General features: G+C 46.2%; 4 protein-coding genes across 5 annotated transcripts in view; 2 read left to right on the top strand and 2 right to left on the bottom strand.

The window, feature by feature from the left end:
* Positions 1-7,315: 7,315 nt before the first annotated feature.
* LOC135826472 (uncharacterized) lies at positions 7,316-32,440 on the top strand. The gene is made up of 9 exons (XM_065339111.1): positions 7,316-7,547; positions 10,840-11,044; positions 12,943-13,090; positions 15,371-22,815; positions 23,919-24,017; positions 25,624-25,693; positions 26,679-26,805; positions 27,207-32,312; positions 32,396-32,440. Exons 2-9 carry the CDS (start codon positions 10,993-10,995, stop codon positions 32,438-32,440), a joined length of 13,092 nt encoding a protein of 4,363 aa, XP_065195183.1. The 5' UTR covers positions 7,316-7,547; positions 10,840-10,992.
* LOC135821649 (mucin-2-like) lies at positions 32,338-45,246 on the top strand. Its single transcript, XM_065334651.1, has 5 exons — positions 32,338-34,488; positions 35,646-37,910; positions 39,659-39,874; positions 42,605-42,728; positions 44,087-45,246. Exons 1-5 carry the CDS (start codon positions 32,475-32,477, stop codon positions 44,334-44,336), a joined length of 4,869 nt encoding a protein of 1,622 aa, XP_065190723.1. The 5' UTR covers positions 32,338-32,474; the 3' UTR covers positions 44,337-45,246.
* A 7,287-nt stretch (positions 45,247-52,533) lies between these two features.
* Positions 52,534-53,487, bottom strand: LOC135826367 (serine/arginine repetitive matrix protein 1-like). Its single transcript, XM_065339016.1, has one exon. It carries the CDS (start codon positions 53,485-53,487, stop codon positions 52,534-52,536), a length of 954 nt encoding a protein of 317 aa, XP_065195088.1.
* A 1,980-nt stretch (positions 53,488-55,467) lies between these two features.
* The window catches only part of LOC135821636 (E3 ubiquitin-protein ligase RBBP6-like), a 15,523-nt gene continuing 3,229 nt past the window's right edge, over positions 55,468-67,761 (bottom strand). Inside the window, exons 4-15 of one of the 2 annotated variants that reach the window (XM_065334637.1) lie at positions 66,039-66,077; positions 65,375-65,463; positions 64,565-64,718; positions 63,771-63,913; positions 63,319-63,509; positions 62,087-62,184; positions 60,536-60,770; positions 59,819-59,895; positions 59,106-59,175; positions 58,476-58,557; positions 57,715-57,864; positions 55,468-57,290 (exon numbers count right to left, since the gene is read on the bottom strand). In XM_065334637.1, the coding sequence (XP_065190709.1) occupies positions 55,928-57,290; positions 57,715-57,864; positions 58,476-58,557; positions 59,106-59,175; positions 59,819-59,895; positions 60,536-60,770; positions 62,087-62,184; positions 63,319-63,509; positions 63,771-63,913; positions 64,565-64,718; positions 65,375-65,463; positions 66,039-66,077 (2,691 nt within the window). In that variant the 3' untranslated portion in view covers positions 55,468-55,927. The remainder of the gene's footprint in view (positions 57,291-57,714; positions 57,865-58,475; positions 58,558-59,105; positions 59,176-59,818; positions 59,896-60,535; positions 60,771-62,086; positions 62,185-63,318; positions 63,510-63,770; positions 63,914-64,564; positions 64,719-65,374; positions 65,464-66,038; positions 66,078-67,761) is intronic. The other variant, XM_065334643.1, reaches the window with a different exon arrangement.

Here is a 67,761-nt window from a genome sequence, read left to right as displayed (position 1 = left end):
ATGGGACAGCTCACGGAGAATACTGGAACAGCTCAAGTATTGTAGCGTTGGTGACGCGTTGGTCACGCTACAAGTCCAGCATTTGCGTATACGCTCAGCGTACTGTTGAATACGACGTTCGCTACAAGCTCAGCATTTGCGTATACGCTCAGCGTACTGTTCAATACGACGTTCGTTCTACCATACAACGGTCGCATGACAGTACGTTGCTGTTTGTGATTATTTTCCATAAATTGCGTTTATTTTATCTTTCACAATGAGTTCAGAGTTTTACTGCTAGAGACAGTTTTGCCGTTCTAGAGAGAGAGAGAGAGAGAGAATTGTTAATAAAGTTAGTTTCGAGTTGTTAGGTTGTTTTGCCTCCAGGCCTGCTACAGTATCTCTAGGTGATTGCAAATCCTGTTCTGGCTGATAGCTTCGGCCTGCTGCGCCCGTCCATGTACAATGATGGGAACATGCATTTCTGTTTTCTACATATTTGCTATCTACTGTACTGTGGTATTACAGTTGCAGGTCCCTTATATAGAAATATGTTCAACCCCCCCCCCCCCCACATACCCACATAAATATGAACTAACAATTTCACTGTTGGACTCGCCGGCGGCTAGAGAGCAAAGGATTAATTTATAGCAAAGAAAAGGACCAGGGAACTAGAAGTTACGCTATAATGTCTACGAACAATTTCACTGTATTTGAAATAATTTTGTTTGATACCCTGAGAACTCTGAAACTTTGCAGCACTGTGGATTATATGTGGATACAACATTTATGGAAGGAACACATAGTTCAAATAATTATAGCACTGCATTGTTGAGATTGTGAGCACATTCCAATCAGTACTCTACATATTTATAAGCGGTGGCAATCGTTAGGAATAGGTCGTGAGTTGTCAGAGTGCTCTAGTATATGAGAGAATGTTTTGTTTGTCTAATCGACGGCTCGTTTGAAGCCAGAGTTGTTTGAACTTGTTTCAGTCAACTTGATTCTAGACAGTAGTCGAAGGAGTACTATGAAGTATACACCAGGCGTAGTCTGTAACGTATCTCGTAAGAATTCTGTCGGTACACATCAGGTATCAGCTTGCAAAGATGTCTCCTCTCTGTTTCTTGAAAGCCTGTATAGTTGGACTGTGGCTCCAGCGATTCCCTTCTCAGAGCAGGTACCATACTCAAGACGGTCAATGCATATTGGACAGACCTGTGTGCACAACAGAAATGGTGGAGAGAAATCTCTCAGCTTATGAACACATCAGTGAAGTTTGAACTGCCGTTGTTTGTGGCCATCAGTATAAACCTATCGACTATAAGAATAATGCGCAAAAACCCTCTATAACTACAGCTGGGGCCATGGAATTATAAAGCATCTAACTTAGGGAACTACCAATTCTGGTCGGAGCCTTTGTTGCGTTCGAGGCCTGCAATTCATGATGGCTATCGTATGTTGCATTGACCAGAGATCATATAAAACTTCCATGCCACATTGAAACACGCGCTACTTTCGAGTACTTTGGTATCCCCACCAAATGGGCATTCGTTCCCGGGGTGGCAGGCGTCACCATTCGTTATGCCTGGATCAGATTTCATTGACACCAACTGTCATGAAGAATCATTTTTACTTTGACTGGATTTCAGTACAAGTTGTAGAACTGCAGAATAAATTTTGTTGTATTTGGGCAACCATTTCTCTACAAACGCTCTATTTAGAAAATAATTTTTTTATAAAATACATGTCCAAATTCCACATCTACCCAAATCGGAATACTTGATCACGTATTCAGTCCTACACGGAATGTTTAGAAAACGCCAGGGAATAGGAATTTGCTAACGAGAACTCCAGGCCAGGGTACTAGCATACGAACAAAACAAGATAAAAACTCACCAGTATACTTGCAGTAATTCATGTCGGTGTAATATTCACGATAAGCAACGAGGCACCCTCCGATTTGGTCAAGCTGCTTTGAAGTCTGGTTGTTCAGGTGATACAAACGGGCTCCCCGTTGTTACTTCCAGCAGCTTCACTCTCCCTGCGACAGCGGCTATCAGCCTCTCTCTCCATCGTCGACAATTATCACAGATTCAACATTCTACATTTATCAGCACTGCACTGGGTGAATATGTCTCGAGACGAATTTAGCGGATCAACAACGCTTTGATGGAGATAAATTCTCCTCTGGAGGACCTTCAGGGTACCTGGAAGGGTATAGAAGACGGGATCGCTCACGGCGTTGGGAGAACATAGCAAACAACCTCTTCTTCGATTGAAAATTGGCCAAAAAGTATGTGAAATGTATGTGCGCAGATGCATTTCCACTGGCAAGCTAATCCCTCATTACGTCATCAGCGCTCGCTCGGCCGAAATTCAAAAGTCGTCTTCCTGCTCGACTCGATCGCTTCTGGAGACTCGTTCTTGTTCGAGGGGTCTTCTCTTTCACCTACCTTCGTCTTGGCATCGAAAACTCGGCGTCGAAAATGAAGCCGGAGTGCCCCTTTAATTATTAGAGCAATATACATAGCATGCACAGTCATAGCTGCTAAGATCCAGACGTCATGACTTCGTAACAAGCATAGTGTACATGTACGCGGAGTTTGCGGACTACCCGTCACTCGGTACCTTTCGCATTTGCTACGAAACGAATGCGAAACGAAAGTTTGATTCGGCTCGTAATCGTTTCGTTGAAAACAGATTTCAGGTTTCGCGAGTCGTCATGCAAATGTGCATGGCAACTACGAATACGGCCGCGGGCGCCGGTAGTTTGGCGTACGGGTTTTTACACGCACACGTGCATGGATCATGGAATCAAGGGAAAAATGTGTACCTTGCAAAACATGTGTACCTATCCAAATAAATGTGTATACGTGTACCTGACGGATTCGGAGCGTGCCACGAATGAAGAGGCTTCCATTCGTGAAAACGAGTTCTCCGCAGTAGGCCTAGCCCAAATTTGCCGGCAATTCTTCCAGCAAAATATCGAAATTTCCCACGAAAAGAAATTGCTGGCAAATTCCGAGCAAAATATCGAATTTACAGAGGATCCGGGTGTGTTTTGGCAATTTTAATTTTTTAACAATAAAAACAAGTACCAGTAGTTACATACATGGACCATACGAGAAAAAGCAATTTTATTCAAATTTCTTTGGTTTCATTGGGCCAACGTATAGTGCTGAAGTAGCTCGTGCAGGTTGTCAAGGGTACATAAATTTGAAAATAATCATGCTACAAAATCCGGAATACTGACACCATTATAAGTTTTGCTTTCCTCATTAGAGTCACCATCCACTTTTACCAAAGTAGACGGTTCATTCGAAGCCATTTTTGCCACAAAGCAGGAGCAAAATGGAGCAAAATATCGGAAACGAAAGGCAATGCCAAGCAAAATATGGAAAGTGCTAGGGCAACATTTGCCGGCAAAATATCGAAGCGCCCCGAGCAAATTTGGGCTAGGCCTACTCCGCAGGGACTCTGACGAATCCTCGAACCCAGGTGACGAATCAGCATTCGTTTCGTATCCGTACGCGGGGTGCGAAAGGTCCCTACTATCTCGTCAGCCCCGGGGATACCAGTGATAAAGGCTGATTTACTGGCATCTTTTGCTACATGTACTGTATCAGGGTGAGAAAGAACTTTGAAGAAGACGAGTTCGAGCACAAAAAAATGTATTGCCATGATTTCTGTAGCGTAGGCACGCTGGTGATCACACAGCTGCAGCGTGAATCCCTTTCAATGTATTGGTCACACGTGTTACACCGCACCCGTACCCCGCACTTGCAACTCTGTACCGTGCTTGCAGATCCATGACATGGATAGTAACTAGTCTCACTGCGTTCAATGTTTCATATTGACCTCAGAAATATTAGTCTAGACCTTTTGCTGCACTTTCAACCACCTCTTTACACCCATTGCCCACACTGCTATTCAGCTCCTTCTTCTGCATAGAATCAAATGGCATTCCTTGTGTAATGACTGTAGCCCACACATGTACTTTGACCTTTCTTCTTCTCTCTGCTGAGCTTTGCCGTGACCATTGCTATTGCAGCACGTATGCTGTCTGCCTATAAAAGCTGCTGTTCACAATTCTCTATACGCCAGTTAGAAACTACAGTTAGAAAGGCCAGTTAGAAAGGCCAGTTAGAGATACCAGTTAGAACCTTCTTTATGTCAGTTTTAGAGTTAGAGTCAGAGTTAATGTTTACAATGTAGTCTTCCGTTTAATAGTTCAGTAATAATTTTAAAGCAGTGTGTTCACTGAGACCCGTCTGCATTTGCCTCAGAGAGAGAGAGACTGCGGCCCGCTACAATTTCTACCCTGCTTTTCATTGAAAGCACTATCTGCATGACCTCCGAACCCTTTACCATGCGGACCACCAGCACTGATCAGGTGCATTGTACATAAGTGTGTCGCCTACATACTAGAACTGTGATACAATCGTGCAGTTATGCTCCTACCTCCGAAAGGATGCCAAATTATGCTCCAAATTTTCAACCACCAAATTATGCCAATAATTATGCCGGCATAATCCGCCGTGCCTACGTGTCATCTGCAAATTGGCTGCACTTTGTGTCGAGATGGTGCAGGCAGAGGGCAGGTGTATATCAAGAACAGCAGGGGGCCTAGAACGCATTCTTGGGGCACCCCTGCTGGTATGGCTTGCCACTCACTGAAGGCGTCGCCGACACGAACACGCGTAACGGCGATGGGTGAGGTAGTTGACCAGCCATTGCAGGGCTGTATCCTTCAGGCCGGCCGAGGTGTTGCAGCTTCTTGAGGAGACCGGCGTGCCAGACTCTGTCGAAAGCTTTCGAAACGAGAGATCAAAAAAGCAAGCTGTGACGGAAAGACCTTTATCTCGGCTCTCGGAAACCTCGTGCACGAATCTGGCGAGCTGGAGTTCGGTGCTATCATTGGCACGAAAAGGGATTGGTCCACTGGGGGGAAGGGTGTGACGTGCTTGTAGAGTCTCTGGTGGCCGATCTGCTCCTGCACTTTACTGATATGATAACCCTGAGATTTGATATGGGCCTGTAGTTTGTTATCAATCATCGTTCGGCTTTCTTGTATAATGGGCTCACGGTGGCATCACGCCAGTCCTGTGGTTGTTCACCTCTCCGAAATGACTCATTGAAAAGTCGGGAGAGTGACGGCGACAGCTCACGCGCCGTGGTCTTGTGTTGAACCCTCTCCGCTGGCTAAAGCCAGAAGGAACATTCCCTCCATTATTGTACATTGACGTATGCAGTTTGCAATGATGTCTGAGTGATGATACAGTCACAGAGTCACAGTACTCCAGTCATGTACCAACTGCCTATAGTAGTGCAATGTAAGTCTTACATGTACACTAGCACTGTACATTGGACACATGTAATTATTGTTGTTATGATTGACAGTCACCCTCACACGATCCTCTTGGCATGTCAGTCGCGCGTACATCATGCTACATCAGTACATGTATGGGTATCCGCCTTTTCTTTTTTGTTTGTTTGTATGGGTATCCTGCCCTTTGAGGCTTTGTGCTGTCACTGGACTGGAGTCTGGTAGTGGTAAACCTCCTGTCATCATTCCCCAACACAATACAATCATGTAGGAATCATGTACAGGTACAATGTAGCCATTGTAGGTATGCTACAATACGCACAGTGCACATCCAGAATGGTGGAGGGCATGTGCAACTCATTCCATGTGCATACAAATTACAATGTACATGTACATGTAATCACGTGTCATGTATACAAGAGAGATTGGAAGCTTTGTCACAACTCTGAGTTTCACGTACTAGTATTACTACGATCATCAGGCAACGTACATGTAGGTAGAGAAACATTGGTGATTGGAGGCGTATATCCCACACCGACGCAATCCACACAGTCAAGCAAAGCCAATGTATTTCACACGTACATGTATCGTCATGTAGTACTTGTATGAGGTTTTGATCTACATGTACATGCACATTGTATACTTTTGCTTTAGCTCTATAAGTATAAGTTGCTGTATTTGATATTTGTCCATTGTTCCCTGTACTTACCCATGATGAGAAGGGAACGAAAACGTTCGATTACAAAATTAGCTTTACTTGACTGTACGGATTGCGTCGGTGCTGACACTTCTTTCGAAATACATGTACATGTAGGTAGAAATAGTTTGGCAAATTGCCTGAAGAGTGCCCGATGTGCAAGGCGCAGAGCATTTCCACATGGAAGAGAGAGGATCCAAGTGGAAACATTTTGCGCCTTTGAAACGTTTCATGAAGCTTTTTGAAAAGTTCGGATGGTGAGCCAATACTATAGTATTCAGGTACACAATGGAAGCGGTCCTCGGTCCTCACCAAGAAACACACAATGGAAGCGGTCCTCGGTCCTCACCAAGAAACACACAATGGAAGCGGTCCTCACCAAGAAACACACAATGGAAGCGGTCCTCCTCACCAAGAAAACACACAATGGAAGCGGTCCTCACCAAGAAAACACAATCCGTTGCTACTCCGAGTTTCTTGAGTTTTTCGATCGTCAGGCAACTTTTCTAACTAAAGCAGGGCTGTCAGGTCCACTAAAGATATACACGGAGTAGCAACGGATTGTGTTTTCTTGGTGAGGACGCTTCCATTGTGTACTAGCTCCAGTGCACCCCAGCGCTGTTGAGCCCTCTTTGCGGTGGACGGGACCTCTTCCCCCTGTATTCAGGTACAGTCATGTATAAGAGAAAGGACCAAAAATATGCTACGAGCTATGACTAACAGACAACGACTTGACACCTACATGTACTTGTAGCTCCAACACATCGCAAACCAACATTGGCAACAACCCTTCCAACTTGGAAGGCTCAGGTGCGGAAAGTTCCAATGAGGTGAAGGGAAGCGCAACGAAGATGTCCACCAGCTACACGTACATGTACATGTATGTCCCTCGGCAGCTCTCGACAACACGAAGCAAGAGACCACCCAACTAATAACTATTGGGAGGCTCGAAGCTGCAGACTTCAGAAAGTAGATCAGTAGATACCATATCCATTGACACCGAAGCGCTTCAGTTCAGGACTCAACTAATACTTGGCAAGTCATCGTGGTGTGAGGTGATGACGTCAAACTGTCAACTATGAACGAAGGTCGCGTCGCTGTGCAGTCCGCCTTCAAAGTGGCACCGAGTTTGGAGAAACAAATTGTCAGGCGGGGCGACAGATAGGCCTACGCTTCAGTCAAAGTTAGCCAACCCACCTCGAAGCATAGCCAGGCGCACCCATTTTAGCACTACACTTTTCTCACGTGCTTGTCAACCTTGGTCAACGGTGGAACATCAGGATTTCGGCGATGTCGCTCTTGCCGCCTCCGAGAAAAATCTTACATCACTCCGTGGCCAGGCCAGGACGAAAGAGGGAAGTCTCATTCGCACGTTGCGCTATTGCATCGCCCATGTGTAGTGGGTTGATAGTTGATACTATTCCGGGATATCCTAGAGAGTAGAGTAGGTGCTGACAATGTTGCTGCACTAGTAGTAGCTGTGCGCCGGTGGATATCGCCTCGAATGAAGGATTTGAGACATACGCAGCGATACAATTCAAGGTGAGAAGCGGGCAGATACAGAACTAGGCAACAAGGTTCGTGATCATTTCAAGGATATTCTTTGATCAGGGGTTTCCTCACACTAGGCGAAGGTGTAAAGCTGCACAGGCACAGAGGGGTAGGGGAGGGGAGGAGGGTGTACATGTAAGCCAGTACTAAAACAAAAGAGAAAGAAGTAGGAGTTATTCATTAGTTGAAGGTGTCGAAAAGAGAAAGGTCTGAAGAAAAATCAACTGTCACCACCAGGACCTGAGCCAGGGCCTTTGCTTTAGTCCAGCAATCAGCGGCTCTAACGACTGAGCTGTGGTGTAGCTGTCATCCCAGCAGAGACCGTTCAACATCCTTTTCAGATTTCGAAATTCGGCGAGGAAAGAGAACGAGTGAGGTAAATGAATGCAGGACGTAATTGATCCTACTGGACTGGGTGCAGAATAGAGAGATTAGGATGTACATGAGACGTGTGATGGTTGCATTGAGCACTATTTGTAAGGTACTTCAACCCAAGCTCCACACTTGCTAGGCACTGCCGCATGCTAGTGTTCAGTGAAATGTACAGACGGTGGCACATCGTATACACTCATAGTTTTGTGTGCACCACATGTTGCCGCTAGGGTTTACCGGGTTTTAGTGGCCGTCGTGAGTTCCCTTCGGGAACGGACACGATAATTTACTCTTTTTTTTACATGTTCCCATTGGAACATACTAGGCTGTTGTCCTCTCGGATCAGCTGAAAGAGAGAGAGAGAGAGAGAGAGAGAGAGAGAGAGAGAGAGAGAGAGAGAGAGAGAGAGAGAGAGAGAGAGAGAGAGAGAGAGAGATTATGTGCATTGATTTACAAACAATGCCTTTTGTAGAGTTCATATGAATCGTCAAACCTCATGCTCGTCTCGTACTTGTATGAAAGTGTGAAAGGTCTCTATAGTCCCCCTGTGCTACTCTCACACCTAGTGCACAACGTCACACAACGAACCATTGCCTGTGGAATGGGACCTACATGTATATGCAGTGCAAGTCAACATTCTTGCTCAGTGAGCAGTTTGAATTTAGGCAATCTATATTTTAGTAGCGGGTGCTGAGTGGTGCCAATGTAGGAGATCTTTCCACTACCTTCATGAATAAGTTCTGAGATCTGGGCCATTCCCTGGAGTCTAGTTGTGCTGTGAAGTATATCAATGCGGTCCTCTCTGCTAGTTGTGCTGTGAAGTATATCAATGCGGTCCTCTCTGCTAGTTGTGCTGTGAAGTATATCAATGCGGTCCTCTCTGCTAGTTGTGCTGTGAAGTATATCAATGCGGTCCTCTCTGCTAGTTGTGCTGTGAAGTATATCAATGCGGTCCTCTCTGCTAGTTGTGCTGTGAAGTATATCAATGCGGTCCTCTCTGCTAGTTGTGCTGTGAAGTATATCAATGCAGTCCTCTCTGCTAGTTGTGCTGTGAAGTATATCAATGCGGTCCTCTCTGCTAGTTGTGCTGTGAAGTATATCAATGCGGTCCTCTCTGCTAGTTGTGCTGTGAAGTATATCAATGCGGTCCTCTCTGCTAGTTGTGCTGTGAAGTATATCAATGCGGTCCTCTCTGCTAGTTGTGCTGTGAAGTATATCAATGCAGTCCTCTCTGCTAGTTGTGCTGTGAAGTATATCAATGCAGTCCTCTCTGCTAGTTGTGCTGTGAAGTATATCAATGCGGTCCTCTCTGCTAGTTGTGCTGTGAAGTATATCAATGCGGTCCTCTCTGCTAGTTGTGCTGTGAAGTATATCAATGCAGTCCTCTCTGCTAGTTGTGCTGTGAAGTATATCAATGCAGTCCTCTCTGCTAGTTGTGCTGTGAAGTATATCAATGCGGTCCTCTCTGCTAGTTGTGCTGTGAAGTATATCAATGCGGTCCTCTCTGCTAGTTGTGCTGTGAAGTATATCAATGCGGTCCTCTCTGCTAGCTGTGCTGTGAAGTATATCAATGCGGTCCTCTCTGCTAGTTGTGCTGTGAAGTAACTGTTATATCAATGCGGTCCTCTCTGCTAGTTGTGCTGTGAAGTATATCAATGCGGTCCTCTCTGCTAGTTGTGCTGTGAAGTATATCAATGCAGTCCTCTCTGCTGCTGAAAAGCAGTGTGTAACCAGGGTTGTGTGCACATTGTGTTCATCATCCTCAGCCAGCATCACTATCCATACATCCTCAAAACGTTCTCAGTAACACTCTTTATAACGTTCTCAGTAACACTCTTTATAACGTTCTCAGTAACACTCTTTATAACGCACGGTCTCTGGGACCAATTGGTTTTAAAGAAACGGTGTGGAGATTATTTAAAATTACACCAGTCAGTAAGATGAGTTATGCTGTCATTCTAACGCACACACACACACACACACACACACACACACACACACACACACACACACACACACACACACACACACACACACACACACACACACACATGCACACACACATATACACACACACAGACACACATTCCAATGAAATCCAGTATAAAGCTGACCGGAACATTTTCACTATATCCAGTGGTTGTTGTCACTCAAGGGATTGAACAAAGAATGAAGAGCAATATGTGAATATTGATGCAGTACTGTGAGCAACTAAGAACAATAACTATAGTGTGATAGAATAACTATGTTTAAAAGTGGGCGTGGAGACAAGAAACCCAATATTGATGAAAGTAAAGTGAGCACACTCATACCACGAGAAACAATGGAAAAACGGAACAATGGAACAATGGAACAATGGAACAATGGAACAACGGGGAACAATGGAACAATGGAACAATGGAACAACGGGGAACAATGGAACAATGGAACAATGGAACAACGGGGAACAATGGAACAATGGAACAATGGAACAATAACTATGCAGGTGATAAAAATAAGAGTTACGGCAACCACTGAAGATAGTGACAAAACATGTTCTGGCTAACTCAAACTGGACTTCGTTGGAGTGTGTGTGTGTGTGTGTGTGTGCGTGTGTGCGTGTGTGTGTGTGTGTGTGTGTGTGTGTGTGTTGGGGCGTCGGACACGGTACGGTCACTACGGGATTGACCGTACCACTTTTTGCCCCCAGGTACCCTGTGAATCAATAAAATACACTGATCTGGGATCTAATTTTCCAAACTTTTTCTGCTGAACCACCCCTCCTCCACGAGCAAATTGTACTTCAGATGGCTGACCGTACCACACTAAAATACCTTCCGACGCCCCTGTAATAGCACAACACATCTTATTGACATGTAGAAATCAAATATCCATTATGATTGCTGTGCATGTATTGCTTGTTTGCTTTCAGTGCCTGTCCATTGGAGAATCATATCAAGCACAGGGGACTGCACAGGGGACTGCACAGGTGACTGCACAGGTGACTGCACAGGTGACTGCACAGGTGACTGCATAGGTGCACAGGTGACTGCACAGGTGACTCCATAGGTCACTGACGTGGTGCATGTGTTGTGCTATGGTCAACACAGCGCGTCAGGGTAGAATGCCCTGCACAAGTAAGCCTGCAGGTTAGCATGCACTGCCTGAAATCCCATAACTGTTGCTTGCCATGAACAATGTCATCTTTACATGTATAGGTAATGGAACGACAACAACTTGATTTTAATATTCATTTTAAGCAGCTACACCGGGCAATGTAAAATGGAATATATTATGTCCGTTGATTGTGCTGTGTGTACTGAGTCTGCCTTTTAAACTAAGAATGTCTATGTGTGTGTGTGTGTGTGTGTGTGTGTGTGTGTGTGTGTGTGTGTGTGTGTGTGTGTGTGTGTGTGTGTGTGTGTGTGTGCGTGCGTGTGTTCCCGACGATTATGGTCGCACACGTCTTTCTTCTCTTTCTCATTCTCCTAGCTCTTCTTTCATTCTCCTGGGTGGTTACCAACAGCCAGTGTATGCCGGAGTATGTTGTGTGGTGTGTGTGTGTCAAAAAATGAATGAAAAAAATGAAAATTGAAAAAAAAAGGATTTACTGGCCAGAAAAAGCCACTTCCACCAGCTGTGTGGTGGATACCAGGCTAAAATTAGTGGCGGTCAATTCATCAGCCTTGCAAGCTGTTGAGTGGTGTAATCCCAGCACAAGTTGCTATATCGAACATAGCGGTCCGCTATCATCGCTTCAGCGATGGGCATGTCTGAGTCTGAGTCTGAGTGTGTGTGTGCGCGCGTGTGTGTGTGTGTGTGTGTGTGTGTGTGTGTGTGTGTGTGTGTGTGTATTTTGTTTTTTTGTTTTTTTTACTTGAAACCACGCACCCAATTCGTAAAAGAAGAAAGAAGCAGGAAATGACAAAATAACAGACTAACAAGACATTGACTGAATGGGGCTGCAAATGCAACGCAGCGGTGGTGATGGGGTGCTGCAGGCTCCGCCGACCAATGGTCTCGGCATCCGCGCCTACTTCACGCATCAGAAAATCGGGAGAAGAAGAGAAACAGAAAAAGATTGAAAAAATTATAGCGAAAAGTATGGTGTGGAGAGAGAGAGAGAGAGAGAGAGAGAGAGAGAGAGAGAGAGAGAGAGAGAGAGAGACAGAGAGAGACAGAGAGAGACAGAGAGAGACAGAGAGAGACAGAGAGAGACAGAGAGAGACAGAGAGAGACAGAGAGAGACAGAGAGAGACAGAGAGAGACAGAGACAGAGACAGAGACAGAGACAGAGACAGAGAGACAGAAAGTAAAGAAAACAAGAAAAAGAGAGCAATACCTACATGTAGATACTAGATAGGTGCGATTAGACTGAGTCAGTAGCCCACATCCAGTTCTCGGCACGCAGGTAGCGGTATACCTGCGTCTTGAATGCCTGCATTCGGCTGCGATGGGGAGGATGCAGGAGCAGATCACAGGGCAATGCATTCCACTGGTGGAGCACACAGTGGGGAAATGATCGCTTCAGGACTAACGGGGTAGAGGCTGGCAGGCTGGCGTCCAGTTGAAACCGGTGGCCAGCAGCGCTGGCATGGTCGCTCCGGGTTCGCGGGTTGGCCGACTGCTGACGGTGAGCTGGCAGAACCGCGAGAAGTTGAGGTGGGCCCGTAATTACTTGTAGCTTGTATAAACAAGCTAGGGAAGCTACTGTCCGTCTGATTGCCAGACTAGGCAGGATTGCTCCCGGACCGATGATTCCGAGGGCCCTGTGCTGGACTCGGTCCAGTCGGCTGAGGTGGCTGGATGACGCTCCAATCCGTGTGCGTGCGTGCGTGTGTGTGAGAGCATGATGTATATTGAATGTCTATATGAACATGTACTGCAAAACAAGCTGCATGCTATCCATTTTAAAACAAGCTGCATGCTATCCATTTTAAAAGTTATCCTGGCCCAGCAGTGCAGGTTCGCTGTGTAGACATCATGGTTGTACGAATGTAAGTGGTGCGATTTTGTGCTATGTTGCAAAACCCAGGGAGCGAGCGGAAAATGTGGAAGCATGACCTGACTATTCTACTAGTTCTCCTCCTGGTGTTCGTCAGCCAATGCCATGGCGTGGATTATTACTGGAAATCAGCAACGACAGGAAACTGGGAGGATGCCAGTAACTGGAACCCATCAGGGTAAGTCAGCATGCTTGCATTTTGGGGCTAGAAGTTACAGATTTACCTGGTCAAGGGCAGCCTCATAAAATTTAAGCTAGTGAGCCGGACACTTTATAGCGCTAGGCATTGTGAACTCTGGGTTGTGCACTAGCCGACCCTTCATTTCGACTTCTTTTTGTCTTCTTGGATGGTAGCTACAATGCACAGTATACCAGACTCAGACTCAGACTACAATTTACAGCCTCAGTGGTTGGGCCCGTTCCTGTCACTCGAGTTGAACCTTTGAACCAGTGAGTCGTAAAAGCATCTTACGACTCCCTAGTTTGAACCTTTGAGTTGAACCTTGGTGTGAAAATTGTAGCCTGCATGGTGACCAGGCGACTGGTGTACGCATGATCACGTGACCGCTTACTCAACCATGTTCGATTGGGAATAAGGGCCGAACGCTGCATCGCAGCCTTTTGGGACCAAAACCAGTGGACTCAGTGGCCAAAAGACTACAATATATGGACCAATTGCGGTCATCCGTGCTTTTATAAGAACGAAACGGCGTTTTTAGTGACTTTTTCCATACAAATCCCTATAGTAGGGCGCAGTCACCCAGTTTCGGTGGAAGTGCACGAGTTCGATTGGGAATAAAGGAGGAAGGGAGCGTCTCAGCTTCCTCGGACCAAGACCATTCGACTCAGCACCCCGAAGACTACAACTGGTGAAAATTTGATTTTAGGGTATACTTCCCCTTAAAGGGGAAGTTAAAGCAAAAATCAAAATTTCACCAGTTGTAGTCTTCGGGGTGCTGAGTCGAATCCCAACTTGAATCCCAATCGAACTCGCGCACTTCCACCGAAACTGGGTGACTGTGCCCTACTAGATGGGGATTTGTATGCATAATGTCACTAAAAGCGCCATTTCGTTCTTATAAAAGCATGGATGACCGCAATTGGCCCATATGTTGTAGTCTTTTGGACGCTGAGTCGACTGGTTTTGGTCCAAAAAGCCTGCGATGCAGCGTTCGGCCCTTATTCCCAATCGAACGTGGTTGAACAAGCGGGCACGTGCTCCTGGGTGCCCAAATCACCTGGTCACCACGCCAGCAAGCGACAACTTTCACACCAAGGTTCAACTCGAGTTCAACTCGAGTAACAGCCTGAGAGGACTGCACCCAAAAAAGGTCAAACAGGCTAGTAAGTTGTACCCTGCAGGCACGGTGACCAGGTGACTGGTGTACGCAGGAGCACGTGACCGCTTGTTCAACCATGTTCGATTGGGAATAAAGGAGGAACGCTGCATTGCAGCCTTTTCGGACCAAAACCAGTCGACTCAGCGTCCAAAAGACTACAACATATGGGCCAATCGTGGTCATCCGTGCTTTTATAAGAATGAAATGGCGCTTTTACGTTTTAGTGACATTTTGCATACAAATCCCCATCTAGTAGGGCGCAGTCACCCAGTTTCGGTGGAAGTGCGCGAGTTCGATTATTGGGATTCAAGTAGGAAGGGAGCGTCTCAGCTTTCTCGGACCAAGACCATTCGACTCAGCACCCCGAAGACTACAACTGGTGAAATTTTGATGTTTGCCTTAACTTCCCCCTTAACATACCGGAAAATACGGTACACGCATCCACACACATACCCCCCCCCCCCCCCTCCATCCAACACACACACACACACACACACACACGCACATCTCCTAATCCTATGGCTGTGTAGCGTAGGGCTACAGCCCGTGGTAACTCTACCAGTAGACTAGATATCAAGCCGACACCGGTTAGACTAAATGATGTGGCAGTACTCAGTGAAACTTGACAACACAATGTTGCGAGAATGCCCTCTTTGCTTAGACCTGTGTCGACGCCAGACCAGTGACGGAGCAGACTACCAGTGTAATATGAACACATCAATAGAAAACTTTTAAAAAGGTTTGACACCCGTGACAGGGTGTTGTTGTTTTTTTAGCACTTGGCGCTACATGGCTATGCTGGTATGCCGCTGTCTATAGTTCAACCCGTGAACATTCTAACTAGGATCATCTTTCCCAATCCGTGGAAACCATAATATTATTGTACGATAGCGGCGAAGCCATGAATATTTTGCTCACTCGGTGTGGATGGCATGCCAAGTTGCAAGAGTGCTCGTCTAAGTATTTTGAACATGTCCTCGTTCTCTTTTGATCATGCTTCTGTATATTCATGTGTGCGTGTGTGTGTGTGTGTGTGTGTGTGTGTGTGTGTGTGTGTGTGTGTGTGTGTGTGTGTGTGTGTGGTTATTTCGTATTTTATGCATCTCCTTCAATTGCAGCGTGCCCGATGCAAGTGACTCTGCGCTGATAACTCCATCTGGTACCTACACTGTTACACTGAACTCTGACAGGACGGTGCGATCATTGGATGTCGGTGCTGGTACGGCTCAAGTATCACTTCTTGTCGAACAAGGCACGGTACTCAACGTCACCGAGCAACTAAATGTGGTGTCACCTGACCTGAGAGTCTATGGACAGATCAACGTGAAGACATTCCTCTGGAGTGGCAAAGACATTGCTGGAATACTCTCCTATTCTGGAAAGGTAATTGTGAGTGACTACATGCGCATTGCAGCAGGATCGTATAGCTCAAAGTACTTGAAATACATAACCGTCACGATCCTGAAAAACCTGACGTTCGATCCAGCCTCCATGGACAGCACAAGCGCATACTTCTACTGTCAACAGTGCACTGTTGTTAATGAGCGGAACTCAACTCTCCGAACCGGGAGTGCAAGGTGGAGCATTCTGGGCACCAGGGCAACTGCTGATCCAGTGGATGGCTATCGCCAAGGCCTCATCAACTATGGTACATTTGTTGTGGAGATGACGGCATCTACATCGGTGTATAACTACTGGGATGTAAGGAATCACGGACGTCTAGTTCTACTGACTGCGTACTGGAACACTCGCAACAACTTCTATCTGGACTACGTCAGGTGGGTAAATCTTGGCTCCATTGAGTCCTACTGGACCAGCATCAGAGTAAGATATACAAGTGTGATCAATGGAAATGGAACAATAGCAATGTACAGTCAGCCATTCAGGTCGACAGCACCACTCAGTAATCGCAAAGCTTTACAGTGGAGAAGCTATATCAGTGAAGTACTGGGCAACACATCATACCATGCTTTCGGACAGCTTGTCTATTTGCCTGGTACTGAGCCAATCCTAGGAATGGATTATTGCAGTAACCAGTTGTCAATCGAAGCAAGTAAGTTAACAGTGTATGGCGGGATCTACACGAACATCCAATCAAGCCGGAACAGCTGGTGGAAATTCGACTCTGTGGAGATGACTGCGAGCACTCGATTGTATCAATCGTCTTCAAGCAGCAACAACACCATTGTGCTTGGTGATCACACACAGTCTACGCTGGGAATCTTCTATGGTAGGTATCAGCTGCGAGTTTGTGCCGGAGATGAAGCAAATGTTACATTCCTGCGATCGGTGCTCTTGACGGATACAAGTGAGATAAAGATAGGCGCCAACAGCCAGCTAGTGTTTCGTGAGTCAGCACAGATACATACATCAGCATCAGTTGTGTGTGGTTCTAACAGTACAATAACGTTCAACCGAGACCTGGATCTCAGCGGTGCATTGAATGTAACCCAATCCACTGTGACTGTACTTGGTCAGTTGCAATGGACACAGGGCTCAATCAATGGCAATGGTAGCAGCCTGGTGCTGTCCACTCACAGCCAGCTATCCGGTGACAGGCAGAAAATCCTAAAGGGCACCAAGATCATTCTTCAACAGCAACCAATATCTCCGACTGGCACCTACCTTGCAGAGTACTTTCAATATCGAGTCCAGACACCTACTACACCACAACTTTCAAACATCTACTATTTCCCAACTGAGAGCAGCAGCAGCTCTTCCAAGTTGCCAGTGAGCTACGACAATGCATCCAGTATCCCTACTCTTACTCAGATTGAAGACAACATCCAACATCTGCCTCAATACTACGGTTCATCTCCGCTGCGCTTTCTGTCATCATCCTCTGGCAGTCCATCCTGGGACAGTGCATCGGCGCTGAGCTTCACATACAACTATGCTGCCAGATATTGGTTTTATCTACAGATTGACGCCCCTGGAAGCTACTACTTTTATTTCGCTCAGGGATACAGTGTCAAGCTAAGAATGTATGTGGATGGAACTCAAATTTACTCGCAAGGATTCTATTCATCGTTCCCACCAACTGAGCGCAAAAGTAGCGCTGTAAATCTCATATCAGGCCAACACATCGTGCATATTGATTACATTGTGCAAAGTACTTACTGGTCAGATAGAGGGATGATGTTCACTCTCTCCTACGAAGGACCAACCACCAGCAAGCAGCCAATACCCCCAAGCAAGATGTCAGCATACAGAACTTCCATGACCGGAGCAAGAGTCTATGCAAACGCAGTGTCATCGTACAAACCAAATAACAGTGTCACATTAGACATGTCAGGTAATGGACTTTTACTTGCAACTGATGGTTCATCGCTTGCCCTGAACACCAATGGAGTGTTGCGTCTTCTCTCCGATATCATCATCTTGTCCTATGGTGCAACTGGAAGCATATTTCAACTGACTAACGGTGGTGAAATCATAAAGGACGGAACACCTGGTGTTGCTGCTCTGTATGTCGACTACCAGCAACTTGCTGGTGGAAAACTGACTACAACCAATGGCCAGGTTGAGTTCCGAGATTTGAATCGTGACGGAGGCCTGGCAACATGGAACAATCCTGCCGGGGGGAAATGGACTGATGGCAATAACTGGATTCCGGCCAGAGCTCCGAGAAAGACCGACGTGGTGTTTATTACTTTGTCTGGATCGTACAGTGTCACTATACCTGGTAGTGAAAACGTCACCGTTCTCAGTCTGGTACTGGGAGCCCAGGGCAGCAATCCTTCACTACAAGTCTCTTTCTTCTCCAACCTAAATATCCTGGATAAATTTGATGTGCAAACACAGGACTTGACCATCAGTGGCAATATTTTAACAAAGAACATGGCATGGTCTGGCCAGAAGATTACGGGCGATGGCTTTTCACCAAGCCTGAGAATCACCTACAGCTTTTCACTAATCTGGTCATCGTACACTACCAAACATCTGACTAATATTATCGTCGAGAACCAAGGCAATGCCACTGTTGATGGTACGTCATCTTCACCTATCCTTTACTGCACTAACTGCCGTCTAGTGAACGCACAGGGTGCTACGCTTGTCACGCCACGAATGTCCCTGTCAAAGACTAGTGGCGCATGTTCATCCCCCGGAAGTCAACTATGTTCATCACCAGGTCTCATCAACTACGGTACAGTTATTGTGCAGGTCCAGTCGAGCTCGACTACATGGACCATTGACGTCTACAACACTGGCAACATCAAGGCAATAGGGAAATACCCAACCTCGACTTCCAGTTGGCAGCTGAGTAGTAACACGTTCAACGGACAGGGTGGAACACTTGACATCTACATGGTCCAACTAACTCTCTCCTACACTGCACGTGATTCTCATCTGGGAAGTGTACGTTCATACTCCTGGCCTGTCAGGGCTACATCTCTCTCGTCAGCAAGGGGAGCAAGGACGTATGATATGTGGGAGGAGTATCTTGCAGATCTCTTCACAGGAAGCCTTGGTAATGATGTCAACACCCTGGGTGGTTCAGTGTATATCAAGAGCCTCTATGGAACTAGTAGGGCAACACGCACTGTGACAATGACAAGCTATGAAGCATTTGGACGATGTAAGCTCAGAACAGACACCTGTCAATACTCACTCGTATCAATCACAGATTTCATCAGAATGGATGTTAACAGTGAGATTCAGCTTGTCACGAACAGTGCACGGCCAGGAGAGCTGCGCATTGGCTCGAAGCAAGCATCTACAATTGGCAGCCTTAGCATCGAAAAGGGCTGGAGTGTGCAGTTCACCAATACTGCAGCGGTCAGTATTCTTAGAGACACGGTTGTTTCTGGCAATGCTAGTCTGGTAATGGGTGAAAGCATCAATACTACATTCTTTGGCTCCTACCAGGGTCAGTACAACTCCCTGCTGCAGGCCAAGAGTGGGAATGTTCGATTCTCAGATAGACTGCGCGGTGATGGTAACCTTCAACTTGGCAAGGCACAGGTAACCATGTTGAAAAGGTGGTCATACAATAAGGGCGATGTGACAGGAAACATTGCTAATATAACAGCCAGTGGTGGGCTGAGCATGACTGGTTCCCAGGACAAGGTTATGAAGAATGTAAGGCTGAATATACAAGTACCGACAAGCATTACATCCACAACAGCAACTTCCAAGGGTGTGCTAGTGGAGTACTTCCAATTCCGTGTCAAGAACAGTCTCTACCCACAGTACTCGAGCCTCTACTCTTTTCCTTCTACGACTAACCCGTCCTGCACTAGCTGTTTACCGTCGAGCTTTGACCAGGCTAGTGCTGCGTACAATGATGTGGAGATCAGACACTCTGTCAACCACCCACCACAATACAAGAGCTTTGCACCTCTGGATTATCTCTCAAATCAGAACAGTTACAACAGCAGTTCGCCAATGACCTTCACCTACAACTTTGCCACGCGATGGTGGTTCTTCCTGGATGTTCCCACTTCAACTACGTACACTTTCTCACTGCAAACTGCTTACAGTGTCAATGCTCGCTTATGGGTGGATGGCGTTGTGAAAGGTAACACTGGCTTCTATAAAAATTACTACACCTCTACGCAGACTATGGTATCTGTGTCACTCCTAAAAGGTATGCGGGAGATACGACTGGATCTGATGGTGCAATCGACATACTGGGACACAAGAGGCAATGGCTTCACACTACACTGGGAAACGTCGGATACAGTCAAAGAAGCCATTCCTGACTCTAGGGTGTTCTTTAAGTACAATGGCAAATGGGCACAGCCATATTACAACAGTCAGCCATCGGTGATACTGACCCCGTTTGACGCAAAGTTTTCTGGCTATGGCTTGGTGTTGGCACAGGACACAGTTGCTGTCACCATCGCTAGCAATAGTGTATTTGATGTACAATCAGATGCTATCTGGCAGTGCTTAGATTCCAGCCTGTGCACATTCACAAACAATGGTGTTGTGCGACGATCCGGCACAACGGGGCCAGCCTATATTTACACCACCTTCACTGGTACTGGCACATCAACCATTGATAGGAATGTCTCCAGTCTGACAATTGAAAGTGTTGGTAGTGCATCTGGCCTTGTGTCATGGACATCCACCACTGGAGGTCTATGGTCAACTCCTAGTAACTGGAACAGTGGTCGTGTACCAACTGCTACAGACTCGGTCTACATCAATTTACCTGGCAACTACACCATAGTACTCCTGGGTGGAATTCACAACATTAGCTCTCTCGTCTTGGGATCAGCATCTAGCTTTCCTACACTGCAGATCAATCATTTCTGCACTCTGAACATAGCGGGACGCATGGACATTCGCACTGATCGACTTATCATTCAAGGAATATTGAAAGCAAAGGACCTAACATGGAGCGGAGAGAGTATTGAGGGCTCCACATTGTCGTTTGCAAATAGTAAACTTGTGGTGACTGGTTCCCTGCTAATGCAGCAAGGAGTATACACCAGAAAATACTTCAAGAACATATCTATTGAGAACTATGGAAAAATCTCAGAGGACGCAAGCATCACCAGTACCAGCTACATCTACATGAACGATGCCATTCTGACAAACTTCTTCAATGCCACGCTAGAACTCCAAACGCGGTATCTCCAAACCACTGGATCAAAAGTCACGTATCATTTGATCAACTTTGGAACTGTCATCCTATATGCTCCGTCATCTTCTTCTAAATACCTGTATTGGAAAGTGCGTAATGTTGGTGATTTCTATGTCTTCCCTCCACGTGCAAGCTCTTCTTACACTACCTACCTGTACAGTGCATTTGAGAATGTTGGCAGACTGTCTTCATATAATGTGCAGCTAAGAGTGCGTAGCAATGGCAGGATCCAGGGAGAAAACGGCACCTGGTCTATTTACGGTGGAGCCTATCAGGCGACTACCACTGACTTTGAAATTTCAAAGTGGAGAGAGTATATTCGAAATCCATACAATGAAACGACTATCTACAGTAGCATTGGAATGTTGGAATTCTACAGCGTTGGAAATGACGCTATGAAGATGCACACCCTACGCATGCGTGGAGCATATCTACGTCTGTCCAATTGCTACAATGTTAGTATCAGTATAGGTGGCGTATTAGACATGGACGAATCATCCAGAATTGATACCATGCGCTGTGTCAGAGTGCCTTGTGCTCTCTCAGTCAACGGTAATGCATCTGCAAACCACACCATTGGCCTGACTTATCTTGACTTTGGCTGGAATGTCTCAATCAAGGGTGAGAGCGCACTATTTAGGTCTGGATTGACAATGAAAGGAGGATCGAGACTCGACACCCAGACATCCACGGCGCTCTTTGATGGTCCTGTGCGTTTGGATAGTACATCCAGTTTAGAACTTGGCAGTTCCTCTACAACGTTCGGCCAGAAAGTTCAAGTAGAGGGCGGAACGATGAAAATGATCGATTCACCATCTGTGACATTCCAAGACTTGCTGTCATTCGGCAGTGGCAGTATAATAGGACCAGGCTTCATTCAAGCCCAAAAGGAGATTTCTCTATCTAGTTCTATTAGCAAAACTTTGGACTCTGTTGACATAACACTGGCACCGAGACAATTCACGAGAACCTCGTTTGGAACCACCGTACCCCTAGTGCCAGGAGTCATAGCCGAGTATTTCCAATACCGTGTGCCGACACCGCTTACTCCACAGCTGTCCAATATCTACTACTACTACAATGAAACCTCATCGTCTAGTAGTCGACTGCCAGCATCATTTGATGATCCAAACTCGCAGCCTAATATCAGGCGCTTTGAGCAGTCGCTCCAACGGCCAGCACGTTACCTAGGACGTGCACCACTGGTGCTAAGCACGTCTAGTACACAGTTTGATCTGAATGCTGCAGGTTCTTTCACATACAACTATGCAATGAGACTGTGGACATATGTATCGGTTATGCAGCCAGGGCAGTACACTTTCCTCTTTAAACGAGGCTACAGCACTAAAGTACGACTCTGGATCAACAACAAACTTACAACATCCGGCTCGGCATTCGGTTTCTATCGCAGTATCTACCAACCTTTGCAAACTGCAGGAACCGTCACATTGTCAAAGGGTCTCAACCTGTTGCGTCTGGACTGCATCATACAGTCAACATATTGGCAATATCGTGGCAATGGTCTGGAACTCTACTGGAACTCAACGTTCACAGGTCTACAAAGAATTCCAGATTCACTCCTTGTTCCCATAGGTAACTCACAACCAGCTGCACCGGGTCTCAAGTTGACAACAGCAAGTGCCTGTTCTGCAGGTGTGGACAGTCAGAAGTTCCCATTCAGCTTCTCACGTCTCCGGGTCACTGGCACTGGACCAGTGCAGTTTAGAGGAACATCTAGTCTGGATATAACCTCTCAAGGTATACTTGAGCTGCAAACAAGTCGCTCGTGGCAGTACAGCAGCAGCAGTGGCACTGGCAGCAGCATATCACAACGCCTCAACTTGACAGTCAATGGCTTGGTCAGTCGGCCAACAGGGACAGGAGAATTGAACTTGAATGCTCAGTTTTCAGCCAAGGCAGGTTCCTGTATCAATGTGACTAGTGGAACATTGCTGCTTGGTGTAAATGGTAAGCTAACTAGTGAATAATGATAAGTGCTCCGCAATATTCCTGGCTATATCGTGTACATTGGCTCTACATGAAAATTTTGGATGGATATCTTTGGTTTCAAGGATTTCAGCCATTTTGTCGCATCCCTGCGCTCAGTGACCGGACCCTCAAGTCACTACGAGCGGCGGCGACTGAATAGATATGTGGCCTCACAACGAACCCAGCACTACCCAGGGGCCAACCAGTATAGCTTCATTCTTTGCAGTTAGCTCTTGCTAGTCTTGGCTCTTTCACGAAGCGCCGGGGCATCGTGGAAACCTGTAGAACGCCGTAGTGACGTGGTTCGCACAAAAGGATACTTAGTATCAGGAGCACATAAGCAAGAGTGTGCAAAATTGCAAATCTCCAGCTGGTCCGGTCCATGGCGGAATATTTTATTGACGCCACTTTTTTTCAGAATCCATGACGCATGCCGTACATGTTATACAAAGTACGCGCTGGCCAGAGCATGCGCTGGACGCCGATATTCATCACGAGTTTGCATTTTTGACGATTTAAAAACTAAAATTTGAACTTTTTCTCCCGCTTTTGTAGCTTGTTTTAGTACCCGCAGCGCAAATTTAGTAAGCCCTGCAGAGTTCATGCGGCCAGAGACTCGTAGTACATACCCCGTACGGCATGACCCATGATCTCCAGAAAAGGTGAGGCGAGCAAAAAATTCCGCCGTGGGCCAAACCAACCGGGAGTTGCGCACTCGTGTTTATGTACTCTTGATAGTATCTACAGAGTTGGCACTTTCAGCTTTCTAACCTTGGGATAAAACAGCCACAAATATGCTACAATTAATTAAAATGATCAGTGATAGCCGATGAAATCCGACCACATGCAAGAGAACGAAGCTGAGTTGCAAACTTATTGGGTGACAGTTCCTTTTGCATGAGAGGTCAAGGTATGGTTCAGCTTTGAGCTGATGGGAGAGTACTCATTTTTCTTTCCTTTTCAGTTCTTTCGCATGCCTCTGAAATGACACAGGTAGCAGTGTACTAGTCTGGATTGATTTTCGAAGTAAAGTGATACTTTTCTACTTGTTCTGCTAATTTTTGACATGGTCCTGATGACAGGCTCATCAACGGCTGCACCGATTGGTGGCACTGGCAGTGCAATCACCATGGCAACCACACCGCTGGCATCCACTGCACCACCTACAACACCACCTGCAGGTAAGCTCAAGCTATAGACAGAAGGGTTTACTCTGAGCATCCATTAACCCCCGGCCACTCACGATGAAGTCAGCAACGTTGTGGGGCATCTTTGATAACAATCATGATGAAATCCAGTCGCATCACGCAAGTCCGCGCCAGGTGTTGCGCAGCCCTAGACCTGTGAACACTGGGCTGCAAAATAATGCAAGGCGCAAACTTGAGTGACACCACGACTGCATTTCACTTTACTATACTGTGTGTGTACTTGTCCTTGGCTTGGGGTCCTTGGCTTGGGGTCCTTGGCTTAAGGTCCTTGGCTTGGGGTCCTTGGCTTAAGGGTCACCGCAAACTGAGGGTTTTTTGTCGTCCCCGAAATGGACATCATTCGTTTCTTACTAGTTGATCCTTGCAATAGTTAAATAGGCAACTCACACGACGCTCAAACTCACGTGTATTGCACTGTATCTATAGAGATATACATGTACTCATGTGATCAAAGCGCGAGCAAAATCTGTTTCAACTTGCCCGTGAGCCACTCGCCCACGTTTGTGCTTTGCACGTGAGTAAAACCAGCGAAAGTACTAGTCCGGTACGTAGCAGCCGGTCTGGTCGGTCCGGCTTTGGCCGGACCATTTTTTTAACGCAATGCCAAAAAGTGCCCAGAATGCATGATTTTGCACCCTAATTTCAAATTTTTCGCGGAGGACACCCCCGGACACCCCTCCAGCCAGACCACATACCTCCAACGGCTAGTGTATGGTACTTGAGTTACTTGAGTACCGTAGTGACGCACATAAAGGCACATGCGCTGATGAGTGAGTTTTTGCATTTCTTGTTATTTTTTTGCGGGTCATTTTTGTCTCCCACATAGGCGCATGCACTTGAGCTGCTAGTGTACCGATACCTTGTATAATTATGCAAATACTACAGTCGTGGACATGGAAATCCGGTCGATTGACCGGGGCCGGTGCCCTCAGCGCGTACAGAACGCTGTGTGCAGGGCACATGTTGATCGGATGCGACTAGCGCGCTGCAGCGCATAAAATGCATGTGTGTACCGCTTATCCACGGCTGCATGGCCAGCACCCTGGGGCCGCTAGACGTGTGACCGGATTTCCATGTCCACAACAGTACATGTGCAATACCGCAGTGCACACCAAACAAATACCGCAGTGCACACCAAACTATGTGAACATGGTGTCTGTGTGTCGTGGGATGGAATTGAATTTAGGTTCACTTTATAAGCCGATGCGCTTATTTGTGAGGGTGCGCTTATGCCCGGATATAGGCACATGCGCTTAAATGCGCGTCACTGTGGTATGCTCGATCGAGGCTAAGAGTAGACATATGCATGCAACACTTGCACGGGTCTGGTGTACATTGTGTGTGTGAATCTCATGGGCTGCTTGTCCACTTCTACACAAACCTGTTATCGTGCATTTACACGTTGTGTGAATCGCCTATTACCATTAGTAGCAGTACCATACTCCACAAGCAGTAACTATGGTAACATTATCATAATCCACAAGCAGTAACCATGGTAACATTGGCATACTCCACAAGCAGTATAACAATGCGCTCTATGCATGTGTCTAACTCTTTGCTACTCCATACCTTTATGCAGCAACCACGGTGTTCTGGAGCGGTAGTGGTGGTACAATAGACTGGGATGATCCGAGCAACTGGACACCCAGGTAATGAATAGAACAGTGAAAAGATATTCTCAACTTGTGTAAAAAAAACAGCTCTTTTGGCCTGCAACGATAAGCACCCAAAATTGCACATGCCTAGAATGATTAGTTATTTTAAATCATCCATACAGAATGAATTTGTATTTCAGCCAGATTTGGTGTCACTAGAAGCTTTCTTAGTATTTCTGAAGTGTCAGAAACCAACTGATGTCAACACGCGCAGATCACAGCTGTTGGAATGGAAAATAAACCATGTGTACAACACGTGATCTGCTCCTATCCTATTTTGTCCTAACACCTGCCAATATAGTAGCCACAGTGCGCGGCAGTACTTGGCACATGGTCACATGCGCTGCTGGCCGATCTCGAAAAACAAAAACAAAAAAAACAGTTTAGACTGTATTGTGCTACTGGATTGCACATTTACTGGTATGTGAATCGTATGGTGCCACACGTGCATGCCAGTAATGGAAGCCAATGGTGGCTCATGCAATTATCCAATGGGTAGTACGGTTTCAATTCATATTCTAGACCAAGCTTCCAAACTGTTGAATGACTTGAATGAGAAGATATCGACCATTTACAATTTGTCTTGAGATCTTGTTGTGGTTCACTCAAGATATGTAAGGTGATCACGTATCCATGGTATCCGGGCCGACTCCTTGTGCACCTCAGTTGTAACCAGGGAGCAGGCCTGCATGGACTCTGAAAGAGCATAGGTCAAATGCGAAAGGCAGATTCTGCTTTCAATGGAGAGTTGGGCGTAGTGGATTACATGGATTCTGATGATGGAACTGTAGATGTAAATGGCTTGCATGGTAGCAGATTCTAGAATTGATGGGATTGTGTGTGTAATCAGAGACATCCAGTATCATTCTGTCCTCCTTCCCCAGTGTTCACCATGTACCAAGTGATTGAAACTTTTTTTAAATTGCTATTGAAGATTTTTTTTTATTGGATTGCTTTGTTGCCCTTCTCCTTGATACAGGAAACCATCTAACTATGACACTGTGGTCATATCGCAACCAGGGGCACTCACCATTAACTTACAGGATAGCGTCACTGTCACCAATCTCACTCTCGGCACAAGTACTTACAAGTCAAATACCCTACAGGTATGTGAAGGCTTAATAAGACTGCCTTTCTGAAGCAGAACTGTATAGCATGCCAAGAACAATACCAATGCTGGCTGCATGCAGAGTATTCTGCTCCTAAAACAGCAAGGTAGACTATATCCATTAGTTTGCAATTTGCAGTACCTTTAACTTAGAGCTATTCACAATTCTAGCCATAACAATACTACTATCTGAAATACTACCTGAAGTACTACCTGAAATCGTGCCTGTCTACGCCAACTTTATATCAACGCAGAGAAAGAATTCTATCCTCTTGCTGTTCTTCTATACTCGTACAAGGCATAAACTAAGGCGTGCCTGGTACCAGTACGTCATGTGATATTGGTGTGGGTATGTGTGTGTGTGTTTTTTTACTATTTGTGCTTCTCCCTTTTGACCAGATTTTGTCCGGCGGCAGCTTGAGAGTACTGGACACGTTCACCATTTACAGCCGCACACTCTATGTCTATGGATTGTTGGACGCCAACAAACTCCTGTTTTCTGGCACATCTATCTATGGAGCACTAACTAGTGCAACATCTACCTCTCCAAAGGGCCAGATAACTGTCCGTGATTCCATGTATGTCAGCTACTCCAATTCCAAAACCCTCAGTAGGGTGATTCTAACAAACCATGGTAATCTCACATTTGCTCCAGAGCTGAATGGCCTGAGAACTACGTGCATAGAGTGTCAGATTATCAATGAGAGGAATGCCACATTTCTAACCAACACAATGTCATGGTTCACATCGGGAGATGTTGATGCAAGCCGACCACATCTGATCAACCGGGGTATGTTCATAATGGCCTCCACCAGTCCCAGCAGCATAACCTACCAGTTGATCATACAGAACTTCAATCAAATGGTGTTTGTCTACCAGACCACATCTCAATCAGCTATCTCAATAGGCTTCAGCAATCCCCTATTGAGAGTCGGTAGGATACGCTCCTACTTCTGTCACCTAACCTTCACTATGTCCAGCTCCATAACCTATACTAGCGACTACACAAACAGCAGTCTAGAGGTGTACTCATTCCCTCGCTTCACCACAAGCACACTGCCACGAAGACTAGGCTCCCAGGCATCATGGCAAGCCTACATCACTGATATCTTTTCCACTGCTCTACCAAATCAGTGGAGTCGAAGTCGTCAGATTCTGGTACAGATCTCCAGCCTATCATCATACACGGGTAATTTACCATCTTGCAAGCTCAATGGTTATGTTCAGTTACGACTGGTTAGCTCCAACCAAGTCAGTGTCCGACTGTCTATAGTGGGAGTTGCCTATTCGTCCCTTTACCTTGCTACCAATGTTAATGTCTATGCAGCACTGGTCACTTCCACACTGTCGGAAGTGATCGTGGCTGATGGATCGCGTGTGAACATGTCCACAGACTCTACAATCAACAATTCACTGCGCTTGCGTAGCCAGGGCTCTATGTACCTATATGATACTGCCGCCCCACCTAAACCTGTCAGCATTTCTAGTGTCACTATTGGGACAAGCGCATCTCTCAATATGTCACTGAGCTCACTGTCCATCTACCACCTGGATCTCTACGGCACCATGAACTCTACATGGTCATCAACAACTATCACTGTACGCGGTGTGTTGCGATGGCAAGGCGGTACAATACTGGGTCAGAACAGCAATGTCATGGCACTGGGGCCATGCAATATCACAGGAAAGTCTGTCAAGACTCTGCAGAATGTCACACTGACCATTGCAAATAGGCCAGCAACGCTCAGCCAGACGATGCCGGTCCTCACTCAGATCTTCCAATACCGGGTACCCACACCGAAATCAACCTTTGTCAGTACAACCAGCCTATTCTACTTCTTTGGTTATTCTTATCCTAGCTCTACTCTGCCTCAGGACTTTGATAACCTCACTGCAATTCCAACGATAAACTTTGCAAGTAAGTCTCTTGGTCAATCTCCAAATGACATCGGATTGACACCAATCATGTACAGCTCTAATGGAAATTCAATTGACACCGTCTCGCCATGGTCATTCACGGAAAGGTTTGCAGTACGCAAGCTGTCCTATTTGAGTATAAGTACAGCTGGCAACTACCAGTTCTTCATCGAATATCGCTACGGTAGCATGCGCCTTTCCCTAGACAACAACGTCATCATCAACCCACAAAGTCGATCCTCCAGCATACTGCGCTACTCGTCAGCCCAGATGACTCTCACAGCGGGCCTGCATCTAATTCGTGTCGACTTCATTGTGAGTGTGGATGCAGCAAGCAATGACAATGCTTACACAATCTACTACTCAGGACCTGGATTTGCTAACCAATCCATCCCAGACAGTGCCCTGACTGTCAACCCAACAGGTGCTTTGCTGAATACCCTTCTCTCCTTGCCCCCCAATGTAACACAGATGTCTGACGAAGGTCTCATGTTCTCACGAAGTGGAGCAACAGTCACCGTAGAGAGTAATCGCCACTTGGAGTTTGTGTCCGATTTCCTGTGGCTAAGTCTTGTGTCGGGTACACAACTCCCCAAGTTGGTCAACTATGGCAACTTGCTGAAAACCGGCGGTGGCATTGCTTCACTGACACTGCAACTGAACAACAAGGCGTCTGGTTCCATCACAAACATTCTAGGTCAGTTTGCATTCAGCACACCGACTACAGACAGCAGTGCCTACTTTTGGCAAAACCCAATTGGTGGCACATGGACGGATCCAAACAACTGGCTACCTAGTGGAATACCTGGTCCAAAGAGCTCTGTCTTCATAACGTTGGAGGGTAATTATCAAATCCTACTTCCCTTTGGCAGCATGACATATCAGGTAGAAAACTTACAGATTGGAAGTGGTGTGTCTCAACCAGAACTCAATGTTGGACTGTTTGCTAAACTCATTGTGACAGACCACCTTGAAGTCCATTCAAATCGACTTACAATTGACGGTGAAATACAGACTAGCCGTTTCACCTGGTCTGGAACATACCTCATTGGTAAAACAGTCACAAATCAGGGTGGTGTGTTGACTGTCCAGAAGACATTCCTCTTTGCACAGTCACCAACGGGAACAGCACCGTCCTCTCGGTATGTACAGGGTTTAACCATTAGCAACATGGGTCTGATGCAGGCATCTTATCAACTCGTAAAGTATTTATACTGCAGTGCATGCATACTGAACAACCATGGTACACTGATCCTGCAATCACAATATCTATACTTGCAAAGTGGTGTAGGAACAATGAACAACTATGGCAATTTTACAATGGAGATCGGTGTGGGCACGAGCAGTACCTACAACTATTGGACTGTCACCAACCAAGGTAAAATTGTTCTAGCTTCTAACAGTTTTTCTGTAGGATCCAGGACATACTATGCTCATGGAGAATGGACCAACAATGGAACTGTTGATGTCTATATGGTAACATACTACATGTATGGCACCAGCACAAGATCAGGAGCACCATACTCTGCTGGCTCAGGAAAGTATCGTATTTGGAGCAAGCCATTACAGAATAACTCCATGGCGGCTCCACCTAACTACTACAATGTAGGTGGGTCGACAGCGTTCTTGGCAGCTGCTTACAGTGGCCACCCAATCGTGTGGGATCCGACCGGTACAACCTTTTGGTACATTCAAAACTTCTTTGGGAGTGGCACAACGTTTGGGGAAATCGAGACATACGGCAGAGTGACAGTCCTAGTGAGAAACTCTCCAGGGGTTGCGTTCTATGTGAGTGGAAGTGTGTCTATGCCTGCCCTGAGTCTACTGGATCTGAGCACAGCATCGCTTGGAGCCAGTTTTACAGTGCTGAGATCAGCTACGCGGGTGTCGTTTGGCAGTCTACAAATGCAAGCTGGTTGGGCACTGAACTGCCAGCAAGTAGCAAATGTTTCTTTCGCTGGACGAACAGTGCTTGGTGCAAACTCGTCGTTGGACATCACAGGAACCGGAGGAGTTGTTCAGTTTCTGGATGACCTTTACATCAACTCCAACACATCCCTGATAGTTCAGAATGCAACCGTCGACACACAGCAGTTAAGAGTGGATGGGGTGGTGCGGCTCCATGATGCACTATTGAATGTGCACAGATCGCTGGTATGGACTGGTGGTTCTCTTGTGGGCAACATGGGAAATGACTCAGTCCGAGTGACTCAGGACTGCAGACTTTCTAGCCAGAACTTGAAGGCACTGGATGGGCTAACATTAGTGCTGTCCTATGCTCCTGTGTTTGGTGACTCATCAAATGGAGTAATCGCCGAGTACTACCAGTATCGCGTAGCAAACCAGGTAACTAGTTCGCCTCCTTCTTCCCCTCGGTTGTGTGCACCATGTGTAGCAGCATCGTCGTGCTCATCCTACTGCATTAATCCCACCTTTGATGACACAACCATCAAAGCTAACATAGTGCGCTTGGAGAAGGACATCACAAGACCATCAACATTTACCTCACTCAGTCCACAAGATTATCAAGCTGGAGGCATCCTGGTCAACTCATCATCACCCACCTCGTTCACATCCAACTATGCTGTACGCTGGAGCTCATACTTGAAAATTGACACGGCGGGTACATACACGTTTTTCTCCATCATCTACAGTGCCTACACTCGACTATGGGTCAACAGTAACTTCATTCAGGCTACTAGTTCCACATCTAGTGTCAACCAGGAGAGAAGTATAGGATCGGTCACCTTGTCTGTTGGCTATGTTCACCTTCGCTTTGAGGCACTCTTCACTTCCACCAGTTCCTACTCCAACCCAATTCTTCTTCGCTACGAAGGACCAAGTGTACCAAAACAAAATATCCCTGCATCAAAGCTGTTTTACCGCACGTCAGTACCAACTTGGCGCACATATGCATCAACAGCCTACACACCATTGCAGGTGGCAACCTGTGTCATGGCAGAGAATAGCTTGAATCTAATCAACAACAAATCATTGATAGACATTGCAGCCACGGGTGTATTGGACATACAACAGGACATCTTCTGGTACTCCCAGACTTTTGCCACAGCCCCATCATCTATTATCAACCGTGGAGTGATCAAGAAGACTGCGGGCATGGGAGCTGCTGTATTCACAGCAACACTGTTCAACCGAGGGGGGAGTCTTAGTGGCAACGTACAGTTTGGCGGTACCAGCACCACATCAGTAGCCTACTGGAACAATCCCAATGGTGGCTCATGGCATCATGCTAGTAACTGGTTGCCAGCGCGAGTACCACTTTCAACAGACAATGTATTCATCACGCTGTCAGGATCTTACAAAGTGGTAATCAGTGCGTCGACTCCAGTCACAGTCAACTCTCTTGAAGTTGGTGGACCCAATAGTAAGCCAACCTTGGTTATTGACCATTACACATCAGTCAACATCTCAAACTTATGGGTACTAAGAAGTCCAGACATACTAATCTATGGCACCGTGCAAGCAGGTGATATCAAGTGGGTGAGCGCAAACAGTCGCATGACTGGACCAATGGCATCGAGTCAGCGTGGCTTTGTAACGTTCAACACCATGACTGTCCTGGGAGAGGCAAGTTCAACATCATCCAGAGAGGCAAGTTCAACATCATCCAGCCAGTACCGGTACCTCAGCAATGTAACACTTACCTGCAGAAATGCCCTCACTTGGAACCAGTCAGTCACATTTGGTTATTGTGAGCGATGTCATATCATCATCAATGCCGATGCCACTATGACATTTGCAACACGCTATTGGAATACTTATGGAAGTTATGTGTTGGTACCAGGCATGTACAGCCAAGGAATTACCAACTATGGCACTATTGCATTTCTCCACACATCCAGTATCAGTCTTTACAATGACATCCTCAACTATGGAACCATTCACTTTGCATCGCGGTTCCTTGCCAGCAGCACAATAAGCGTATTCTTGTATACCGGATCAATATTGAACTACGGCACCATAAACACATACCATCTATATATGTACATCAACACTGCCACCATTCCATTTGTTGCTAGTGGTGGAAAGTGGAACTTCTGGGGATTCCCCATGGGAATACCATACAGCAGTCTTAACCCGTTCAGTCACTGGCCACAGCTGATTGAACACTATTATTCATGGACGCTTACTAACAATGTTACTGGATTACCACGACTGTGGAGCTTGAACACCATTACCCTTATTCAGTTCCGCTCCAGCACGCAGACAGCACATTTCAGGAAAGTGCAAATTGGAGGATGCCACCTAGATATGTATGCAAGAAAGGTAACTATCCATGAAAGTCTTGCCATGGATGAAGCAACGCAGTGGCGTCTCAGGGCAGGTACAGCTGGACTGATAACGCTGGAGAGCAAATCCACTTCAACACTTTCTACATTTATTATTCCATCAGGCTGGACCATTGACATCAAGTCAGGTAGCACAGTGAAAGTTCTGAGACAGCTGGCACTGAGTTCCGGTAGCTCCATCCTTGTACAGAACTCATCGGCACGCTTTGTCGACACAGCTATGATTGCCGGTAGCCTGGTGATGCAGGACAGTAAGCTGTGGTCATCAGGAAGGCTGACTCTACAGGGCAGAATGACACTGAAGAGGTCGACGGCTACACTGAATGGCAGCACACTATGGCAACAGGGCATACTGAATGGTACACGTGACAGCAGTGTAATACTGGAGACAGGTGGTACCATACAACCAACAGCTCTACTCAAAATCAGCAGTGTGCAAATACGTATCCAGGCCACCAACATTCCACAGCAAGGTGTAATTGCAGAGTACTTCCAGTACAGAATAGCCACTACTTCACCTCCCGAACAGACAAACACCCCAGTGATCCAGTACCTGCAATATTTCCCTGCTTCAGGTGGCAGTTCCAGCTATTACCTCCCTGCATCGTTCAATGATCCAGCTGCCCGTCCCACACTAACCAAAGTAGAGAGTCAGCTGGGTTGGGCAGCTCAGTTCAACAGCCATGGTCCCGTAGAGTACACTGCATCCGGAACTATTGACACACTCTCCACCAAGTCATTCACGTACAACTATGCCGTCCGTTATTGGGCATTCCTTAGTGCGCCTGTCAACGGCACGTACACATTCTACTTTTCTGCATCATCACGCAAACCAATTCGCCTGTGGATTAACGATCTGCTTGTGAGCGCAATCAATGTTGAAACAAGCTGGCCAGGAAATGTTAGCGTCACTGCCAACTTGATGACGGGTATGAACAGGCTTCGGCTGGACTTGATACAGAGAAGCGCCAATTGGAATGCTAATGGCAATATGTTGATGATCAGCTATGAAGGGCCATGCACTCCATTGCAAACACTAAGGAGTAATCTCTATACTGGGATGGTGGATAGCAATGGTACAATGCAATATGCGAGCAAGGCACTCAGAGCATTTAGCACATCACAAGACGCGCTTTGTAGCAAAACATCTTTCACTGCTTCACAGCTGTGCAACTATGACTTTGGTGTCAGCTGCCTACAGCAAATCAAGTCCGGCACGCTTTCATTTGAGAACAGTCCGTTCATATATGTATCACCAAGTGGCATTCTAAACTTTGCAGCTGACCCAACACTGACAAGCATCACTGGTGGGGGTCAACTTGGTCTACTTGTAACTGGAATTCTGGCAAAATCAGCTGGCACAAAGGATATCTCACTTTCAGCAGCCTACAACATCACCGGCTGCCAGAGAACATCGACAGCAACAGGTCAATTTACTCTCAGCAACCTAACAAGTAAGCTGAAAGTTTACTTATGCATGTACTCAGAACTCACAGGAAAGGAATTATAGTGTACTGTCTTCATAACGGCTATTCGATTATTCGTGTTATTTTACAGTGCAGCCGCTACGGGCAACTCTTCGATAGGTGGTCAGCCAGTGGATCACCCACAGCTGTACCTCTTCCTGTAGAGCGCATGTACTGTTCATTGCCATGCATGCAAATTTGCATACTGTCATTTCACAAATTTTCGGTATACTTTTATTTTCAGTACTTTCGGTGCATCGGTTTCATACCTAAAATTTCAATGCACCGAACAAACACTGACACACATAATCCAATAGGCAACTGCTTCTCTGTACCTACAATTTCCGTTCACCTAACCTGGCCTTTTGCTCTCATACCGAAAATATTGAGCACCTAAAATTTCTGAAATTAGAGTACCCTACTACATGTACTAGGACGTGCTGCTAAAATGCTGTCGGTAAGATTAATGAACAAACAGGCTAAAATGCTGTCGGTAAGATTAATGAACAAACAGGCTAAAATGCTGTCGGTAAGATTAATGAACAAACAGGCTAAAATGCTGTCGGTAAGATTAATGAACAAACAGGCTAAAATGCTGTCGGTAAGATTAATGAACAAACAGGCTAAAATGCTGTCGGTAAGATTAATGAACAAACAGGCTAAAATGCTGTCGGTAAGATTAATGAGCAAACAGGCTAAAATGCTGTCGGTAAGATTAATGAACAAACAGGCTGGACACTTCCTGCAGCTTCATCTCTGGTATTTTTATGGATGGTTGGATAAGAAAAGGTCTAGTTTAGATACCCAGCTAGGAAACTGTTATGCCACTATCTCCATTCGTTTATGCTACATAGAACAGTGGAGCCAGGCGGGCACAGTGGGTTGGTCTAAGACCACAATTGAGATGAAAGACGTGCCTGGTTCAAGTCCTGCCTGGCAATGGTTTTTCTAGCCATGCTGCTAACCGCAGTCAACTGGGAACTCGTGGCTAGACCAAGGGGTATGTGAATGCGGCTACTAGGGTTTTCAGCACTTGTACCACTGGCTGTGAGACGTATTCTCCTGCTGGATTTTCCGGGTGTTAGCGGCCGTCGTGAGTGTTAAACATTGCACTTGTGCTTGTTCTGTGCATTGCACCACTGCAGGTGTTTCCGTGCCCAGTGTTGCAGTTAACACTGTCAGCAGTAGGTTCCCTGACCAGCTTTACTTGTCTACCATAACACAAGCATTACCTGCCTATTGTAATGTTAGCCAGATCACAACAGGATCACCGCAACCAACTACAGGACTTACAACATTGATTGTGACCACCACACCGACCACCACACCGACCACCACACCGACCACCACACCGACCACCACACCGACCACCACACCGACCACCACACCAACCACCACGCCAACCACCACACCGACCACCACACCAACCACCATACCAACCACCATACCAACCACCATACCGACCACCACACCAACCACTACCACAACTACTATTCCAACCACCACACCAACCACTACCACAACTACTATTCCAACCACCACACCAACAACTACACCAACCACCACACCAACCACCACACCAACCACTACACCAACCACCACACCAACCACCACACCAACCACTACACCAAACACCACACCAACCACCACACCAACCACCACACTGACCACCACACCAACCACCACACCAACCACCACACCAACCACCACACCAACCACCACACCAACCACCACACCAACCACCACACCAACCACTACACCAACCACCACACCAACCACCACACCGACCACCACACCGACCACCACACCAACCACCACACCAACCACCACACCAACTACCACACCGACCACCACACCAACCACTACACCAACCACCACACCGACCACCATACCAACTGAACCTCAACCGTCGACAAGCTCTTCCTACAGCAGCACGCCATCCACAGTGGCGCAAGTTACCTCAAGTGTGACTGCCAGCCAGCCTTCATCAACTACACTTACAACGATGTCGCAGAGCCAACCATACAGCTCAGCTCCAGCTACAGTCAGTACACGTCCAACAGAGCCACAAGGTACAACTGCACTACAAACAACACCAACAACATCCAGCCCGACAACTCAGGCAATCACCACCATACCGACTGAACCTGGTCCTCCGACAAGTTCTTTTGCAGCTCCTTCCACATCCTCATCCTCACGACTGACAACTTCTCCTGTTCCTGTTACATCAGCAAGTCCAACCTCTGCAAGTTCAACCTCTGCAAGTTCAACCTCTGCAAGTTCAACCTCTGCAAGTCCAACCTCTGCAAGTTCAACCTCTGCAAGTCCAACCTCTGCAAGTTCAACAGCGGTCCTTACTTCAGCCGATCAGTCATCTCCCCCAATGTCAGTTGCAACCACACGTCCCACTGAGCCACGACCTTCTACATCACAGCAGATCCAAGTGACAACTGCATACACACCATCAACAGTTGAGATGAAGACAACCGCTCAAACAAGCAAAGTAGCCACGCCGAGCACAGGCCAAACAGTGACAACAACACAGCAGCAGCTTGTACAGACTACACATGATGCTGTTACTACTATGTCTTTACAATCTGCCGCAACAACAACAACGATATCAGCAGCGAGTACAGCAGCGAGTACAGCCCTGCAACCTACAAGCCAAGAGACGACATCAATGCCAACTACAGTTGTAACTACAACCCCTGCAACAACTGCACAGCCAACTGCACAGCCAACTGCACAGCCAACTGCACAGCCAACTGCACAGCCAACCACGGTGCTTGTAGATACATCAGAAGTGGACACAACAGGGACAGGAACTACAGCTGCACCAACATCAGCGGAGCCCATAGCAACAGTAGCCACAACAGCAGTATCAGCAGCCACTACCCCAGCAGTGACCACTGGAGCAGTCACCACCCCAGCCGCCACCACTGGTGCAGTCACCACTGGTGCAGTCACCACTGGAGCAGTCACCACTGGAGCAGTCACCACTGGAGCAGCAACTACCAGTGCAGTCACCACTGGAGCAGTCACCACTGGTGCAGCCACCACTGGTGCAGCCACCACTGGAGCAGTCACTACTGGTGCAGTCACCACTGGTGCAGTCACCACTGGAGCAGTCACTACCAGTGCAGCCACAACCGACACAACCACACCAGTGGCAGGCACAACAGGGGCGGCTACCACCGAGTCAGCCACAACAGAATTAGCAATAACGGGAGAAGCCACAACTGGAGAAGCCACAACCGGAGCAGGTACAACAGAAGCTCTGACTAGCCAGTCAGCTACAGCACCCATAGAAACACAGCAAACAGAAGAATCGCTGTCCACCACAGCACCCCCTGAAGAAACAACTCAGCGTCCAGAGGAACAATCAACAACTATTCCATTCTTCGAGAAGGGTGAGTTCCCAGAGGCGTAGAGGCCGGGTGCATTCAAAGTGGTTGTCAGCTATCTAGGCTATACACGTACATGCCGCGAATCAGCCCTACACAGTGGTCAAAATGCTGTTTTTTACACATTGCCGCTAACGTTATTATTATCCAGATTCCAGGGCATGCCATGAACCACTCCGTCTACTCCACTGGTTCTTTGTAGCATGTACAGTGAGTGTGCGCATGGCATGGCCGTAAAATCTACATTTTTAGACTCTTTTCCCTTGGAGAAGATTTTGTATTGAACATGTTAATGACAAATAGGTAACTTAGATTCTTATGGGATTTCCATGACACTGCATTACAAACTGCCTAAATGCCAAAGTTCCAATATTTCCCAGCTGGTAAGTCACTCCTACTGCCAGAATGCTGTGCGCTATTACCAGTCTCACAGACTGACTTGGATTCCACTAATCAGAGGGCACCATGCATGCACAGTTGCACACACACACACACACACACACACACACACACACACACACACACACACACACACACACACACACACACACACACACACACACACACACACACACACACACACACACACACACACACACACACACACACACACACACACACACACACACACACACACACACACACACACACACACACACACACACACACACACACACACACACACACACACACACACACACACACACACACACACACACACACACACACACACACACACACACACACACACACACACACACACACACACACACACACACACACACACACACACACACACACACACACACACACACACACACACACACACACACACACACACACACACACACACACACACACACACACACACACACACACACACACACACACACACACACACACACACACACACACACACACACACACACACACACACACACACACACACACACACACACACACACACACACACACACACACACACACACACACACACACACACACACACACACACACACACACACACACACACACACACACACACACACACACACACACACACACACACACACACACACACACACACACACACACACACACACACACACACACACACACACACACACACACACACACACACACACACACACACACACACACACACACACACACACACACACACACACACACACACACACACACACACACACACACACACACACACACACACACACACACACACACACACACACACACACACACACACACACACACACACACACACACACACACACACACACACACACACACACACACACACACACACACACACACACACACACACACACACACACACACACACACACACACACACACACACACACACACACACACACACACACACACACACACACACACACACACACACACACACACACACACACACACACACACACACACACACACACACACACACACACACACACACACACACACACACACACACACACACACACACACACACACACACACACACACACACACACACACACACACACACACACACACACACACACACACACACACACACACACACACACACACACACACACACACACATACACTTCTAAAGTCATAATATTTCACCTCCTCTTCCTCTTTTCTTGTGTTCTCCGTGTTATACATCTGGTAAGTTTGGAAATTCCTCGTGTGCTGTTATGATGAAGTCTTGTGTTACATTCTAATCCTACCAGGCATTTCCCAGTGGACGGACACTGATGTCCGGGCATTTATCATCTCCCTCAACAATGGAAAGTACAGCACGTATGCTGATCGGTTTGTAGGCTTCACTGGACCCAGACTGGAAGGCGAGTCGTTCAGTGGAATACTAGATCGTGTGTACAATCATGCCGAAGCTGCCGACGCCATATACAGTGCCATCCAGGATGAAAAGAGGAAAGAATCAGCAAGTAAGCAAGATTCTCCTGTCCATGCCATTGTACTATGTGCTGACATACTATATGACACATGTGCCACACACACACACATACACACCATGTGAACATTGACTCATCCCAGCTGCTGCTCTCAGTATCCTTCCCATTGTGAAATGTGCCCAGTGTACCACCTAATATGCAATAGTGTCACCACGCATGACACATTTTGAACCAACAGCACACAAGAACAGTAGCAACGTCTGTAACAGCATACTCGAGCGGAAGCAAAGTTGTCAACCGTGCACTAGAACAAAAGCAAAGTCTTCATGCGACGTCTTGGTGCTGTGCCAACCACAGTAGAGATGTTATATTTGTTGCATGACCAGATGGGCATGTTGGTTCCAACTTCAGACAAGCAAAGGTTGCACAAATGGGTCATGTTATATCAGCCAGGTTGGTTCCACTGTTCACATGCCATACCGTAAAGTCGTGGATAAAAGCCGGGTTTGCATACAAGCACATCGCGGATAGAAGCCTGGAAATCAAACGGGTCAAATGCATATAAGTATGTCGCGCGTAGAAGCCTGGCTTCTATGCAAGCACGGATCGGGTAGGTCAAGAGTGCATGCGCTATGTACGGTGCATAGTAAAACTGCCGCCATACCGGTAGTTAGTGGTAGATCTACGCGTGTCGCGCGTAGAAGCGTGCGTACAAACCTGGCACAAAATATCAGTGGTGCATATAAGCATGGTTTGCATACAAGCCTGGTTTGCATTAAAGCCTGATGCAGAAAGCGGCTTATATGCTTATAATTTTTATATATATTAACTTAGGCCCCATTCACACACGGTACAAAACCGCATACAAGCATCATGTTCTTTGAAGTGGGCATGGAAACATGCGCGAAAAGTGAAAAATCACATCAAAGTTCAAAGCCATCCCGGAGCGGCTTTGAAGGCGGCTTTGAAAGCGGATTTCGACTTTTAGTTTTCAGGCAAGTCGAAACGAGTGGTTTGGTGTGTTGAGTGCGCAGAGTTTTTGTTAGTTTTTGGAGAGTCCGTACCATGCCTCGAGTTGTCTTTTCTGCCGAGGTGGAGCTACGGCTGATAGAACTATAGTCTATGGAGAAAATACCAGCAAAGTGGAACTATGATGAAAAGAGCTGTTGCCGAGAAGAGGATTGCAGATGAGCTGAATCTGTGCGCAAAGCAGCTATCCGGAGGTGATCAGGAAATGATATACACGGCCGCGATCGTTTACAACTCCAGCACACTCAGAGGATTACACCAGTTGTGGAGCCGTTCCACCGAGATCATACTAGCGGACCAAGAAATAGTATTTTTGAAATGTTGAGCCAAGTGCCGCACTGTACCTAGCCGGTGCGCTCAGCTCATGCAGAAATCAAAATTCCCGCTCTTCGCCATGGGTCACGCGGGTCACTTTACGTGTTTGGCATGCGCTGCATTTGACTGTGTGAATGCACAGGCGTTGCAAGTGGCTTGTACGGTCAAGTAAACGCGAATTTTTGTACCGTGTGTGAATGCAGCCTAATAAGCATATAAGCCGCTTTCTGCATCAGGCTTTAATGCAAACCAGGCTTGTATGAAAACCATGCTTATATGTACCACTGATATTTTAAGCCCGGCTTTTATTCGCGACTTTACGGTATATAGTTTCTTTGGAGATATGACCACATGACAAAGATGTGAACAAGCTCTGTTGGTGCAATCCCCGACAACATGTCATGTCTTATCATTCCTGTGTGATGTATAAAGTGTACTACATTTCACCGGTTATGAATATATATCTCGACCTTTCATGCATCAAAAATAGAAGCCAATAATGGGGCTGTGAACTTACAACCAGGATTCGACCTACATGTACATCCAGTAATGTGTATGTCAAGAAATGCATTAACTCGCATGTGGTGTGCCATGTATAGCGCACTTGAGTTCACACACGCGTGGAGTTTACGCCATCCAGCTAGTGCACCATTGCAGTCAGTTGATTGCAGTCAGTTGATGCACTCCAGGGAAAGTCGCACTGGAACTTGTCCTGGTATGCTTTTCAGATCTGCACTTCACAAAACCAGTTTCAGCCACACTGTTTTGTTTTGCGACTTGAGTCAATAGAGTGCTGCTCTTTGTGAGTTAACATGCCTCCTCCACAAACTCCTTCTTACAAAGTGTCCACGAAGTAGAAAGCTGTGTTGGTAGGCTGACTGAAGAACGAACGTTTGAGGTTCCAAAAGGGGTTGGGGTTGACTTATAACCCGTATACTACAGTCAGACTGCCGGGTGCTGAACAAGGAGGGGGGGGGGGGGGGGGCGCGGGGGGGGGGGGGGGGGTCAGAGTTATAGTCTAGGCCGTTCTTGATGAATAAATATGATAGAGCTATAAAAAGTGACTTGACAATAACACACACACCACAAGTCCTGATTATGTTCGGTTCCCTGCTGCTGCTGCTGCCACTGCTGCTGCCGTCACTGCTGCTGCCACTACTGCTGCTGCCACTGCTGCTGCTGCTGCCACTACTGCTGCTGCCACTGCTGCTGCTGCTGCCACTACTGCTGCTGCCACTACTGCTGCTGCCACTGCTGCTGCTGCTGCTGCTGCCACTGCTGCTGCTGCTGCTGCCACTGCTGCTGCTGCTGTTGCCACTGCTGCTGCTGCTGCCACTACTGCTGCTGTCACTGCTGCTGCTGCTGCTGCTGCTGCTGTTGTGGCATGGGTGTATGCACTGTGGCCACCTATCCCTGCAGGTCAGTCCAATGACTCATCAGGAAGCAACGTAGGGCTGATAGCTGGTGTTGTGGCTGGTCTGGGCGTGGTGATTGTCATACTCGTCCTGGTTATTCTAATTTTGTATCGACGCCAAAGAACTGGGTAAGCACCGTATACCAGGTCTAGGGGCTATAGCAGGTCTAGGGGCTATGGCAGGTCTAGGGGCTATAGCAGGTATAGGCATCTAACCGTATAGCGGGTCTAGGGGCTATAGTGGGTCTAGGGGCTATAGCAGGTCTAGGGATCGAAATAACTTTTACTTGTCTCTTTGCTTCCGGTCACATCTTGTTCTAATACCCAGTATTAGAACTAACCTATTAAAATTTTGATTACAAGGAATCACTGCAGTTGCCGCAGAAGTGGCGATAGCACTTGCAGCACCGAAGGCCAATCTGCTGCTGCTGCTGTTCCGACGGCTTTCTCTCCATTTATCTATCTATCTATCCATCTATCAATCTGTCTATCTACTTTGACCGGAACCAAAAACTTCATGACTTCGATTGACTTCAATCATACCACCCGTTATGATTGACTGAGATAGCATGAGAGTTGACAGCTCTTCCTCTATGGCATTGAGCTCTCTTGGAGTTTTGCCGGGCCTGATCGTGGTGTGATGTCCAAACTTATACAATGTCATGCTTGACATGATGTTAGCAAAGTTGCGTAGTGGCTCTGACAGCCTGTACATCGGTCTGGAATTCACTTCCCATGCAATGCTGCGGTTCGCACAGCAGGATATGATGCGTGTCCAGTGGATGTGTGTGTCCTGGGCTAAGTGCGTGCATGGCACGTCCAGTGGATGTGTGTGTCCTGGGCTAAGTGCGTGCATGGCACTTGTGATGTGCAGTGTCATGCTGCACTGGGGCCAGGCAGAATAACACCACCACCACCACCACCAACAACAACAACAACAACAATAGCCACTCTTTTAACCCTTTACTTGGGCGTATAACACAGGCAATTGCCTTTCTTACAGGCGCCCGAAGAGAGATGCACAAAAGAACTCTTCCTCTTTTTCTGAAGATGGTTGATTTGGACATGTGACCATGCAGTCCTGTCACCGTTGAACAGGGGCTGCAGAAACTGATCCCACTGGTCAGGCCATGGCCACCGGAACAACTGTTTGGTCACCAACGTGTGTTCTCTACTGAGGAAGAGGTCATGTGTACCCGCCATATCATACACAAAGTGTAAAGGACTATATGGTATGGTCGAACCAATCAGAAACTGCTTCCGCTGGTCCTGCACAGACAGGGCACCTAAACAAACTTACCTGGCAACAGCTTTCGGGCTGAAAGGGCGTTTGAAACAAAACAAAATGATAAAGAGGTACTTCTCCCGTGGCATCTACCTGTCCGTGCTACATGATTGTCCAGGACTGGGGGATGCATTGCTGTCCAGTAGGTTGTGTCTACATTCTAAACATTGCTTCTGTATATATTCTGATCTACTGCATACAGTAAACTGGTGATGACACCGAAGGGTAAGGTTCAGCGACGAGGTGCCCCTGTTGAGTTCACCAATCCCAGCTATTCACATGCAGCGGCCATGGACGGACTGGATCAGCCTGCCCTGCCTCACAGTGTTTCGCTAACAACATCATACGATGAAACTAAGAAGCCGTTTGGACCGCCTGGGACACAAGCACATAGTAGTAATATGCCAGCAGTCAATGAGAGTGACGGCCAGTACGAGTCGCTGAGGTGTTAGCGTGGACACAGTTTACCAGATGACAGATTTATAGAAGCTACTATTAATTTTATACCTACAGTAACGTCTGCAATAGATTCAGCAATTTGAATTCTAGAGAATCGGCTGTCCTCACCGTTGTATGCAGCTGGTTGGCATTGGAACTATTACTTCCGAAGTCCAGTCTCCGCTTGCAGTGGCACCTCAGACGTGCGGCCGTCATCCACCATGGATCATAGTGCACCCAGATTGAAGGTACACTACAAGAAGATGGTACATGGTACAGAATCCAGTGTTATAGCTACTGCCGCCTATCATAGATCATGGTACTAGTACAACTTGTAGTAGATATTCAATTATAATGTTTTATCATTTAGAAACGAGTCAGAAATTCAATATTTGTTTGATCTGTTTTGAATAAAGGATCATCTAGACGAACAACTGTGACGACCATGCAGTAAATAGTGAGATGTTATGCTTTTGAGACATGGTATTACAATAGTATTCACTTTTAAAACACATTCAGTGGCTGTGAGTACTTCAGAAGTGGTTACATTGCTGGCACTGGCACTTACGATTTTTAACTGAGCTTGACTATTGTTGTAGCTTGTTATTTGACAGTTTGTTTCTTAATAGAAGGACAAAGGTTCTTTAAAAAATCTTTGTAATTTTCATTTGCTATCCAGTACAAATGTATGATGCCTGTACTAAGGGATTTTTGGGTACTACATGTAGTAACACATAGGCTATTTAAATTGCATAAATGCATACAGATAACGTATCACACCACGACCATGGTCACAAATAGCAGCATGACTGTATTGTAACATCTTTCGAAATGCATACGCTATTTCTCCTTGTCCTTTTCAACTTTGATTATGCCATACGGTGTGTTGAATCCAGATGATACACGTCCGGATGTTAAATCGCATCTCTCTGGTCTATGTGATTGGTTGTGCATGCCATATGCAGCCGTGAATAGTAGAACCACAGGTGATTTGTCTGGACAGTGACTGTACAGCACTGAGTGTAAAGCCAGGCTTGGTACACCCCCGTATAGTGCATAGGGTAGTAAGTCGCTCGTGTTTATTGTTGTTCACCCGAGCTGCGTGTGACGCTATGAAAAGAATAATACATGTTGCTGTTCCGTCATTCCAACACACAGAGCAACATCGTATGATCAATAATATGATAACAGAACATTTCCTTGTGACATTCTTCAGCGGAGAACCGTGGAGCACTTCTTGTGTTCTATATACCGTATTTTCTCTAATAAGAGCCCGGGGTTCTTATTTTTTCAGTGACAGCTCTACCCGCGCTACTATTAGAGACTGGGCTATTATTGGAGACTGAGCTCTTATTTTTTCAATTGCCAACTATCAAGCCAACTCCAGTCTATACAGGCATAAACTGACCATAATTATCAAGACTGATTTTTCAACCCTAAACTCAGGAATATTGTCAAAACAGATGTTTCACAATAGCATTGGTGCCAGGAAGGAACCAGTACACCGAAAACCTCCTTACAAATATGTTCTTGGCATGTTGTACTGCTGTTTTATATGCAGTCAATATACTTGTTGCATACTCCAATTGTGACCCGCGCTACCATTAGAGACTGTGCTCTTATTATTTCAAACCACCCTCACCTCAGGTCATTATTGGAGACCTGGGCTTTTATTAGAGAAAATACGGTAAATGCCTCTGCCTACAATTGCTCGCGTTCTTTTGCGTTGTGTTCTAACGAGAGAGCTTGGAAGCTCAGGGCCCTACGCTATGCTTTTTTGCCTTGATGACCTAGACAAAAAAAAGCATAGGGATGTTATATATTCTTTAAAAAATTCCTTTTTTTTTTAAGACATAACCTGGGATTCGAACCCGCACTATCGCGCGCCCTGCATGCATCCCCCGATACACTTCGCATACATCACACCGTGACTAATTCTTCCAAGTTGTTTCACATTGTGATCTTGCATTTGAAAGCCCTATTTGAATATGCATTGTGGCCAGCCGTCTTTGATGGCACGGTACGGTAGGGGATAGGTACGGGACAGGTACGATCGAGGGTAATACGACACCGTCTCCCGTACCGTACCGTACCATCAAACACAGCTGGCCACATACAGCTGCCCGCAATATTCAAATAGGGCTTTCACACGCAAGATAATAACGTAAAGCAACTTGGAAGAATGGGTATGAATGCGAAGTGTATGGGGGAATGCATGTAGGGCGATAGTGCGGGTTCGAATCCCAGGATATGGCTGAAAAAAAAGGAGAATTGAAAAATTTATAACATCCTATGCTTTTTTGCCGTCAGATACGGATAGCGCCAGGCGTGACACAAACAAACAAACACACAAACACACAAATAACAAATTAAAGCTGTGTGGACCCTGGCTAGCGCCAGACGTTACTGAAGTAACGTCTTCTGCATAGCTACGGGAATAAAACCCTATGCTACATCTGTATCATCATCTGCGTTGCCGAAAAAATAATAATAGTAAAAAAAATAATAATAATAATAAACGGCATTATGCAGCTGTGTAAGCAGTAGATGCACAGTGTGACTGCCAGCCATCTCTGTCAGATGCCAACTGGCAATTCTCATGCAGAGACATACCAGTCCACGAAACGATATTGTCAGCAAAGGAAATCTTCGGACAACCACGCTTTCTCTTACCATCCGCAACACCAAACATCACGTCACGTACAAGCTCGCAGCCAGATGGGCGCCGCATGTATGCCCGAAATAGGGTAGCATTAAAGGGGAAGTTAAGGCAAAAATCAAAATTTCACCAGTTGTAGTATTCGGGGTGCTGAGTCGAATGGTTGTGGTCCGAGGAAGCTGAGACGCTCCCTTCCTACTTAAATCCCAATCGAACTCGCGCACTTCCACCGAAACTGGGTGACTGCGCCCCACGAGATGGGGATTTGTATGCAAAATGTCACTAAAAGCGCCATTTCGTTCTTATAAAAGCACGGATGACCGCGATTGGCCCATATGTTGTAGTCTTTTGGACGCTGAGTCGACTGGTTTTGGTCCGAAAAGGCTGCGATGCAGCGTTCCTCCTTTATTCCTAATCGAACATGGTTGAACAAGCGGTCACGTGCTCCTGCGTACACCAGTCACCTGGTCACCGTGCCTGCAGGGTACAACTTACTAGCCTGTTTGACCTTTTTGGGGTGCAGTCCTGTCACTCGAGTTGAACCTTGGTGTGAAAGTTGTCGCCTGCTGGCGTGGTGACCAGGTGATTTGGGCACCCAGGAGCACGTGACCACTTGTTCAACCATGTTCGATTGGGAATAAAGGAGGAACGCTGCATCGCAGCCTTTTCGGACCAAAACCAGTCGACTCAGCGTCCAAAAGACTACAACATATGGGCCAATCGCGAGTTCGATTGGGATTCAAGTAGGAAGGGAGCGTCTCATCTTTCTCGGACCAAGACCATTCGACTCAGCACCCCAAAGACTACAACTGGTGAGATTTTGATTTTTGCCTTACCTTCCCCTTTAAGAGTAAATTACTCTTGGTGCTGCCCTATACAGAGTTACGGGTAGTCTGTAATACCGGCGGCGGTATTGTACAGTTTTATCGCAATCAAGCTATTTGCCTGCGGACTTTACAACGTACCGCCCTTCTGTACCGGTATGCATCATTTACCTACACACCGGGTTTGTCTGGATATCCTGGCATGCTAGTAGTAGCAAAAAAAGAAGTGCATTGTGCTTGTCGCAAGTCCAGGAAACACTACACAATCATGAATCGTGGTCATAAAAATGTTGTGCCCCCTAGATTATGATAAAATTAATGCTACTTCAATGTACTTCAATCACACGGTCATGTATTTTACAGCGACACCTAACTTCGTACCTGTATTGCCAATGCTGCAGTGCAGCATGCAGTGTAGCATGCAGTGCAGCATGCTACACGCATAGTAGATCTGCAAAAGAGTTCCGCCTAGGTCCTGCAATGACAACCATTGTCGCAGTGTAAGATTACAGAACTTGAGTATTCACTATTACACGGTTCAGAGTGTCGAGGCTTGCTGGGCTAACTGAACAACAGGATCAAACTATGCCTACATGACTTGTAGTGTGGAGCAGGTTCACAACTGCTACCATACCTGTCCTCGTGGAACCACTCAGTGACACACGGAGGAGGGAAGATGTAAAAGTTAGTAGCGGCTGCACTGCTGCCTAGTCCTGGCGCAAGACGAAGGTCAGAACCCATCACGCAAGTAACCATGGTAACCGTTGTGACTTATGCGAGTTTCAGGTCTGGCAAAAGTGATCAGCTCCCCTTGACTTAAGACAAGTAAGTAATTGAGTGTAGATCTACGGTCCTCTTCTTCTTCTTTTTTTCGAAGTGCTAACTCTAACGGGGAAGTGCATCGATTTTTCAAGTAGGCCTGTAGGGCTCAGATGAAAGACAATTGGATATCGGTTCCGACGGTATATCTCTCGCTCGCGTACGGCAAGGGAAACTAACTAATTACTTGCCATATCGCCGATTTCCTGATCTCGTTTCCATGGTAGGCTCCGGCGGATTATGCTCGCGAAATCAAGGAATTATGCTTTCATGGATTCTCGCATTATGCTCGTAAAATTCTCATAACAGGGATGAATTTATCCTGTATCGCATCGCAGTTTGCGATGCAAAATCGATCTACTGCTACTCAAAAGTCACCGTGACTAGCAGGAAATTGCGATACATACAAGCCAGGGAGTAGTACAATACCGTACTACTCCCTGATACAAGCTGTCCATGCCTAGCCTGCGCTGTTAAGTAACATGCATACAGTGCAGTGTATGTGGTGCAGGTACTCTCAATCTGCGTGCACATGGAGGCCTCAGTCGGGTTTTTTTGCAAATGGGCTTTCAGGCATCACTATCAAGAAGGACAATGTGGTAAACACCCAACCTTCAAAGAATAATGCTAATCAAAATCAAACTGACTGCTACACAATTGTGATTTCGTATAGCAGAAACTGCTATGCAAAAATTTGACACTAAATTCATCCCTGCATAATGTTACACTCTGGTACTGAATCTCACTGTTGAGAACAAACTGATATACTGTGAAGAACGAGGCACATCTGTGAACCACGAAACTCTGAAAATACAAGCAAAACTCTGAGCTGCGAAAAACAATTACAAGCAGCGCGGGCAAACTCTAGACTGACTCTAACTCTCGTAGGTCTAACTCCACATCTCTAAATAAAGCAACTCTAACAAACAAACTCTAAATCTCAAAAACTAACAAATAAAGCACTGAACATGTGAATATAAAGGAGCTGCTTGCCAGCAGCGCCAGCCAAAGTGCAGCGATGCAAAGAGATACGGAGAGCAGGAAAGCGCTCCGAAGGAGACGCAAAGGAAACATGAGCGCTCGCAACAGCTCCGGGTCACGGAGGAAGGGCAGTGCAGTGACAGGTGCGGGAAAACAAAAGAGTGCGGTAGCCGTGACAAATGCATTGATTGGTGAATGACTGAAAACTGACCCACCGTACTGGAGCCAGTGGCAAAGGGTATCAATGCACACTGGAGTTAGTCATGCGGTCATTCCTGACATACTACACACTGTGTAAGGCTACAGATTCATGCAAGTACAAATGCACTACTGCAGAGATGGAGTATTCCAGCACATATTATGCTTTGGCACCCGGGGATATTATATTCACTTTGTTGTACTTAACCCTGTACTTATGGAGCCTCAAAGTTCGGGAAATTGTGCCTTTTTCGTACTTGCAAGTTGCAAGTAGCCACAAGTACAACAAAATACATGTACATGAGTATCCCCATACCAAGGTGTCCATGCATGTATGAGGTCAACATGGAAGAGAGAAAACAATACAATCATGTACTTCTTCTATTCATTACAGTGATTTCTTTTGTACTTCAGTAAAAATATTATTTCATTGCCAAATTTGTTTGAGTTACCTTTGAAAATTATCATGTTCAACTGTCTTCGTAAACATCATACTCGTCCATCCGATGTCACCCTGGGCCTCACCTTGCGAATAATCAGCTCATCTCTCCCGTAGCTCCACTTCTCCTTCCATCATGACCGAACATCAACTATACATCAATTTAGAGCAATATCCGTAGCCTGCAGTCATATCATGGCTGCTAAAATCCAGACTGGTCATGACTTCGTAACATGCATAACGTGCAAATGTAATGACATGTAGATCTACATGTACACGGAGTTTTGCGGACTACCCGCCACTATCTCGTCCCCCCCCCCCCCCCCCGGGATACCTGATCAAGGCTGATTCACTCGCATCTTCTGCTACATGTACTGTCAGTGTGAGAAAGAACTAATTACTTTGAAGAAGACGAGTTCGAGCATACAATAATGTATTGCCATGATTTCTACCCTGTGCTGCTTTTCATTGAAAATACTATCTGCATGACCTCCGAACTCTTTGCCATGCAGACCACCAGCACTGATCAGGTGCATTGTACACAATTGTATAGCCTACATACTAGAACTGTGGTATAATCTTGTAGTTATGCTCCTACCTCCGAGAGGATGCCAAATTATGCTCCAAATTTTCAACCACCAAATAATATTATGCCAATAATTATGCCGGCATAATCCGCCGGTACCTATTCCATGGCGACTACAGGTGATGACGCACATTCTGCTTGGCCTTATAATTATTCGAAACACCGCTGCTTTCCTAGCTATAGCTAGTTTAGATGCAAAATGACTCACCCACTACGCCATGCCATAAAAGTCAAAGTCCACACAGAAATTTCAATCTAAATCCACACGTTCACCCTTTCTACTGGGCTGGAAGTTTGAAGCCATGGCTTATAACTGATGACGTCAGAAGTCAGTAGATATTACTAGATAACCCCAATTCTCGGGATCCACTCCGACCATTGCCTGATAGCTGGGAAGTACTGTGTCCAGTGGGTTGGCCCATCATGGTGCATGCATGTTATGTGGAGTTGCACCCTCTCGACTTGTTTATATTAAATTAAATTTTCTAATGTCATGTAACACGAGTACTGCTAGTACTACTGGTTGAAGTGCACCTCCCCAATACTGGCAGTAGAACTGTCACTGCCAATCCCAGTGCTAGGCGACCGGAGAGTCGTCAAATACCATACAACTATGGTATTTCATGACTCCCTGCACAACAGCATACATGTACACAGCGCAGTAGAGACCAGTTGTTTGGTTTGGAAAAGAAGAGGTTTATTCAGTTCCCAACGAAAAATCATGAAGAATACAGATGATCATACACTGAGCATAACTATTATGGCAAACAGAAGGCATGCACCGAATTTATGGTTAGGTAGAAAGCCGGGACAGGAAGAAAACTCTGCAAAAATGCAGCCTGGAAAGTGACGTATTTCGCTGTACACAGTCACAAGAGATCAGAACACAATGTAATGGCATGGCTAGGCTGTCAGCTATTGCAGTACACACACACACATGCAGAACGAGGTGCATACGTGAAGAGGATAACATTATACATCAGGACCTGGGTATCTACGAGACCAGCTGTAGGCATGTCCCCAAATAGTGGAAGCTGCACAGAACTACACTTTCTGCATATGATGCCAAAAGAACCTCTTTCATACTGGTACGTTTCGGAGCCTTTGGCATTTAAAAAAAAACATAGAGCACACTGCCCATGCTCCTTTACATGATGCACATGGCCAGATGAACAGGAGCAATGCAATAGAAGACACATGTCACAAGACTCACAACACATACCACATGGAGGACAAGAACTGAAGTACAGTGTACAACACGCTTCACACAGTGTGTGGCAGGTCATGCTGCACACGAAGACCGAATGGCTGTGAAGCGCAACAGAAGGATCAGAAACGCAACACAGCACGTCATGAACAGTATTGTAGAAAATAGGATGAACCGTAAAATGAGTATGAAGCAAAACAATAGGAAATCTAAAAGTTGAAAGTAAAAACATAAGCAGACGCTATGAGATAGGAAAGGTGAGTGTGCTTTCATGAAAACGGATGATGATATTGTGACACGGTTTTGGGCTTTTCATAACTTAAAAACAATTTTTGGAAGTATTGTCAATATTTCAGAATCCGTTTGGATGTTTTCAATATGCTAGAAAAAAGCATTTCAAGTGGGTTAAAAACTACATACCAGCAGCAACCAGCACCCAACTGGTTGGAAATTAATCATAAAGGTTCCATCAAGTGATACATGAGAGTCACAGCACAGCTATGACTTTTCATGCTTATGATGCTTTTTGTGCTTCTTGTGCTTCTTCTCTTTCTTGTTATCAGATTTTTCCCTGGGCACATCAGCCAGGACGACGTCATCGTCACGAATGCTAGTAGTGCTACTGGATGGCTTGACCTTGTGGGTGGTCAGGTCAATGGGATCCACCATGATATCCACCAGTGTATAGTCATCATCGCGCGCACTGCTAGACTTTGTTCTGCTACTAGACTTGCTGCTCCGACGCGATTTCTCTATTTGACGGTGGTGAGATTCAGATTGCTTCGGCTGCTCGGGTGGCGGCGGCGGCTGTGGCTCCTCTTCATCTGCCTGGCTGTATTCATCTTCATCTCTTGTAGAGCTGCCACCGGCCGCAGTCCTGTCCTTCTTGCTCTTGTGCTTCTTCTTCTTCTTCTTATGGGACGAGTGGCGGCGCTTGATGGGTGCTACCGTTTCCACATCATCATCTTCGTCTTCGTGGCTTGGTTCATCAACATCATCCACAGGTATAGGCTCTGTGGATGGACGGTGGGAAGGGCGAGGAGGACTCACTGCAGCCACAGGGACCGTGACAAGTTCAACAATGCGACGTTTCTTCTTGGGATGCTGCTCATTGCCAGCAGCTGACGGGCTGTCAACATGCTCAGTGATGCGAAAGCTGGTGGTTGGTGCAGAATCCTTCACCGAACGAGAACGAGGTGAATCATAGCGATTCGGAGCTGGACTCAGGCCACGGTATTCGTTATGGTAACGACTAGATGACCGGGACTCTTCATCATATCGGTCATGCTCTCGTCTGCTGTCACCCTTGCGTGAGCGATGGTTGTCAACCAACTCTCGATAGCTAGGATACGCAGGGGAACGAGACCTATAGCGCGGATGATCACCACCACGCTGATCACGCTCTCTATAACCATCGTGCCTTTTTCGTACTTGCAAGTTGCAAGTAGCCATAAGTACAACAAAATACATGTACATGAGTATCCCCATACCAAGGTGTCCATGCATGTATGAGGTCAACATGGAAGAGAGAAAACAATACAATCATGTACTTCTTCTATTCATTACAGTGATTTCTTTTGTACTTCAGTAAAAATATTATTTCATTGCCAAATTTGTTTGAGTTACCTTTGAAAATTATCATGTTCAACTGTCTTCGTAAACATCATACTCGTCCATCCGATGTCACCCTGGGCCTCACCTTGCGAATAATCAGCTCATCTCTCCCGTAGCTCCACTTCTCCTTCCATCATGACCGAACATCAACTATACATCAATTTAGAGCAAGAGTCCGTAGCCTGCAGTCATATCATGGCTGCTAAAATCCAGACTGGTCATGACTTCGTAACATGCATAACGTGCAAATGTAATGACATGTAGATCTACATGTACACGGAGTTTTGCGGACTACCCGCCACTATCTCGCCCCCCCCCCCCCCCCCGGGATACCTGATGAAGGCTGATTCACTCGCATCTTCTGCTACATGTACTGTCAGTGTGAGAAAGAACTTTGAAGAAGACGAGTTCGAGCATACAATAATGTATTGCCATGATTTCTACCCTGTGCTGCTTTTCATTGAAAATACTATCTGCATGACCTCCGAACCCTTTGCCATGCAGACCACCAGCACTGATCAGGTGCATTGTACACAATTGTATAGCCTACATACTAGAACTGTGGTATAATCTTGTAGTTATGCTCCTACCTCCGAGAGGATGCCAAATTATGCTCCAAATTTTCAACCACCAAATAATATTATGCCAATAATTATGCCGGCATAATCCGCCGGTACCTATTCCATGGCGACTACAGGTGATGACGCACATTCTGCTTGGCCTTATAATTATTCGAAACACCGCTGCTTTCCTAGCTATAGCTAGTTTAGATGCAAAATGACTCACCCACTACGCCATGCCATAAAAGTCAAAGTCCACACAGAAATTTCAATCTAAATCCACACGTTCACCCTTTCTACTGGGCTGGAAGTTTGAAGCCATGGCTTATAACTGATGACGTCAGAAGTCAGTAGATATTACTAGATAACCCCAATTCTCGGGATCCACTCCGACCATTGCCTGATAGCTGGGAAGTACTGTGTCCAGTGGGTTGGCCCATCATGGTGCATGCATGTGGAGTTGCACCCTCTCGACTTGTTTATATTAAATTAAATTTTCTAATGTCATGTAACACGAGTACTGCTAGTACTACTGGTTGAAGTGCACCTCCCCAATACTGGCAATAGAACTGTCACTGCCAATCCCAGTGCTAGGCGACCGGAGAGTCGTCAAATACCATACAACTATGGTATTTCATGACTCCCTGCACAACAGCATACATGTACACAGCGCAGTAGAGACCAGTTGTTTGGTTTGGAAAAGAAGAGGTTTATTCAGTTCCCAACGAAAAATCATGAAGAATACAGATGATCATACACTGAGCATAACTATTATGGCAAACAGAAGGCATGCACCGAATTTATGGTTAGGTAGAAAGCCGGGACAGGAAGAAAACTCTGCAAAAATGCAGCCTGGAAAGTGACGTATTTCGCTGTACACAGTCACAAGAGATCAGAACACAATGTAATGGCATGGCTAGGCTGTCAGCTATTGCAGTACACACACACACATGCAGAACGAGGTGCATACGTGAAGAGGATAACATTATACATCAGGACCTGGGTATCTACGAGACCAGCTGTAGGCATGTCCCCAAATAGTGGAAGCTGCACAGAACTACACTTTCTGCATATGATGCCAAAAGAACCTCTTTCATACTGGTACGTTTCGGAGCCTTTGGCATTTAAAAAAAAACATAGAGCACACTGCCCATGCTCCTTTACATGATGCACATGGCCAGATGAACAGGAGCAATGCAATAGAAGACACATGTCACAAGACTCACAACACATACCACATGGAGGACAAGAACTGAAGTACAGTGTACAACACGCTTCACACAGTGTGTGGCAGGTCATGCTGCACACGAAGACCGAATGGCTGTGAAGCGCAACAGAAGGATCAGAAACGCAACACAGCACGTCATGAACAGTATTGTAGAAAATAGGATGAACCGTAAAATGAGTATGAAGCAAAACAATAGGAAATCTAAAAGTTGAAAGTAAAAACATAAGCAGACGCTATGAGATAGGAAAGGTGAGTGTGCTTTCATGAAAACGGATGATGATATTGTGACACGGTTTTGGGCTTTTCATAACTTAAAAACAATTTTTGGAAGTATTGTCAATATTTCAGAATCCGTTTGGATGTTTTCAATATGCTAGAAAAAAGCATTTCAAGTGGGTTAAAAACTACATACCAGCAGCAACCAGCACCCAACTGGTTGGAAATTAATCATAAAGGTTCCATCAAGTGATACATGAGAGTCACAGCACAGCTATGACTTTTCATGCTTATGATGCTTTTTGTGCTTCTTGTGCTTCTTCTCTTTCTTGTTATCAGATTTTTCCCTGGGCACATCAGCCAGGACGACGTCATCGTCACGAATGCTAGTAGTGCTACTGGATGGCTTGACCTTGTGGGTGGTCAGGTCAATGGGATCCACCATGATATCCACCAGTGTATAGTCATCATCGCGCGCACTGCTAGACTTTGTTCTGCTACTAGACTTGCTGCTCCGACGCGATTTCTCTATTTGACGGTGGTGAGATTCAGATTGCTTCGGCTGCTCGGGTGGCGGCGGCGGCTGTGGCTCCTCTTCATCTGCCTGGCTGTATTCATCTTCATCTCTTGTAGAGCTGCCACCGGCCGCAGTCCTGTCCTTCTTGCTCTTGTGCTTCTTCTTCTTCTTCTTATGGGACGAGTGGCGGCGCTTGATGGGTGCTACCGTTTCCACATCATCATCTTCGTCTTCGTGGCTTGGTTCATCAACATCATCCACAGGTATAGGCTCTGTGGATGGACGGTGGGAAGGGCGAGGAGGACTCACTGCAGCCACAGGGACCGTGACAAGTTCAACAATGCGACGTTTCTTCTTGGGATGCTGCTCATTGCCAGCAGCTGACGGGCTGTCAACATGCTCAGTGATGCGAAAGCTGGTGGTTGGTGCAGAATCCTTCACCGAACGAGAACGAGGTGAATCATAGCGATTCGGAGCTGGACTCAGGCCACGGTATTCGTTATGGTAACGACTAGATGACCGGGACTCTTCATCATATCGGTCATGCTCTCGTCTGCTGTCACCCTTGCGTGAGCGATGGTTGTCAACCAACTCTCGATAGCTAGGATACGCAGGGGAACGAGACCTATAGCGCGGATGATCACCACCACGCTGATCACGCTCTCTATAACCATCGTCACGATATCGCTCACCACGATATCTTTCCTCGCGATAACGTTCATCTCTATAGCGCTCCTCCGCATAGCGATCATCACGATACCGACTGCTATCTCGATGCCGACTCTCATGATATCGACTGTCAGCATGCGATGGTGGAGGTGGGGGACCTCGCCCTCTTCTACTGGAATAATGATAGTCATACCACGCCCGGTATGCTTCATAGTCAGCTGGTGAGCGAGATCGGTGATTGTATCGCTCATCATAACGTCGCGTGGCGTAACGATCATTGCGAGGCGACGGCGAACGGGTGTGCACCACAGGAGGTGAACGGCTGCGAGAGTAGGAACGGCTTGGCGACTTTCGATGCAGTGGACGGCTGTAGCGTGGAGCACGCGGCTGGCTGGGCGACCTGCTCCGAGACACTGACACACTGGGGCTCATACTGCGACTCACCGAGCGCCTGGGGAGGACACGAAAATACAAAGAGCACTCAATCACAACAGTTTACAGCCACAAATGTATGAGAACTAAGAAGGGAGAGTGCACGCTGCTATCACAACTACGATATGCAAAATCAATAAAAAGACCACAGAACAGCAGTCAACCTCGCTAATGATGGCCCTCAACCGTGCATGAGAAGTGTAGATATTCGCAAGATGTCATACCCAAGGTCGTCGTTATTCAGGAGGTTGACTGTATATCCAGCCAAGCTTGGAACAACACTGAAGCAGGCAAGCAAAAGAGACCCTATTTCCGATGTGTCTTTAGTCAAACTTGGCACACTGGACACAATACGAGGTAGGCATCAATATCCCGTCACCACTGATGTTATGGGTATCCTAATTTCGTTTTACTACAAGAGACAGCTCATGAGGGGTACTTACGGGGCACCTTTCTTCAGTTGGTTGCGCAGGCGATAGAAGTCTTCCTCAGACAAAAGTGGTGCATCACTGACGACAGCTGGTGCTGCTACCGGCGCTCCAGGAAACATGCCAACAGTTCCAGGGAATAGCGGTGGTACACTGGGTACGAACCTACAAACAATGAAAATGAAAAACACACAGAGTAAAAGTGTATAAGGGAATGCAATTCAATGCACTTATAAATGTAGGGCTGATTTCCACTACGATATCCACTGGCCAGCTGTGTAGATCACGCAGACCCCATGGTAAGTGACCGCAGTGGAGGGTGATTTACATGTATCTAGTGATCCGTGCACTGATGTGCATGGTCATTTTCACAACGATTAGCTTTGTCTGAATATTTTGGGACTGGAAGCTTTGTTGTTTCGATTTGTTGAGCATGGTGCCATGACCAGTCAGGACAAAGGTAGAAAGAAGAACTCAGTTGACTTTTTACCTAACGGAACACAAAAGCATGCTGAGGTGGCAAACTTTGCAACAGTTTGATACATTGCACACTACTTTCGAAGTGCATGCATTCTCATATCCGGAGCATAGTGCACACTTGCGAATTGGGGCTTGAAATAATGCATCTAAGTGCGCACTATACTCCGGAAAATGCGGTAGGTAAAATTGCTATAACCTACCAATTCCTGGATGTCACAATGCAAAAGATAACAGCACAAGTCAGAATACCGGCAGTTGATATGACTTGACATGACTAACAAGATCTTGAGACTTACGGAGGTACAACAGACCCAGGAACTGCTTGCATTCCAGCCACCTGCTGATACGTTTGCTGCAACTCTTGGGCAATCTTTCTCCCTAATTGATTAAAAATAGACAAAGAGTTGTGTGTAGAATACAAGTCAGGCCCTCAGAGTACAGAAATGAATATTGATACGACCGCTAAGTACCGCGAGAGTGCAGCACCACCTGGACCACCTCTGTGGTAGTGTTTTGGATGCGGGGCGATGAGTGAGTCCTGTCTGTACGTCACATGCCATGTACAATATACATGCAGTCCATCCATGCTCACCCAGGTTCTTACATCGCATGACCCTAGTAGCACTCGGACACAACGTTTTCTCTAAATCGAGGCCGGGGCGTTCTCGCGGTGATTTACGGTATGTGCATACTTCTTCTTCCGGCTGGAATAACTTATCCTATCGGATCTTATGCATCCCTTGACAAACATGCACTGAAAAATGGTAAAACAGCCGGACACAAGGATAATTCTATTGTAAGAAGGTGTGAAGGTCAAAAGAACACAACCCAAGCACATGACTATGTCCATGGTGCGTAGATGCACGCGGAGAATCAACTGTTTGTCAGCAACATCATGGTGATCAGGGGGGGGGGGGGGGGCTTACTTCTACGTTCACTTTCAGAGTCACTTCCAGAGTGTGGAGGAGTAGCAGATCGACTGCGAGGTGGTGATGCCTACCACAAAAAGAAAAGAAAAAGAGAAGGCAGGGTCAGAAGAGAAGTTCAAATAGAATGGCAGTAAGTACTAGTAGTGTAGGCAAGAGTACATGAACCTGAGTGTGCAACTCGGGATGGTTCCTGTGGGAGCGAAATTCGTGCAGTACGTCATTTCTGACGGCATGGTAAGCCACAGGTACGGTGAAAAGTTGCGTAACCAGTCGCGGTGGTGCAGGTCACTGAGTTTGTCCTGATTTCGGTTTTTTGATACGGATAGCCTGGTGACTTTACTTGTCGGTGGATGTACGCAGCGTACACATTCACACAAAACACCGAAATCCTGAAACAGGACGTCTAAAATCAAGCAAACTTGGCTGATTTCCGGGCTATGAAACATGAAAAATTGAGCTGTACGCAAGTCGCGGCTTGGCTGACCTCATCAGGGCGACGTAGTGCACGAACTGAACTGTTTCAGATCTGATATGCACAGTTGCACACTCTGGTTTATGTACTCTTGGTGTAGGTCTAGGAGCATTCATAAATACCTTTCGCCTGTACACACCATAAGCTGTGTAAAAGGATAAGGGATGGAATGGAGTAGATCAACATGCTAGAAAGTGCAGGCCACAAGCTCTTGAGTGTTCACCACAAGAAAGCTTACCCTCGGAGTGGTATCCTTTTCTGGTGTTCCAATCGAGTTTGCGTCATTACCAGCATGGATTGGTGAACGATGAGGAGCTGAAATAAGGACAAAACACAGGCGAACAAAATGACTACAATGAAGCAGTTGAAGAAAGGGCGAAAATTTAATCATTGTGCATAGTTGTCCTTCAATTTATTGCCAAGGTAACGTTATTGTTGGGTTTAATAGAACCTGAAACATTTGGCAAAATACTGACTGATGATATTGACATCAACGGTCTGAGATTCGGCTCTATCATCAGTCAGTACTAGTATTGTGCCTAATGTTGCTAGATAAGACCCTACAGTATCTTGGTAATAAACTGGTGGACAACAACAAATAAATATGTCAATTTGAGTGTGCGAACACTTTTTCGGTCCGCGAACTAAAATGCGAACTTGCACACTTTCGTTTGGAAGAGCAGTAGGAAGACAAATCGTGGATCGGTCTGACAGTTACTAAGTCACCACACTGTACTGTCTGTACCCATACAACCTGTCAACATCATTCAAGCATGAATTCTGTTTGCTAACCCTTGCCATAACATGAATTTCGGCACCGAGATCGTCTTTCATTGGAGTACGAACTCGAACTCGATATTCACCACAAAGGGCTGGACGTGCATCAGCAAACCACCACACGGACAAGATGAAGAAACATAGGATCACAATGGCTTTTACAGTCAGGGAGACTCACTTGATACCGTCGAGTTTGCAGTTGAGGCGGCATCAGTCTTCTTCTCGCCTTCAGCTTGACGAGCAGAAGCCTGAAGCTCTGGCACAACCTCTGACTTGCGAGAAGATGCCTCCTCCTTGGCGCCAGTAGAACTTGATGAACCAGCAGTCTTAAGACGAAACTCTATTTTCTTCTTTCCACCTTCAGGTGTGGGCGGTACATCTTGTAGATTATTGTTGAGAAATTTGGCGATGGCCTGAGCACAAAGTCAAACACGCAAAAAAAACCCATCATACAGTTCAGCTGGAGTAGCATAAACGAAGCATAGCATACAGGACACTACGGTCAAAGCCAGTGGTAAGGCCCTGGGCAGAAACGTTAGTGAAGGTCAAGAACATGGGCATAAAGTTGGGCTAAAATTTGTATCCGCTAAAATTAGCCATTCTACAATACGTACAACTAAGGATAGCGTGCGCGCAATCCGAAAATCTGCCATGATTGTGCTGGCGAGTTGCATACGCGCAGTGAGTTTCTGCCAGGGAGTGCTTTTTATAATTTACTCTGCTGCTTGCTGGAAACGTGCAACTGGGACACTACACCACGTGATGCGAGTTTTCGCCACCGGGGAACCCCATAGAAAGGGTATCAGGAGTTGCACACTCTTGGGGGGGGGTTATATACTCTTGCAGGTATTAGTACGTATAAGGTTAGCACAGTGCACGGTACACTATAGTTATACTACAGTCCATTTCAAAACTATAGACGCGTAGGGTTTTTGAAATATTTCAAATTTGGCTGGAACTTTTTGAGAATAGTTTTCGGAATATTGCTCAGGACCGCTCCACAATTACTCTCATATAGTTTCTAAACGATTGGATAACAGACGCCCAATTTGGAATAATTTATGCACAAAGTGATCACAGATTTTATGTGGTATAGATGCTGGCATAACGGTTTTTGCCTAGGTACGCGTCTATAGTTTTGAAATGGACTGTACAGTACCATGCATGCACGTGGAGCTGTGCATGTACTGCACTGCCGCCCATGGGCGTTTACACGGAGGTAGGCTAGAAAATGGGACAAGCGTGTTGACACTGGGCACCTGGGCGTGGACACGGGTAGTGGGCGTTATACTGGGTGGGTGCATTTACAGGCTTTTACGGTATCACTATTGACAAGAGCATGCAAATCTGATCTCTGAGCTATAGTATAGGTGCGCAGGGCGGCGTGCTGCCGTCACTACATAGTGAAATGACGGCCAGGCTGCCTGGATAGGAATCGCCGTGCGACTTAGCTGCAACATTTCACACGTAATACAGCGGGTTCAAAGGTACTGCTTGTGTCACACCCGTTACGTACAAAACCAGCTAAAGTCCCCGAAAAACAGACTTGGAAGCAGGAATGACCCAACTGATTCCCAAGTTCTTGGCTACAAAATGAGGGCAACACGCCGCGCCAAACCCAAGTGAAGAATATAGCATGCTGCGGTGTATCTAGAAAGCTCAACATCGAAGACCAAGAACCAAGAGTGGCAGGAGAGAAAATACCATGGATAAGCAACATGGACCTTACCAAACGAAGACCAGCATTGGGTGACAACCTGTCTGGGGATGTAAGCTCCTTGCAATACGGACACACAAAGTCATTCTTGATCAAATGATCCCGAATACCTAGAGACAGCAATTTGATAAAAGTAGGTAAGATACACACCACTCAACAAAGCCCACTTCACAAAAGCCCACATAATCTGAAAACCCAGAGACAAAACATTGTAGAGAATAGAATGCACACAAGCGCCGTTCAGCTGTATGATGACATTGCACGTGCTGCAAACATCCGAGGGTGTCGGAGTTGCAGTGAAAGGTTTGCGGCAGGCGGTCATGGTGAAGTTTCATGCACATTGGGGCCATTATAGATGTGAACTGGATATAACTAATATGTGAACGGAGTAGCACCTTATACATACATGTACTTCTAAGAAAAAATGGGCACATGGTCCGGGATACTACAGTTGTGGCAAGTGAAATCCGACACTTGGCATAAGGGACTGCACCACGCAGTCTGCAACCCCGCGTACATAAAGTACATGTGTTACATACAACTTTATCTGTCTGATGACAAAACTCGTACTCATCACAGTCAAGGTTCAAAAGGTGCTGGCAAAAATGAATGGGGATTGGATACCAATACTCCTTATGTGTACTATGTTTGTGAACTGTGTGTATCTACGCTGTGACCTTTCGATCTGTTTGGGATGCATACGGCTCTATAGTACAAATTTGGTGCAGTGCATTACATCATTGATCTCCATTTGTGGCGCTGTCCCCTATGGCAAGTGTCGGATTTCACTTGCCACAACTGTAGTAGCCACACAGTCAGACATACTTGGAGATTGCATCAGAGAGGTTCCGCACTACGTAAAGTTGAGCAACTTTACGTTAGTGGGCGGGAAAAACCCGTGAATTCGCGAGTTTGCACTCCACTTACGGAAAGTTGTCTACGGAGAGTACGTAGATAGGGCTCTGATAACGTAGCTGGTCCGTAAGTGGATTGGGGTACAAATTTATGACTCTCTCCCCAGGACGATCTGGTCGTACACTGCCGTGTTCGGAGTTGCCAAGGGCAGCTACGTGATTTGAAAACTCCGTATGGCGGAACCCAGATGCGCATGCGGTTTACGTAAGACTTTCCGTAGATCGACTACGTTTTTTACTAACGTAATTACGTTATGCGGAACCTCTCTATCATTACATTCAAATTACTGTAGATCGAAAACAGAAAGAACATCAGCAAGCAATACGTACACTCATCACAGAAGCTTTGCCCACAGCAAGGGATCAGGGCAGCATCCTTCATCAGCTCTTTGCACAGGTAACATCTTAGCTCCTCAGGGACAACACGCTCTTCCTTGACTGGCAATGTCGGGGCATCAGGAACATCTGCACCCTCCGGAAAATCATTCTTTGTCAGCTTCTTGCCTTTGAGGTAGGCATCCCTGAGAAAAAAAGGTCAAATTAAGGCAAAGTATGACATAAGCCAGCTGAGAATGGAACCAGCAGAGTCCTGTATCTATCAAGACCCTGGATCGTTACAAGACCTAGGCAAGCACAGCACAAAAAAGAGGTAAGCCTAAGACTAGCATGAACGCATACAGAGACCTTCTAATTCTGCCAGCTCTGTGCCCTAAAAGTGCCTGTCGACAACAACAGGGTGAAGCACAGCAGCAATCAAACATTCCATTCAGTAGTCAGCTTACCTGTCAATTTTGGCAATAACAAGATTCCCAGACCGGTCTCGGAACACACCTGGCGCCTTTTCATCACTAGCAGGAACTAGGAATTCACTAGGAATGCCAGTACCACGGTTTCTAGCTCCAGGCACATGGATGGGGACGTCGGACTGTGAACAAAACAACATTACTGAGTCAAACACCTGGTACAAGCAAGTAACGGACAGCGGTCACACCAGGGTTGCTAGGTTTGGGCAAGAAACATGAACTCACAGAGTCGCAGTGTCAAGATCATGCCACAAAGTAGGGATCGATAAGGCCCTTGTCGTACAAACGACTGCTCGCATTCAGCACTAGCAATTCAGTGGATTCAAGTCACGTCTAATCCCCGGAGTATATTCAACTCTGACTCCGAGCGGTGGGTGCTCTATGCAGCGCGCTGCTGCCCTTATTACTCATGCAAATGACCAACTGGCTGATTGAATTTAAATCTTACAGTTAAGGCGCAACAGTTGTATGCGGACACACAAAAAATGCATCACAGAAGTGCATTCAAAGGCAATGCCGAGTGCAAAGCATGGTTTCAGAAGCCCCGCAAGCTCGAGACCAAAGCACATCAATAATGATGCCGCAACCCAATTGGTCTCCATAGTGGATGGCTGTGTAACGTAGGTAGCATACCTTCACCGGAAGCCACGTGTAGAGCAGCGTACTACGGGATGGGTTGGAACTCTTGGTGTCATGGATTAAAGGATATAAGAATATGGCCAAAAGCTCGGTCGCAATATTTACATACAAGTCTGCTGAAAGAAGTCACGCACCTTTGGATTAGGGCAGTTGCGAATGTGATGTCCTTTCTCTCCACACCGGTAGCAAACGTAATTGCTTGGTAAAACCATGGATTCCTGGGGCACATACTGCACAGCATGATGTTGCGGCCGGCCACCTCTACGAGGCGGTTGAATCTTGGGCAAACTAAAAATAAACAAGCCAAGTAGAGAAGTGCATTAAGGTGAAGGCCAAAATAATCAACACACAAAGGCCAAACAAATTTGCAAGGAAATGAATTCTTGCTCAGTGAAAGGAGCTCTCAGGTGCAGGCAATAATATGCTAGTCCCATAATAGACAGTTTATAGCTCTCAAGCCGTATGTACCTGGCACTGCAGAGTTCCCAAATCGTGAAAAGACTACACCTATGTCGCAAGGTACGAATACCGCATAATTGGGGAAGCAGCACCGTGGAATTCATGGGAAAAAGGACTATGACGTGCCATACATCACAAAGATGTTCTGCTGTTTTAAACAAAACACATGAAATATGTATCAGGAATTTCCCGCAGCAAAATATGGGAGGTTTCCAACATCACGCTGCCAAATTTGAATGGTACACACCAGATCAATCCATACACATCTTCCTCGTGTGTTTTATAATATAGAGATCCTCAACTGAACACAGAAATCTGGACCCAAAAACACATGAAGCAGCCGACTCTAACTTAGACACCTATCCTCCATGCAATTGCTCTTTGATGCGAAGCAGAACCTCTTGAATAACTCAAGCAGTTTCTATAACGGCACAAATCAGGGTTTGTAGCAGAAGGAAACATACAGGCAGCAGCAGACCGCTTACTTCACTGCCGTGAACTCGACTGTGCCTTGCTCCATAGCGGCCTTTATCTTCTCTTCTTCAGTGGCATCAGTATGCACTAAATCAGCAGTCTAGATAAAGTGAAGTCAATGAACCAAATTGAAAATAAACTGAATATAAATAAAAAAAGGAGAGAAAGTTATAGTCAAGAGTGTATAGCAGGGACGGTCCGTCATGAGCAGTGCTAACCACGTGAAACCAGTAAAGAGTGAAGACTGTCGGGTTGCAGTACAATACTTATGTGAAGCATGCCACGAGTTAACTATGAAAAGCTGAACCAAGAGTGAGTTATTTATTAATGTCAACTATGATAGGCACATTGAACAGTTGCTGAATAAATGATGCCCCCCCCCCCCCCCCCCCCCCCCACCACACACACACTGTCATGCAACACAGCATGCACACGCATGGCAACTTTGTTGCACCACCAAATATATAGGGCACTCGCACTAAACCACATGCACTCACGCATACACATATACAACGTACCACCGACAATAAAGTGTTCCCACATACATACCAACTTCATTACAATGCCCAATGTAGAGCACAACGGGCATGCACACGTACACACACACACACACACAGGCGTGCCAACTTCACTTCTTCACCGAAAGCACAAACATACACATAATGGTAAGCGCACCTTGGCAAGCTTAGCAGCCGTATGTGACGGCGTTGGGTCCTTGGAGTAGAGAAAGATTTGAGACAACTTATGATCAGAAGAGAGACATACACTTCACAGCAGAAATAAAACAACTCCGGAACCGCAAAATGATCAACACAATAGTGAATGGTCGGACTAGCAAATGTAGTTCACTGCCAATCAGAAATGAATGCTGCAAAACATAAATTAGGTACATGGGAAGAGAGCCAAAAAAAATGATGCATGTAACGTCAAGCTTGCACATATCCAAAATAATCTTGCGGCATCAAACATGGACTGATTCATTGACAGACTTGCTTTGGTAAATAGAAAACGGATAGCAACGATTCAAAACTACATCAAGCTGTTACCAGTAGAATGCCTCTGAGAACAGTAAAATGCACGACTATGGAGAGCCATGTGAGAAAATGCACAAATTCAACTTGGAAATACTTGCAACTACAGTTGTCCCTAATGAAACCGAATATCATGCATACAGTGGAGTCGTGCGCTGAAGAATGTTGAGCCCAAGAACGTCAGGCCTGACATGCTAACAACGCCACAGCCTAAAGTTAAGAACGGCGGTGCTGGTTTTCCGGCAGCTTTTGGGATACAGATGATCAAGAACGAATTGTTTGTTAGAACGTGCTATAAGAACACAACCAAATTGCTGAAAAATAAGAACGCCGCAGGCTAACCCCTTGGAAACAACATTCTTGCACGCGCAACTCTACTGTAGTCAGCACCCAGCACCAATGCAAAGGTCAGTAGTTGCATAGCACAACATCGATCTACACAATCAAATTTCATTGGGCAACAGTCCAAGTACTGCACTTGAGTATACAGTAATCATAACACAGATATAATTATAATAGCGTGACCGCAAAAAAAGACATAAGCCCAGCCCTCAAAAAGCCCATGCACACAAATAAGCACCAAGCAGTAAACACACAATCACAATCATTCACGCTCACAGCCAAACTCCCACCAGTATACAGCAGCAGAACACATGATAATTTGTATCCACCAACACACAGTTTCCACACCTTTTTGCGACTTCATTTTATGGAACTACCATTTCAGATTTGTTCGTCGAGTCAGATTGGCTAAACAGTAGATAAGCGCTTGTCCCAAGCGCACAAGTACATCAAAATGCATACTACCGGACATTCCCATAGCCAGCCAAAGCAAAATACATTGGATATACTGTAATTCCATGTGATGTTGCATCCAACGCGAGGGAAACACATGAAAACGTGGCCAGGGCGAATGGAGGACCATTTTGCGTGTCAATATATGGGTAAGGGTCCATAATTATCGATCTTTTGCACAAAGAGAAAAAGTTTCATTTATGGGTAGGTGGGTCAAGGGGAGTTTCGTTTTGAAAAATATTGATATGTGAGACATCAAGGCATTCTTGCTGTCAAGTCAATCTATTTTTCGTTCAGGGTGGGCCGAGGGTCGTAACTAAACTTTTTCGTTTCGTGAAAATTATCGTTAATGCCGGATAGCCCCTTAGCAGCTTCTGCAATTTCATCATTCTTAGTGCACAGCACAAGAGTCGCATAACTTGGATTATGCAAAAACTTCTTGCAACTATAAGCAGGAATGATTGCTTGAACTATAGCTAGAAACTTAGAAGTTGCGACTTCGGCGGTAATAGTCATGAAGTTGATTGTTCCAACTAGGAACACACGCTTCTTGCCGAACTTGACACTTGACT

This window comes from Sycon ciliatum, chromosome 1, assembly GCF_964019385.1.
Source record: "Sycon ciliatum chromosome 1, ocSycCili1.1, whole genome shotgun sequence".
In the NCBI taxonomy this organism is placed as follows: Eukaryota; Metazoa; Porifera; class Calcarea; order Leucosolenida; family Sycettidae; genus Sycon; species Sycon ciliatum.
The sequence above is the reverse complement of the archived record's forward strand: the minus strand, read 5'-3'. Positions and strand labels throughout refer to the sequence as shown.

Excerpts from the sequence above, each read along its gene's own strand:
- LOC135826472 (XM_065339111.1), top strand. The coding sequence starts at position 10,993 with ATGTGTTGTGCTATGGTCAACACAGCGCGTCAGGGTAGAATGCCCTGC. Across the intron at positions 22,816-23,918 it reads ATTGCTGCTTGGTGTAAATG|GCTCATCAACGGCTGCACCG; the intron begins GTAAGCTAACTA and ends TCCTGATGACAG. Across the intron at positions 25,694-26,678 it reads CCGAGCAACTGGACACCCAG|GAAACCATCTAACTATGACA; the intron begins GTAATGAATAGA and ends TCCTTGATACAG.
- LOC135821649 (XM_065334651.1), top strand. The coding sequence starts at position 32,475 with ATGACATTTGCAACACGCTATTGGAATACTTATGGAAGTTATGTGTTG. Across the intron at positions 37,911-39,658 it reads TATTCCATTCTTCGAGAAGG|GCATTTCCCAGTGGACGGAC; the intron begins GTGAGTTCCCAG and ends TAATCCTACCAG. Across the intron at positions 39,875-42,604 it reads AAAGAGGAAAGAATCAGCAA|GTCAGTCCAATGACTCATCA; the intron begins GTAAGCAAGATT and ends CTATCCCTGCAG.
- LOC135826367 (XM_065339016.1), bottom strand. The coding sequence starts at position 53,487 with ATGGCTACTTGCAACTTGCAAGTACGAAAAAGGCACGATGGTTATAGA.